Genomic DNA, 72,089 nt, shown 5'->3' on the forward strand with positions numbered 1-72,089 from the left:
TTTTTTTTTGGTTGCTGTAATATATACCTTTTATATTTACTTATTTAGACATCGTACTACGATGCATCAAATCTCAGGTGTTTCCGCAACATCACCAAAGCACTGAGGGAATTTACGGTACTACAGAAAAGAAAATCCTATATACCCACTGAAACATGTTCTGATGAGTCAATTTTACAGTATATATAGATATATACACTCATTTGTGATCCGCATATAGATATATACACTATATTTCCAAAAGTATTGGGACACGACTTGCCATATTTGATTCTTCCCCAAACTGTTACCAGAAAGTTCTAGGCACACGATCGTATATATATATATATATATATATATGATGTCATGTGATATGATGCAGTACCATTAACTTTACCCTTGAATTTGAAACCTGTTCCAGCACGACAATGTTCCTGTGTACAAAGAAACTCTACATGAAGATCTGCTTTACATAAGTTTCAGTGAACATCTTGGGCATGAATGTGAACGCCGACTGCACCCCAGGTCTCCTCGCCTACATCTCAATAGTTCCTGATTTTACTAACACCCTTGTGGCTGATGAACACAAATCCGTAAGCACACTCCAAAATCTAGTGAAACATCTTCTCAGAAGAGTGGAGGGAATTAGAAGAGCACATTGGGACCGAATGTGGAATGCGATGCTCAAAAATCACACACTTCTGACCAGGTGACCCAATACTTTTGGCAATATAGTGTATGCAAATGGTTTACTTTCAAAATACATAACAATTCAAACACAATCAATGTTCATGTCCAAAAAGTCTATTTAAATATTACAAATTCATTTTAGTCTAAATTCATTCCTCACGTTTTCTGGCTAACAGAAAAAAAAAATCCTACAGAAACGAAATGTATTAAAATATATATTTTTTGTTGTAATGTACACTATACAAACGCAAATAATGATGTTTTACCCGACGAATGAATAAACCAATATGTAAACATGTTTGGGCCCAATCTAAAGTGGGTCTTTTTTTTTGTTGAGAACTTTTATTCGAATCTGTTGACCATAAAAAGGTGCACAATCCAGTCCTCGTAAGACTTGGTCCTGTATCAGTGTAAAACGCAGGGAGATTCGGGTGAGACGTGTTCACATGGATGACGACTGATGAAACAGGAAGTTATTTGCCAAAAAAAAGGTGGGCTTTCTTTTTTTTCAACCATGAGTTTTTCTTTATAATACTGTTAGGAATGACTCAAGAAAGTGTCCAAAAAAAAAAGATAGAAAAATCAACGTCCTCTGTGTGAATACACACTAAATGTCAATACAGCATGATCTAAACAATCTAATTAAGGAGTCCTAATTTCCCGCTCTCATACCCAGTACTGGTTCTTTTTCAGGGCTGGGTTTGTTGTCCGACAGTGCTGCAGTAATTCAGGATCTTTAGACTCCATATTGGACATGGGGATGCTATTTGCTGGGTCGGTTTTTCGAAAGGTTTCCTGAGCCACCTCTCCATTTTTGGGCTTGGTGGCAGCATTCTGGACGTTGTGCTTTCCTGTTTTGTTGCGACGGATCAGGTAGTATGCTAACATGCCAGCCACAATTAGTAGTAGGAGGATAACTAATATGGGAATAAGGATGGCCCATATCGAGTTCCGCCTTGAAACAGGGGATCTATTGGAGCTCGGAGAGGATGTGGTGGGAGCTGCTCCATGCCATTTCCCGTCAACCCCCAATCCAGGCTGGTCTCCTTTACTCGTGTCAGAGTTGGGCACCTTAAGTACTGTAGCACCATAAATTCCTGCTGGGTCATAAGGTACTGTCTGGAAGGAAAGAGCGCACTCTGCTGGGGGAACTCCATGTGCCTTGAGGAGGAAGCGTGCCTCATCTTGATCTTGACCTTTGGCCTTTGGATCCCCAGTGGAGTTTAGGACTTCTAGAGCCACTCGCCCCTCATCTAGATCTCTCTGGGTGAAGGAATCCACAGGCTGGCCATCTGAAGGCCCTCCTCTTTTTACAAACCTTGCTCCCTTTGGCTGCCTGGTCACACTGAAGGTTGGTGAGGTTTTGGTCTTGTTGGCAAGCGGGGTGGCATCTAACAGCTTTCTGTCCACCAGAACTCTAGTGCCACGTGGAAGTAAGGGAACCTTGGCTACTTTTACTAAAGGTTTTACCGTGATGTTAAGGCTGGAGGAAACGTTAGCTGCTCTGCTGCGGGCTACAAAGGAAAAACTGTCATTTGAAGATGTGGACTTGATGAAGCGGACACTCACTCTCCCTTCTCTAATCTGTTTTTGAGTAAAGGCAGAAGTAGCTTGCCTGTCCACCATCACTACTGCATACTTTGGCTCATTTGTAATTTTATAGATGACTTCTTCCTCTATTGGTCCTCCTGTGGATGCTTTCAACATTGTCTCCGTGATAGGAGTCTCATCATCTCCCTGCTTGAATTGGATCTCCTGCACCTTATTAAGCAGAAGTTTCTTGGCCAGGATGTCGATGTTCATTGTGTGCGGATCTGACTGATGTTTCCCATCAGAGACAGTGAATTCCATAAAACTGTTAGAGAAGCTCCCATCGCTCACAAATGCCACCTGACCCAAATTCACCTCCTCTTGGGTGAACTCAAAGACCCTCTCCCCGGTATCTTTGTAGATAATGTGCCCATTAGTAGGACCCTTCACGATGGTGAATCTGACCTCATCTGGTGTACTATCTTGGTCTATAGTGTTGAGGTGCTGCTTGGAGAGTACAGTGGTAGATCCTTGCAGAGCCTCCAGCAGCAGGTCCAAAGTGACTAACTCCGGGGGGCTGAAGTCTCTTCGTCTGATTGAGAGAAGAAAAACCTCCTCTAGCACTATGGCTCCTGGAACAACCTGAGGAGGGCGACCATGGGGGTTTAGCCGCACACGGAAAGAAAATCTGTCCGCCAGGGCTTCCGAGTCATCATGGCGGTACTCCAGCTTTCCTTTAATGATGTCATCTTGCAGGAAATAGGGTGCATCCCGGGGAAGAACGTCGCCTCCGAGAGTAAGTTGGCCATGTTTAGGGAATTGCCGAACCTCAAAAACGATGTCCTGGCCTTCCCGTTTCTCTTGTGGGACACTGCCTAGCAGGTTAGACGCATCCAGAATGGTGATGTCGAACACCTTGGACTGTCCCTGTACCACTGACATACCTGAAATGTAAGTTCAAAGCAAAACATCATCAGTATAGAGAAGACCAGGTGGAAAGGTGTTCAGATATGAATTGAACAGATGGCGTATGGTACCTTTGTTCTTCCACAGCTGCGAGGACACATTTTGATTGGTGGCGTAGTACGACACTGTCACAGGGAGAGTGTGTTTGAGCTTTGCCGCTGGCGGTGATGAGAGCTCAAGTTCTACAGCGTCTTTTACCACCCAGAAGGACTCTGATGGCATTTGGTGTTCATAAAACACTGCACCAGCATCCAGCTAAATAAATAATTAAAGAAAGAAATGAATGAATAATAAGTCTACCACAACAACCAAAGGTTGTTCAGAAGTGGCAATAATCTCCAGTGCACCATCATGTTTAGTCATTAATCAGTTTAGTGAAGGATTTCAATGAGTACATATACATTATATCTGACTTCAAATGTCTAATAACACCACAAATACACTGCCTTTCCTTAACCTATGATACTGGTTCAGAAAATGAGTCAGGTACAGTACAACCTAATTTTATCAGTACAAGCTACATTTTCTCTATGTTTCTCTCGGCTGCACTGCTTCCAGTACGTGTATGTGGATGTTAGATTTTTTTGTCCAATCAGATTTCAGCCTCTATGTGCTGCCATGTCAATCTAATCTGCCCAGAGCCTTCAGAGTCAGTACTGCTGGACTTTTACTATAGAGAATATTAGCAAAGGATCTGTTTCTTTAACCAATCAGATTTCAGATTCTCCTCACAGGGCAGCTCGCTGGCCCAGAATAGCATCAGCTATTTCCCTCTGACCAAATGTTACAGCCAAGTTCGACTGGTAAAACACGTGTGTAGCTCTGCACACGTTAATACATGTAAGTTAGACTTTTTTTACGCCTACAGAGGAAGAGAAATTTATTTGGTCTCGGACACTTAAAAACCCATTTTGAAGAAAAGCGAGACATGGTGAGGAGGTCGTCCAACCCTGAAGCTAGCTATCGTGTCTCAGCCCGGGAAAGGGTTGGTTCTCCACTTCCAGACCAGTGAATACGAGCGGTACCACTTGATTACAGCCTCTGGGGGGCGCTGCACATTATGAGTCTGCATCTCTGAGGAGTAGGTTGTATTTTTGTCATATTATTAGACAAATATTGATTGTGAACTGCTCCAGATGTTGTAGGTGCACAGTTGTGGTTGTAGTGTAGAGGTTTGAAGTCTTAACTGGGTTTGTTGTTTTAGTAAAATGGTTTTTACCTCCATATTATGTGAAACGTCTTTCTGTAATGCCACGTGTTGTTATATTGTGTTTTTGTACAGTATTGATGGTTTCTATAATTGTGATGTGATTGTGGTGGATTCATTTGGGTACGTCCTCACTGAAGGCCCAAGTACTAATTGCACGGCCCTCCACTGATATATATATATATATATAAAATATTCAGAAATTCAGAATATAAAACTAGATATATAACAGAATTCACTTCATTGTTTCTAACATCAGAAATATTTTTGTAAAATAAAATAAACAGGCAGTAATTTTTCATTTTGCTCAGACTGTCAACAATATGGTTAAAGTGGTATTTTTATGAACAGAAGTATATCAGGAGAGTTTTCAGCTGGACTGAAGGGCTGTTCTTTAAAACTCTGAGATCATTGCGTTCTCAGCTGAACTCTGGCCACTAAACATTCATTCCCAGACATAACCCATTTTATAAAGACTGAAACAGCAGGACAAATGTGATTTACAGTCACCTCGGTTTGTGTAAATTGCTTGATTTCCTCAAATTGTCCACTCTGGTTGGGCTTAATGAGTCGCCCTAGACGTGGAGGTTTCGCGAGAGAATAGCTGATCTCATCTCCATCCTCACTGGTCACTGCTCGCAGGATATCGCTATTGATGGCTTGTCTGGATCCTGAGATGAGAGTGAGACACATACGTGAATTCGTTTGCTGATGCTGATATTCATTCTGCATCAGGCACTTTATTTATGAGACTTTTTTTTTTATTGCCATCGTTGTTGCTATTTATTTATTGATTGATTGCTGCTTCACTACACAAAGTTCTCAAACTTCTCAGCCACACTTTTCCATGGGCCGAATGAAATATTCATTTATATTTATATTGATAACAGAAGTCGTCTCCTACAGAGAGATATATATTTGATATTACTATAACAAATACAGGGCACTGAATAAACATCTTCATGGTATAGTCTACAGGCCTAGAGCTTCCTCTGTGTGCAAATCTAGAGACAGTATTTCCCGGGAGGAACGTACCAGGAAAGACCAGTAGCTCGCCGTTTACATCCATGGAGATCATCAGCTGCCGGACAGCAATGACGAAGCGGTGGAGAGGAGACGTGTGGTCTCCATCTGTCACTGTGAAACTGAATCCACCAGATTCCGATCCTGATGGAAGAAACAGCTTCTGTTAGACATACATCATTTTTGATAGTTCTTATGATTATACGATATCTCCAGTGTCCTCGTTCGAGAAGAAATATTTGAGTCTGCGTGTAAAGTAGGGAGTGAATTGACTTTTGTACAGTTACATCACAATTTTCATTCATTAGGACAAAGAGGCTCAAACTGTGTTTCAAGATGATGATGATGATGATGATGATGATGATGATGATGGTGCTCCTGTCTGCAAACATGGGGCCTGCTGAACCCAAATCCTTCTTGCTGTATATCAGTACCTGATTTCATTTCACAGCTTTGTAGCTGAATGAAGACTAAACCCCCCATAGCCACTTTCCAAAATCTAGCGGAAAGATTTAAGTTTCAACAACATGTGACTAAATAAAATAGCTAAAGTTCATGTGATGGTACGTTCATGATTTGCTTTCAGCAGCTGGAAACATTCCTTCCCTCAACATCTTCTAAATTTTTCTCTCACAGTAAAAAAAAAAAAAAAACGGAAAGCACTTTCTTGAAAACTTTCCTGAAAGATTTTAAAGATTTTTTTCTTACATAATATGAATATAGAAATACGTATAAAGCTGTCACTAATCAACTTTTGAGCTTCCGTTTCAAGAATTGAACAATGCAATACCTTCCAGCAAGATAACCCCAGTAGAATCTGCAGCCCCGTCCTGCTTATCACATATGAAGTATCTTAATGTCCATATAAAGCGAACTAAAGAAGCCTATTAGCGCTATGTGATCTTATAACTTAATTATAATCTAAAATCCAAAACCATGTTCTGTAAAATATTCGTAATGTAATTAAACTGAGCCATAATAAGTGAGTAATGTGGCACTTATTAAAGTTTGTATTCTGCAGGATTAGTTTTTTTGTGTGTGTTTTGTTCTCCACTCTGTTTTTGAACCTCGCTAGATAGCTCATTAATGTTCATATTTGTGCAGCAGTGCGGTACGAAAGCGCACACACGCCATGGCTTGAGGAAATGAGGTGGCCAGATGTGAACAGACTGTTGAGACCAGAGGTAATCTCCTCATCTGCAAAAGACACCATGTGGAGTTGCGCCTACAGCCGAGGCATGTGTGGGATTTATTATTTTTTTTCCTTCTCCATCCCACCCTCACACACACTATTGACCAATGCCATCTGCTCACACGGTTATTTTTGTTTGCACCTGTACAACTTGTCACCTGTACAACTGTTTCTGTTTTCCAATATTTAAACAAACGAGTTATTTAAACCACCTTGTCCTGGACCAGGACCAAGAATCTACTAAACGTGGTAAGCATGTTCCACCATTATGCTCTCCTGCTTGAGCACATGGATTTAGCTTGTCCCAAGCCTTCATCACTGACCGTACGAAAACAACTTTATTTTGTTATATGTGTTATGAATACGTGTTATATGTGTGGTATGGCCCAATGCATCACTGGCACCAAACTACCTGCCACCTTCATCACAGCAGATATCTGCGCAGAGCAAACATCATCAGAAACATCAACACATTCCAATCACAAACTGTTCAATCACCTTCCATCAGGAGAGAACATACAGGAACATATGCACTAAACCAGCAGATATTTTTCCATCTACCATCACCCTACTGTACTCCACACTACCTTTAGGACACTGATCAGGCGTAACAGTTTGAGCTACAGGAACTGTAATCAAAACCAAGTGATCGTCTTAGAACTACGTGAGGACGTTGAAGAGAGCAGCAGGAATGTTTGGCCACATTATTAATAGTTACAGAACAAGTTATACAAAGGTAATAGTAATACATATGCTCTAAATCTCTAAAAAAAAAGAAGAAAACACAGAACTGTAAATGCAAGTCATTTGTGCACAGACTGGAATGGTATGTGGTTCGAAGGTTTATATTCCCCTGAACAACATTGCAATCAAACTTCTCATCAATATTAAAAAGTCCTTAAGTGTCTACTTTCAATACATTTTTTAGCATTGATGTGAAACAAAACAGCACAATAACATTTACTACATATTCCAATATGTTTTTGGATGTGGTACATGACAACTTTTCTTCACTGGAACTAGTAGACCTGAATATGTTCCATCATGACAATGCCCCTGTGCACAAAGCCTTCTCCACAAAGATATGGTGTAGATGGGAGATCTCCTGCTATAGAGCTCCAACCCTGTTGAACACCTTTGGGATGAATGTGAACGCTGACTGCACTCCAGGAACCTCCTCACGTTCTTACTACCTGACTTTACTATTATTTTACCAACACCCCTGTGGCTGAATGAGCACAAAATCTCCACATCTAGTCTGGAGAAGAGTGGAGCTTTTTATAACAATAAATAAAACAATCAAAAAAAAAAAAAAAAACATTAAGCAGTCTAATAATCCTTCAATCGTAATGGATATAAAATTTTAATTCTTATTGCAACTGGATTTATTGAATCTATAAAGTTTGACCAAAAGACTTTTGTATCATGTCTCTTTGTCCAAGCGAGCTCCAGGATATTCATAATGGACTACCTTTGTGGATGAAAATGACCTCGCCGTTGCTGATCTGAGCCTGGGTGAATCTTTCAATAACGAGGTCGGGCAACTCTTTCAGAGCGACGATTCCATTCTTGGTTCCCTCGATGTTGTACACCAGTTTGTCTGGAGGGGTGTCCAGATCTTCCGCGCTCAGCGATTTGCTTGTGATTTCCATTTCTTCGCCGATAAGAAGCTGCACGGAAAACAGAATTGGAGTTGATCAGGAAAACAAAAAACAAAACAAAAACAACAAAAACACCAACTGTGAATGCCCTATAAACGGATTTTACTGCTTGTTGTGAAACATAGAAGCTTTGCCATGTTATCTGAAGATAAAGTGCATTGCAGGAGAGGTTAGGTCTCTCAGGCCTCGATGAGCTCTAATGGACCTGTAATGGCTGGAGAGCTGAAGGGAACATTAATTGAAAGAGCCTGAGCAGAGAGCAGAGATCCTGAAAGACATTCTTAAATAGCAGGAGTCAGTAGGGAAAAGAGAGAGGCGTGTACTGAAAGGCTCATATCGATTTATTCAGCCTTTCTCTCTTTAGCTGCCTTCATCTACTGCTTTCCAGACACAACCAAAGAGATTGGGGAAAAAAAAGGGGTTGGCGGAGAAATTCATGAATCCGTGGCCTGTACAAGCAATCAAGCGCTACAATCCTGGGACTTCTAAGAAAGCTATTTCCATACAACACACGGTTGCGATTACAGCACCTACTCACTTAAACACCATGGAAAATACTGATCCCACTGCCCTCTGTATACTTTCTCATTCCTACACCAAGTACGGCATTTACCCTATCGGTCCGTCAGAGGCATAGCCAGGAGGTGGGCCTAAAGTGGTGCATTCTCCTATTAGAGATTAGAGACTAGTGCATACAAATTCTGGCCAGATTTGATCCTGGTCAAGGTCACGGTGGATCCAAAACCCATTTTGGGAACATCGAGTGTGAGGCATTAGGACACTAAGACATTTAGGACATGCAAACATACACACACTCATTCACACCCAGCGCCAATCCACTTACTGGCATGGTTTTCAGAGATTTGGGAGGAAACCAGAGAACCCAGAATGAACCATGTATCCATTTGGCAGACGTGAACACAAAAGTGCTTTGAAGTCTCTATCGATAAATACATTTGGTGCATTCTAAACCCACACAGATATGGGGAGAATATGCACGGACCCTCCACACACACACACACACACACACACACACACACACACACACACACACACACACACACACACACACACACACACACATACACACACACAGTAACTTGAGCTCTGGATCAGTGGAGCTGGAGTGGTGGAACATCATGTTTCTTACACAGATTTCTGGTTTTGCCAAGAAACAAAAAAAGAATAAATGAAAGAATTGATGTATTTTGGCACCTCTATATTTGTATACCGTGTCATTTGCACTGAACTGGTCTTAACTCACTGCCTCCTACCTTCTGTTTAGATTCAAACTACATATATATATATATATATGCATAGATAGATAGACTCCTTAATCACACCCATATCCCATATGTGCTTGTTAAACATCTCAATGCAGGCATTTCACTAGATAGCGTGGCTGTAGGGAATTCTCCATGTAACCTTGTGGAAGGCCAGGTGTCCTAATACTTTTTTTTTAAACAACGTAAGCTCCATTGCTTTTATACCGTTCACTAGCACAGATGTAGGCACTTCAATTCGCATTTACAGTGAACCATTCAGGAAACCTGATATGCACCATGTCATGCTGCCAGTCTCCATATTTTCTAGTATTTATCAGTGAAATGTAATGTTTCTGTACTTCGCACTACAACTGCGCCCTGGTTCGGAGCTTCACTGCTTCTCACTGTGCATATATATATATATATATATATATATATCTGTTCAAAACAGCTTTACGGAGATAAAGAGGTTTTAAAGTTGTATAAATTAGTGTGCAAGTAAAAGTTAAAGTGCCTATCCATTTGTTCCTTATAACTGTAAGTTTACTGCTAATGAGGGAGACAGTGGCGACTGTGGCATGGAAAAACTCCCTGAGATGGCATGAGGAAGAAAACCTTGAGAGGAACCAGACTCAAACAGGAACCTGTCCTCATCCGGGTGGAACCGAATGTCCATTCATTACAGTTTCATCAATTCTGGGGTGAGGACTTTACCCCTAAGTGATACTCTGAAGCTGCTAAAGCATATAAAAAGTAAATAAAAGCTATAGAACGCTGATGAATAATTCATTAAAAGGTTTTCCTCCTGATTTTTGTCTTCTAGTGCTTGTGAAAATCAGTACAGTATGTGGAGTTCTCATCCTCCACCACTAGGTGGCAGCGTTACAATATAAATATTGCGTCCGAACAGATCGAAAAAATAAAACGTGTATTCCTACACAAATCATAACGCACACAACACTGATCAGAAGCTGTGCGGCAAATTGAATTTAAGCTCACAGTAGGAGAAGAGCCGTGTTTAAAACAGTCTCAATAAGCCATCATTAGAGCAATTAGTAATCGCCGTCTGATTGAACTACTGGGTCTCCTCGATTCGAGATAATGCAGAGACTCCACAAGCTGCTGGAGTGAGAACATGCAGTGTGTGAGTGTATGTATATGTGAGACAGAGAGAAAGAGAGCGAGGTTGTGTTGTACTTGTGCATGTGAAATAGATGAGATGGGCGTATGATTAAGGCTTAGCATTCGCCGAGGGAATAAGTGCACAAGGCAGACGGTGCTGAGTGTGTGTGTGTGTGTGTGTGTGTGTGTGTGTGGAGCGAAGTTTTCTAATGAATACCAGCTGGAGTCTGACTGGGCAGGATCTGGGGCCCTGAGCCTATGTCACCACGTTGTTATTCATCATGTCTGATCATCTGCTGTAGGTCAGACAACACTGCAACTTCCTGCTTTAAATCAATGCAGACGAGCCAGCAGCGAGCACATGAGAGATGAAGAGAGCAGCGAGAGAGAGAGAGAGAGAAAGAGAGAGAGAATACACTGTGTATGCACGGAAAAAGGCATATCATTATTTCACATTCTGTGGGAAAGTAATGGAGAATGATGACTAGCTGGGTTGATCTCTGTCTCCTGAAAGCCATGGTTTTCCAAAAATACCGGCTACCAAGCTAATGTGAGACCACAGACGGAGTAAAAAAAAAAAAGATTTTTTTTTTCCCCGTTAGTATTTTCCGACCATATATCTGTTCCAGAACCCTTGAGGTTTGTGAGTCACCCTTTATTTCTAAAAAAGGTTTTGGAGTTATGAGGAGCCATGAACAAGAGGAGCTGAGGTATTTAGTGTTGTACCTCCAGGCCCGTGTTGTGCCTCAGCCGCGGTGGCTCGTCGTTGATCGGGATCACGGTGACGCCCACGGTAATCGGGTGGCTGCGGCGATTTAACTCGTAAGCGGTGGCTGAGAAAGTGAAATTGTCCTCTGTGGACTCGGTGCCGTCGTGGAAGTAGTAGACGCTTCCCTGCTGCACCTGGACGGGATCGAGAGAAGCAGCCAACCAATCAGTGACTCAAGTGATAATGTGATACATGTGATAATCTTTTTAAAATTGAGTGCATATAAAGGCTACGTTCGGATTGTAGAAAAATGCAACATATTATAGTGAGACGAACAAATGAGGACCTTATAAATCACATCCTATTCATGAAAGAGAACATTACAATAGCGATAAAAGGATATTAGCAGGTAGTAGACATCTAAACGCGTGCTGGACGATGATACGAACATACGATCAGAGCGCTCATGCAGATATATAACCCAAAACCTGCATTCGCATTTATCGCAGACATTTAATGCTGATGTGTTGCTTTTGCCTGGGGGCTGCTACAAAAGAAGCGATAGCCACAACAGCAGATTGAACACAGCAGATTTGAAATGGCTTCCAGATGATTGCCTCCTCGAGAAGGGAACAGCTTAGTATTTTCTCTGATTGCGAGTGTTTATCTGGCACCCTGGTCTTTTAAGGGGGGGGAAGAAAAAAAATGTACACGTTCGTTCGACTCTTTCTGTTAGTGAATCCCCAGTCTTAGTGGCTGTTGCGTTTCATGCCAAGCCTAATAGTAGAGTAGGAGTCTGCTGAGCAATACACAAACCGTTCAAACTGCCCTGGTGCTCGTTCCCTGAGCAACACGCACAGTACAGTAGCAGGAAAAGAGCCACTGGTCCCACATGAGTGAACGGAGAAATTCTCGACGATGACTGATAATGAAAATGATGCCTTTCTTTCATTTAAAAAAACATTATTCTCATGTTTCAGCTGTTTGCAGAGCCAGACTGCAATCTCTCTCTCTCTCTCTCTCTCTCTCTCTCTCTCTCTCTCTCTCAATATGGAACTCATTAAGAGTGCTCCTAAATTCTGTCATCTACAGCTTTCGGCGTTACAGAACAAAGCGGACGCTATGGAGAACGGAAGACTATCAATCGACTGCTTTGTTGCGGAGTGTTTAGTCGAGTTTTCCAGGTGTCAGGTGGAGCACGATTCCGCAGGAAACCCCTGACATTTCAGCCCTCATCTAACCAGGAGGATCTCAAAGCTGCAATTATGCCACCAATCGCAAATGTATGCACTAAAATAAGCGCTTAGGGATAAAATGTGAAACGATATTTATTCAAGAGAGAAATCACTCCTTTTTACATTTCACATACAAGTCACAATATTCTGTTTATTGAATAAACCCTAATTTCAGGTTTATTGTTCTCTTGACCTACACAGTGAGGAATCTTTGATATGATCTCCTCGCACCGAGATGATCGATGACCGAATGCTGGCCCTCGAGATTTAAAACTTAGTAAATAAAAAAAATACAACAGAATTAATTCAGAAATCGCTCCGTACAAATTCACATAATTCTGTCCTGCTCCAGTGAATGAAACCTAATTTCAGGTTTATGATTCTCCTGATCTGGACCTACACAGTCGCTCCTCACAGAGGAGTCTTTGACAAGCTGGAAGTGCACAGTGAATGCTTTATTATAGGATTATATGGGTGAGTTTATTTTGGCTTGGAGCGACAGGACATCTCGGTCAGAGTTTCCACTGGTTCTTGAGCAGAGATGGAGCTGAGGCCAAGCCCAGCGCCTTTACCGTTAGCAACAGTGTCTAACCACCTCCCTGAGGCGCAACGCTGCTCAGCACTTAGTGCTTTTCCACCAGAGACCAGTCATTTTACTTTCACTCTTTCCACTAGCAGATCTCTGGACCACTGCGGTAAGCACCGCACAGCTAGCAGCCTCACCAAAGCCTATATTCTGAGAGGGTTTTTTTTTTTTTAAGAGCGCTAAGATCACTGTGAACAGAGTGAGAGAGGAGACATTGATTCCCTTTGTCGAAGGAACACAAAGAACACCAATACTCTGCAGTACAAACAAGTGGCACGATCAAAGTCTGGCTCAATAACTTTCATTCTGCGAATAAATGAGATTTACAAAATGTTATATTTTTACGCCCGGCTGCTCTAAATGATCCACTGTTCCGTGGAGAGAATGTCTCAAGTAATATACTTTTCGCTTGTCACCTATTTTAATTAATACAAAAACATACTGAAATTTGAAACCTATCAGAAAATTAAAGCAGCACTGCACAGTCCTGACAAATCGAATGAGTTTGTACAAACATAGAAAATTAAAATGGACTCACATCATCCCAGGTGAAAGTCACAAGCGCATCATCCTCCCTGTCCAGATATCTGATCTCTCCATGTTGAGGCTCCTTCTCCATAATGAATTCGATATGAACGAACCGGTAGAAAGGATGTGTGATGTTTAGAATGTCTTCCGAAAGAATCACATGGTCTCCTTCCCTAACTGTGAGGTTGGCCACTTGGACAGGTATAAACCTGGGCATGATGTCTACCTGCACCTCTAGGTCCTCGATTGTGGTGAAACCGTTACTGACATCTAGAGTGAACATGTCTTGACTGTGTTCTGAGGCTGAAACATATAAGATCGTCCCCATGTTTATGTCCTCTTGTGTAAAAGATTGAATATAGTCCATCACAGGAGACACTGTGCTCTCAGTATCATTGATCACACTGACCACATGGCCAAAGCGTGGAAGTTCTTTAATAGTAAACACTAACTCGGTAGGCGAGATGTTGGCCTGCTCCACCTGAAAGGTAGTAGTGTGTGTGTTAGTTAACATGGTTAAGACCTTCTCATACATTCTCATATATCAAATATCATATTTTTAGTTCCGTATGAACACATGTCCAGACAGTTTAATCTCCCATTCGGCTTATAATGACAGAATTTATGGAAAGCTGACATAGAAATGGCAACCAAGATCTATACTACAGCCCTTCTTATGCACGTGAAGAGCGTCGAAGAACCCGAATGACGCCACGGACAAGGCGATTCGATTCATAAAAACAAATCAGATTTCACAAAAGTGACGAGCTCAAGCGTTCTCTTGACATTTATCATCATGAGATTAAAATCTTGCACTCGAATTGATGTGCGAATTACGAAAAATGAACAATAGCTATACACTATACATTGTATAGTGTGTAACATTAAAAGATTTTAAAAAAAATGACATTATTTGGTGCATATTTAAAAAGAAACGTACATTATATCAAAAAGCTGGATTAAACTCTTACCCTGAGATGATCCTGGTCGATGACTGAATGTTCACCCTCATATGCAATGATCACTTTATTAGACGTGACTTGAGGTTTAGACAAAAATCCTTGCTTGACGATCTTAATTCTGAAAGTGCCTTCCTCAGTCATGTTTTTCGCATGCACGGTGAAGGTGAATGAATCCGTGGACCGGAGACTCTGATCACTGTTCTCATAGGACACCACACCTTTCCTGAGGTCTTCCTGAGTGAACCGAGTCGCCTCAATTCCACTGACTATAATCTTGCCATCGCTTGGAGGGGTATTTATGTCATATATAATTTCTGAAGCACTCCTAATGTCCATGTTAGACTCTGTGCCCAGAACGCTCGTGTCCAGAGTCTTGGTACTGGCGTAGTCCATGACAATCATGGTGTTATTGACTATGTCTAGATATGGCTCACCGGCCTGCACCTCTAGAAGTGCTGTGGTTCTATGCAATCCATCAGACACGTGAAGCTGAAACAGATCCCGGTCAGCACCATGATGGACAAACAGAATTTTCCCATCTTTAAGGTCTGCCTGTGTGAAACGGTAGAGGGGTTGTAAAGGGTTTGCAGACGACACTATGCTACCTGAGAGAATGCCTTCTCGATTATAAACCAGTTGGGTGTTATTAAAGCTGGAGTCATCATCCCTAAATAGAATGTCATCAGTGGTCAGTAGACGCTGGCCATTTCTTGTTACGTGGAAGGGTTTATTAATGACCCGTTGAGGTACATAATCATTTCTGGATTGAATTGCTATGTGAAATGTTCCTTCAATCACATTTTCATTAGTGCTACCTGCACTTACATCACGGACCTGAAAGGTAAATTGGTCTTGGCTGAACTCTGAACCATCGTGTTTATAGATGAGCCTTTTTAAGAGGATATCTTCATTACTAAAAACTCGGACTGCACCCTCGAACCTTGGCACACCGGGAGGGGAGTCCCGAATTAGACGTCCATGCATAGGGTCTTCAATGATCCTGTACACAAAGTTTGTGGACTCTTGAGTCTGCACCCAAATGTGTTCTTTACTAAGGGTACTTTCATTCCCTTTCAGTACCAGAAGTCTCTCATTGGTTAATACCGGGAAACTGAAGTCAGCTTTTACACTGATTGGGTAAGTGTATAATTGAGAGTATTGATCATCTGCAACAATCTTGAACTGAAAATAGTCATCAGCATTTAAAGCCCTTTGGATTGTGGGTTTGTAACTGATATATCCAGCTTCAATATCCTGTTGGGTGAAGCTATCTCTATCTGACAGATCTCTATCATGCAACATCAATGCACCCAGTGTCGGACGCCTCAGAACGATGTATCTGATAAAAGCCGGGTCGATATTCTTACCTTTAACGATCGCTTTTAACTCGAAATTTTTGATAACTTTCGGCTCCCTTGATAAAATATTAAGAGGGATGATTTTTGCCATAATTAGCTCAGCAGGCACGATCTCAATGATGAATATATTGTCTGAAAGTGTGAACTGTCCAAGCTGCACATTAAAATGAATATACTCAGTTTTTTTGTCCTCAAGATCGGCTAACGTCGTCGTAGTGTACATGAGTCTATTCTGCTCCAGGTCAGTTTGATAGAACTGTGACACTCTCTTCGGCACACCATCGTGTCCAATAATTTGTAGCTCTCCGAATCTTAAAGGCTGCGTAACATTGAACATGATATCTTTATTTTTGGGAGTGACAGATACAGCCAGGTTCTGTATCCCTATGCTGGAGTTGGCACCCTGAATGAGGCGCAGTCCGGTGTTTGTTACCAGACTAATCTGTGGCTCAGTTACTACGAGTCTAATGGTGACCGAAACTTCTAAAACTTTAAGCGTGAGCTCATCCTCTGAGCCTCCTTGGTGGACATAGTAAATGAGTCCATCCTTGAGCTGTCTGCAGGTGAAATTTCCTAGCCTCCTATGAGGTTGCTCTGAATTCTCTAAGTAACCATAAGGGCTTGGACCTGAGGTAACCGTAACAATCAAATTGTCACACCGCTTATCAGAATCCGCTATCTTGACAAGGTTGGGGCTTAAGAGAGTGCGTCCATTTGCTGTGATGGCAATGTCTTCACCACTAAGCTGGGGTATGTCGTTGACAGGCAGAATTTCCACTGGGAGCCAGTATTGGTGGGGATTTTTCAAACACTCTGGGAGGTTGGAACCGTGTGCCACCACTTCCAGTTGGATTTGATCACCGTACTTCTCATTGCCGTCATGAAGATACTTAATCTTCTTATTCGCCACGTCTAGTAGAGTGAACTTCTTAGTGCGCCTTGTGTTGATGTTCATGTCTAGAAGGCCATACGAAGGATCGCTCTGAAGGGTGAAAATGATTTGAGATTGCCGGATTCCTGCAGCATTTAGATTGAAGGTTGGGTTTAGGTTGCTTAGTTCAATAAATGCTTCTCCACCCTCTGGAACCAGCAAAGGGGTAATGCTTAAGAGTTTAGAGACATTTTGAAAGATCTCTGGCATGTCCTCAGATGGAAAACAGTGTCTTTCATCTGGCATGTACCAAACTGTTATTATCTGTGTTGTGGCTGTAGTTGCAGCTGTTTCATCATAATAGGTGGAGTAGTCATACTCTTCTCCTTCACATTTAGTATGGATATCTTTAGTTATAAGGGCATCTTGTAGGGTTCTGTCCTTCTGGTTTATCTTGATGTCGCCTAAGCATCCAATGAATGACTCAGATGTTATCTCATCTTCCATAAACGCCAGGTAGCTATCTCGGAATACGTCCTTCATTTTCCCTTGAATGCCTCCTAAGTACAGATTTCCCACAAGGTCCAGTTTCTCTGATCCCAATAGAAGCTTTGAGACAGACTCACTATCCACTGTTATCTCAAAAGTGTTGGGATCAACCTGCATTCGAATCCTGTGCCACTGGTCATCATCCAGCTTTACTTTCAAGTTGTTAAGAATCACTATGCCACTGCCCAGTTGTGCCACACCTTTCAGGTACCCTCCTGCCATCCCCAAGGCAATAAAATCAGACTCCTGACCTGGGTGAAAGAGAAGCAGAGCATCTTCAATGGTGGTTTTCATCAGTATTTCCATATTGCGGGAGAGAGTGTTGGGTGTGGTCCAGGTTGGGAAGGATACAAACGAGTCTGCACTTGTAAAGCTGATGGCTTCTCCATCTGTTGCTTCGAACTCACCGCTACAGATCGCTACAGTGTCATGGCAGACAGTTGCAGCTGACGACAAAATATTAAACTGATGAGACTCAAATTTCATGCTGCTCATACAGCCACGGAAGAAGGGGACAGCGGTGCTGATGTATTCAACATCCAAGTCTTTTACACCACCAAGGAATACACCCATATCAATACTGAGATACTCCTCCTCTCCCTGTACGCCAACGGACGTCGTAAATATGTCGTCCACGCTCATTATGAGTTTGCTTTCTTGTAGCGTCAGAGAAACATGGTGATCTAAAAGATTGTTGAGTTGCACACTAGGGGAGGAGCTCACCACCACTTCCCCAGATCCCATATCCATTCTTGCCTATGGAAGCAAACACAAAAACAAACAGGAAAAATAAAGAAAAATATTAACATTCCAAAAAATGAATGACTCAATTAAAAAATTTAATAATCATGAAATTTCCTTGAGGCTTTTGGGACTATTGCAATGGGGAAAAAAAGGAGAAATGCTTTGGACATATGTGTGGTGTTATTTGGCCTTGAGTCTAAATATTTTCTTTAAGTGCGGACAGATATAAACTCAGATGTTTAGCTCGTTTCAACTCCAGGAGAGATGTTATCCATATGTGGTGGATACAAGACTCACTCTAATTACTCATAAAATACCCTGAATTAAGTTACTAGGCATATAAAAGTTTTTTGTTTTGTTATCTAAGACATGTTAAATATGAATTTAATTACATTTATAATTTAAGCTAAATTGATAATCAGTTATAAACATAAGGACTGATTAGTTATATATACCAATTGGCCAGGCAGAGGAACCGAGCTGGGAAGGATGTACTGCAAGTTAAAGCAATAAAGGGTGGAGATGGAAATGTGTTGACTAGTGAGGAGAGTGTGTTGAAAAGATAGAGGGAGTATTTTGAGCAGCTGATGAACGAGGAAAATGAGAGAGAGAGAGAAGGTTGGATGATGGGGAGATGGTGAAGCAGGATGTGGATAGGATTAGTAAAGAGGAAGTGAGAGCAGCGATTAAGAGGATGAAGAGTGGAAAGTTGGTTGGACCAGATGACATTCCAGTAGAAGCATGGAGATGTTTAGGAGAGATGCAGTGAAGTTTTTAACAAGATCGTTTAACAAGATTTTGGAAGTTGAGAGGATGCCTGAGCAATGGAGAAGGAGTGTGCTGGTACTGATCTTTAATAATAAGGGAGACGTGCAGACCTGCAGTAACTACACGGAAATTAAGTTGATCAGTCACACCATGAAGTTTTGGGAAAGAGTAGTGGAAGCCAAGCTGAGAGAAGAGGTGACCATCTGTGAGTAACAGTATGGTTTCATGCCAAGGAAGAGCACCACAGACGCATTATTTGCTTTGAGAATGTTGATGGAGAAGTATAGAGAAGGACAGAAGGAGCTGCATTGTGTATTTGTGGATTTAGACCAAGGCTACATCTCCCTATTAGTTTTACTAGATCTTAGTGCTGCGTTCGACACTATAGATCATGATCTTCTCCTCGATCGCTTACAGAATTACATCGGTATTCAGGGACAGGCATTAAGCTGGTTTAAATCCTACCTGTCCAATCGTTACCATTTCGTAGATTTAAATGGAGAGCTATCCAGGATAATGCTAGTAAATTATGGCGTGCCACAAGGGTCAGTTCTGGGACCCCTGCTTTTTACAATATACATGCTTCCATTAGGAAATATTATTAGAAGGCATGGAATTAGCTTCCATTGTTATGCTGATGATACCCAGCTATATATTTCATCCAAACCAGGCGATACAGCTCAATTAGCTCGCATAACTGAGTGTGTTGAAGAAATAAGAGATTGGATGACCCATAACTTTCTGCTATTAAATCCTGATAAAACGGAGATTTTGCTCATCGGCCCAAAAAATAGTACACAGAAGCTCCAGCATCTCAGCCTGCATTTAGACGGTTGTTCTGTAACTACTAGTTCAACGGTAAAAGACCTGGGAGTTATTTTAGACAGCAACTTATCTTTTAAAAATCACATCAATCAAGTTACAAAAACAGCCTTCTTTCACCTTAGAAATATTTCTAAGCTAAGAAATATGTTATCTATATCTGATGCAGAGAAGCTCGTCCATGCGTTTATGACCTCTAGAATAGACTACTGTAATGCATTACTAGGTGGATGTCCTGCATCATTAATAAACAAGCTTCAGTTAGTTCAGAATGCCGCAGCAAGAGTTCTTACTAGGTCAAGAAAATACGATCATATAACCCCAATCTTATCGTCCCTACATTGGCTTCCTATTAAGTTTCGAATAGACTACAAACTACTGCTACTCACTTATAAAGCACTAAATGGTTTGGCTCCCATGTATCTATCCAGTCTCTTAACACGCTACAATCCGTCACGCTCCCTGAGATCTCAAAACTCTGGGCTTCTAGTAGTTCCTAGAATAGCAAAGTCCACTAAAGGCGGTAGAGCATTTTCACATTTAGCTCCTAAACTCTGGAATAGTCTTCCTGACAGTGTTCAGGGTTCAGATACACTCTCCCAGTTTAAGTGCAGATTAAAAACATATCTTTTTAGCAAAGCCTACACATAACACACATCACACACATCACATCACAACCTTGTGCTCCAGAACATCTGATCACATGCACATTATCAACTTGTGCTGTTAATATCATGAACAGCAGCTACGCTAATTCCTCTCCACTGCTTCTCTTTCTCTCCCCATCCCGAGGCTTCCTGAGGTTTGGCCAGCTCCAGTCACGTCCCACCTCAAGAAGATTATGGACCTATGGATGATCATGGAGAAGTAGATGCCGAGTGTTTAAAGGCCCTGGCATGGAGAAGCTGATGCTGGATCTATGATGATCACAAATTGTTCTGTATTGTTGAAAGATTTATGACCAAACTTTTGATGTCACCCATATGAGGATGGGTTTCCCTTTGAGTCTGGTTCCTCTCAAGGTTTCTTCCTCATATCATCTAAGGGAGTTTTTCCTTGCCACTGTCGCCACGGCTGCTCATCAGGGACAAACGCACACCATTCACCTTCACTGTTGTTTTCTGTAAAGCTGCTTTGAGACAATGTCTGTTGTGAAAAGCGCTATACAAATAAACTTGACTTGACTTGACTTGATTTAGAGAAAGCATTCGACAGGATGGAGAGAGGAGTTGTGGTATTGTATGAGGAAGTCTGGTGTGTCAGAGAAGTATGTGAGGGTGGTTCAGGACATGTATGAGGACAGTGTGACAGCAGTGAAGTGTGCAGTAGGAACGACAGACTGGATCAAGGTGGAGATGGAACTGCATCAAGGATCGGCTCTGAGCCCTTTCCTGTTTGGAGTGTTAATGGACAGGATGAAGGATGAGGTCAGACAGGAGTCTCCATGGACAATGATGTTTGCGGATATATTGTGATTTGTGCTAAGAGATAATTAGAAATAATTATAACTCTTTTTAAAAGAAAAGACTATGCAAATGAATTTCCTCCTTTTTTCTTCCTCAAGATTTGTTTTTAAGACCACTAAAAGTGTAATTTTCACCATTTTCTGATTAGCCCATGTTTTTTGAGGAGTGTGTAACTATAAAATGCTACAATATTGGTTAATGCCTTAGCAATGTTTTTGTGATTCTCACCTGTAACCCGCCATTGATGAGCTCCAGAGACAAGTAGTCACTGTTTCCAGCAGCTAGGAGGAGCAGCCCGCTGCGTTTGCTTGTCTTAAACTGGAGTGACAGATGGAAACTTAACAGATCCTGCACCACATCTATCCGGCAGTAGCTATCCCCGAAGTATGAAACTGCAAATGGAAAAAAGTATAGCATGAGGTATGATATGCAAATGGCTGCTAAGACTTTCATGTAATTCAGTTGGGAAAGGAAGCAACTAAAAGAGTGGAGACTCTTCACACCCTTGAAAAAAGGTCTTTGTGAAACCAAGATAAGTACCTTCACTGATACATTATTGATGCATCTTTTGCTTATTATATGTTTTTGGGTAAAAAGCCTACCAACTCAATGCATCTTGATTTGTCAATGTTATTCCACTCTGCCCTGCAAAAATGCTTCAAATCCTGTGTGCAGCTCTTCTCCAGTCATTCCACAGATTTTGATAGGATTTAGATCTGGGCTTTGGCTGCAACATTCCAAAACACTGATCTTCTGAAGCTGTTCTGGTCTTTGTTGTAATAGATTTGTTATTTCGGTCTTTGTTATCCTGTTGGAATGTGACATTTCTCATCCTTTCTCTTCAGCTGCCTATCAGAAGCCAGTTTAGATCTGTAGTTGATTCCATTGATATTGATTAAAGGCCCAGGCACAGCTGAAAATAAGCAGTCCCACAGCATGATGCTGCCACCACCATGCTTCAGTCTTTTTTGTTTTTTTGAGCAATATGCCATCTTGTTTTTGTGCAAATCTCTTCAGACCACAACACAATTTACTGCACTGTTATGAGGGTGAATTAGACAGGCATGGATGTTTTTTCTGAGAAAGGTCTAGATCTAACCACCTGTTATATCAGATTTAAACATTATAACTGTAAATTGTTACATAATTATTATTGTAATCATTAATTCCTGGCAGCCTCGTTGATTTCTTTCTTTCTTTCTTTCTTTCTTTCTTTCTTTCTTTCTTTCTTTCTTTCTTTCTTTCTTTCTTTCTTTCTTTCTTTCTTTCTATAATTTTGGAGGGTTCTCGGTGATGTCACTGTGGCCCATTTTCACCAATTGTTGATTGATAGGATATACGTGGTTTTCCGTTGTGCATCTAATGTTTGGAATTTCTTTCCTGTTCAATAAATATCTACAATGGGATTCAAGATGATCTTGATGAAACTCTTAGGGAAACAGCTGATCTTCATTTGAGGTTCATCTGAATCACCTCCTTGACGGCACATGAACGATAATTACTTCCGAACATCAGGATTGATTCTGAACAGATACCAGGTTCTTGTTGAAAGACATGTTCTTTACTTTATTTTCCATCCTAAAACGTTTCCATTCGTTTTTCCACTCGGTTGTAAAAATCACGTTGAAGGTGAAAAAAATTATTTTTTTCATTTACATCATAAAAATAGTAAAAAATCTAACAAAAATCACAAACTTTCTTTTTTTGCTTTATTCACTGCTAATGTATTGTAAGACAATTGCTTTGATACACCATGGATGTATGACTGGTATGCTGATTAAATCTTACACATCTGTCAAAAAAAAAAAAAAAAAAGAAGAAAATTGGAAAGGTTGTGGAAAATTCTTAGATGATTCATAAACTCTGGAGGATGTTTGGCTGCCAGCAGTGCTACAGATTTTCCCAGGCTTTGGCTGTGTGATGTCTGACTCTGTGCAAATTCAGCCACCTGCTCAGCACAAATCTTTTCTACCAATACTATACACACAGGAAATGAATTGTTTCCTATTGCTTTCACTCTTGAACTAAACTGAGCAACAGTACTAGATCTCCCAGGCAAGTGTTTCCAAATCCTGAGCCAAGAGATAGAGATTAATGCGTGTTTCACCACCGCCTACACACTCTACAGACTACAGTCACTTTACCATGACCCTTGGAAATTCCATTCCATGTACTAACATCAGCATAAAGACGGTTGGACTCATATATATATATATATATATATATATATATATATATATATATATATATATATATATATATATATATATATATATATATACATATGTATATGTATATATATGCATTAAAATATGTACCAAAAAAATTGAATCAGGGTGTTTAATCAGACATAATAAAAATCCTCTGAATGTCACACAATTTCTTTAATAACTTCCAAAGACTTACAGTAATAATTGGTCGAAGTACAGCTTATACAGTGAGGAAAATAAGTATTTGAACACTCTGCTATTTTGCAAGTTCTCCCACTTAGAAATCATGAAGGGGTCTGAAATTGTCATCGTAGGTGCATGTCCACTGTGAGAGACATAATCAAAAAAAAAATGCCAGAAATCACAATATATGATTTTTTAACTATTTATATGTATGAAACAGCTGCAAATAAGTATTTGAACACCTGAGAAAGTCAATGTTAATATTTGGTACAGTAGCCTTTGTTTGCAATTACAGAGGTCAAACGTTTCCTGTAGTTTTTCACCAGGTTTGCACACACTGCAGGAGGGATTTTGGCCCACTCCTCCACACAGATCTTCTCTACATCAGTCAGGTTTCTGGCCTGTCGCTGAGAAACACAGAGTTTGAGCTCCCTCCAAAGATTCTCTATTGGGTTTAGGTCTGGAGACTGGCTAGGCCATGCCAGAACCTTGATATGCTTCTTACAGAGCCACTCCTTGGTTTTCCTGGCTGTGTGCTTCGGGTCATTGTCATGTTGGAAGACCCAGCCTCGACCCATCTTCAATGCTCTTCAAAACTGAGGGAAGAAGGTTGTTCCCCAAAATCTCGCAATACATGGCCCCGGTCATCCTCTCCTTAATACAGTGCAGTCGCCCTGTCCCATGTGCAGAAAAACACCCCCAAAGCATGATGCTACCACCCTCATGCTTCACAGTAGGGATGGTGTTCTTGGGATGGTACTCATCATTCTCCTTCCTCCAAACACGTTTAGTGGAATTTTGACCCAAAAGTTCTATTTTGGTCTCATCTGACTTTTTTCCAAGACTCCTCTGGATCATTCAAATGGTCATTGGCAAACTTAAGACGTGCCTGGACATGTGCTGGTTTAAGCAGGGGAACCTTCCGTGCCATGCATGATTTCAAACCATGAAGTCTTAGTGTATTACCAACAGTAACCTTGGAAACGGTGGTCCCAGCTCTTTTCAGGTCATTGACCAGCTCCACCTGTGTAGTTTTGGGCTGATTTCTCACCTTCCTTAGGATCATTGAGACCCCACGAGGTGAGATCTTGCATGGAGCCCCAGTCCGAGGGAGATTGACAGGCATGTTTAGCTTCTTCCATTTTCTAATGATTGCCCCAACTGTGGACCTTTTTTCACCAAGCTGCTTGGCAATTTCCCCGTAGCCCTTTCCAGCCTTGTGGAGGTGTACAATTTTGTCTCTAGTGTCTTTGGACAGCTCTTTGGTCTTGGCCATGTTAGTAGTTGGATTCTTACTGATTGTATGGGGTGGACAGGTGTCTTTATGCAGCTAACGACCTCAAACAGGTGCATCTAATTTAGGATAATAAATGTAGTGGAGGTGGACATTTTAAAGGCAGACTAACAGGTCTTTGAGGGTCAGAATTCTAGCTGATAGACAGGTGTTCAAATACTTATTTGCAGCTGTATCATACAAATAAATAGTTTAAAAATCATATATTGTGATTTCTGGATTTTTTTTTTTTAGATTATGTCTCTCACAGTGGACATGCACCTACGATGACAATTTCAGACCCCTCCATGATTTCTAAGTGGGAGAACTTGCAAAATAGCAGGGTGTTCAAATACTTATTTTCCTCACTGTAGGTGAATCACAGTATTTCATGTAGTGAACCTGAATAGCATCTCTTACGAACGTGGCCATTTCGCTACTAAAAACCTGATTAGCCATTCATATGAAACGTTAATGGCTGCTAATCGACACCTCTCTTTTCACTGCTGGGGTTTTCGGCTTCGGTAGGACATCAAATAAAGCAGGAAAAATAATGATTCTGTACTCCTCATCTCCTAAGCAGATAGAGAGAGCGAGAGAGAAATGCTAAACGGAACGAAGTTGATGTGTGAGTGTAATGAGGTATATGATATATGAGGGGTTTCACTGCGAGATCTTGTGCCTTGTTTTTTTTTAAGCTGCCAGGAAAAGGCAACTGCCCTTGCTCTAATATGAGCAGGTGTGTATAAATATATATAATATATATTAATTATGATAGCCGAAACCTGAGTAGGGGGAACTATAACAGAAATAATGGCTAGAAAACATTCAGGTTTCAGTGTGTGCCAGGAGAAGTACATCATTGCATTATTACTGAAGTTTAAAGCTAAATATATCATTACAGTGCACTGCTTAGGAAATAGGGGTTTACTCATGTTCACAGCACACACTGTAAAATAAAACTGTATATTAAAAAGGGGAAATATCTTCAATAAGGGTACCTAGATCTTTTTTTGGATCTATATTCCTTTCCGATATGCGTGCAAACCTTGTGGTTTGTTGTAATTGTCGACTAGGTAAACGGTAAAAACACACAAGAATTGGACAGTGAGTGACTTTTCTGTCCAATTTTGCTTCTGAATAGGCTTACAACTATTACATTTTGATAATTGTGTAATTCTGATAGTTGGTCATGCATGTGCATTGAGCAGGGTTGTTAGAAAATGAACTGCCTACAGATCCATGAAGTTATTGAGCAACTCAAGAACGATGAGGATCTACTTCCCAGTGTGTCTCTTTCTCTCTCTGCCAATTCATCCCTAGCTCTGGATGACGTTCTCTTCGATTGGAGGCCATTCTGTACAGCTGGGGATGATGGTCCCATATTACCAACCTAAAGATTGTAAGAGCCCCATATTGCAGTTCTCAAGTACCTCCTCCATACACCAGGGGGCTCTCTGGAAAACTGCTCCAAAGGGATAACGGTCAAGGGAAAACCAAGCAAGATGATGTTTGTTAGAAAGGAGCATGGATGCCTCTTGTGCTAGCTTTATGTTTATTGTCCGGATTGAAATAATATTGGTTTAAGTTTAACCAATTAAGTGTATTTTGTTAATTTGTGGTCATTTTGGATGCTAATTTAAAGCCTGCATGTATCTATAGAAAAGGAATCCTCCTTCTCGCCTTCCATGATGTTGATCGTTTTATTGCCTTCGCTGCATAGACATCCTCCAGGGCTTGGTGTGGGTGCTACGGGGATGGATTCTCTTGAACGTGCCCTGGTGTGGAGCCTGGGAATAACCAGGAAAGTATAGAATTGGAACTTCTGCTGGAGGGGAGTCTGCTGAGAGCTTTGCTCATCTCTTGTCTGGCAACTCATCGTCTTCATCTTCTTCAACAGTCTGCGAGCACCAAGAATGAAGTATTGTTTGGTGGACCGTCCCTCGTTCAGGTGGCCAGAAAAAACAGCAAACCAGATCTTCATCTTTTGGAAGAGGGGCGAAGTCCAAAGTAGCAAAATCTGGCGAGTAGGGTGGGTGCGGAAGTGAAATTATTTGGCTTGTTCTCCGACGTTCATCATGCGGCAGTTGCCGAATGTTTTTTCGGTGGTTGAGCACGTTGAAGGTCTTCCTGATCTCGCGTCGTCCTCTAGCGGAAGAACATCACTGGAGGACGACGAGAAAAACATTCAGCAACTGGCGCATGATGAATCACATGGTCAGGGGCGTGGTAACCTTCTTCTTGGTCAAAACAGCACCAGATACACCATTAGTCTTGAAGCTTTTTGATACCACCTTGTATAAAGAACAAATATTAGAAATTATAGGCACTAAACTTTTACATTTTACAACCTCTTTATCTTTGTAAAGCTCCTTTGGGACAATGTCCAGTGTTAAAAGTGCTATACAAATAAAACCGAATTGAATTGAGCAAATGTAACCCAACGGTGACTGCAGTTCCCAATTCCTTTGCATCATTGTGAATTATTACTCATTTTCCATAAATGAGAATTTATGGAACACTCGGCAACACACTATAAAGCAGCATGTATGCAGCTAATGTACACATGATAATGCAAAAGCTGGTCATTGAATGGATTGCCATTAACATTTCATGTCTTATTTCCATCCTATTATTTCCAGAATGTCCTTTTTTATTTATTTATTTATATATTTTTTTTGCTTTCTCTGGTGCACATGTATATGGTCAAAGGGAGGCATTTTGCATGTTGTGGCAGTGTTTAAAATGTAGATATAGGCTTGTATCCTAGTTTTGTAAACAAGAGGCAACATTTTCTGCAAGAACTGCAGTCTATTTACCGTGTGTGTGTGTGTGTGTGTGTGTGTGTGTGTGTGTTTTGGCTCTGGCTAGGGCTATGAAGGATGATGAATGGCCCAGTTTATATTTATAGATCTTATGGGGAACTTTTGCATGCCTTTCTGTATACACTTTCAATGAATCTTCTTCTTCCTCTCAATCTCAACTTCTGCTTTCGGTAGCCTAACACATGTCTGGAACAAGAGACGACTGCGGTAAGGCTGCAGGAAGCAGTCAGCCATTTTGAGCCGTTCCAGGCTTTTATTTCGTTCACGTTACACGATGCTGAAAATATATTTTTTATGGAGGAAAACATTTATATGATGGCTTACAATGGCAACAGTCGCTAACCATTTACTTTCTAAACAGTGGCTTGTGTAAATAAATGGTACACAATTATAGAGCCGAGTTTATAAATCAGTTACGTGGGTTTGCTGATTCGTCGTTCTGGTAGTCAGGCTATGGAATTATGTGGAGTGTAAAGACGCTAGGACTGAGAGTGAAAGTTGCTAAGATTGAAGATATTTCCTGTGTGTCTATAAGTTTGAGGAGAATTGTTATTTTCGTGAGGGGAGAAAAAATGCACTGCGAAAAGAAAGTTGATCGAGGTGGTAAAGGGCGCTGTGCGTAATGAGAATTAGCTTCAGGCAAACACGAAATAGTTGCATCACTGCGTAATGAACTCAGACATGAAACAGATAATCAGTTAATTACGGTCGAGGGGGTTGGTGGTGCTGCTTGATTCACAGCTATTCTCACCCATAAAGCGTTCATAATGAAGTGCACCATCAACTAGGCCTCTTTATTAGAAATAATTAAAGATGTTTAGGTGTTTGTTATTTTAAGCAGCTGTAGTGTGTGTGTGTGTGTGTGTGTGTGTGTGTGTGTGTGTGTGTGTGTGTGTGTGTGTGTGTAGATAAAAGTAAAGAATGTTTTATAGAGTAAAACCTGTTTTGCTTCTCTCCATGTGGAACGAATTAATATATGTTATGTATGGAAAATTCAAGGCTAGGTGCGTGTAATGTAGTGACGAGTCCTTCATGAACGAGTCCTTCATTTTGAACGAGTCTTTAATGCGATTTGCAAGAACGAGTCGTCTCAATAAGCGATTTTTTTTTACTGGACGCGCACAAGCAAAACATCAGGAAATCTCTGTAGGTTATGTTAAGGAAACAGAATGGAATAGTTCATCTCTCGACTCTTCTAGTCGTTCGTTCTTTTGTCACGTGACTCGCATAGACGATATGCAGTTATATTTACATATTTTCATTATTGGAACTACGGCCGAAGTTGGCGCATGTAGACGTGTTGGGGATCTGCTTATTGAAAATGTTATATTTTATTTCTGATCTAAGGAATCAAATGAACTAAATGACTCGGAGTTGTTCTAAAATGATCAGATCTTCCCATTACTACTATAACGCATGATACTGAGGCAAAAAAATCCTGGGGCTGATTAAACCATGTGCATTTAACGGTTTGAACTGACACCTTCCAGCCAATCAGAGTCAAGTCCTTAGACGGACCCTAATAGAGATAGATATATAGGATTTTTTCTTTTCTTTTATCACTGGATTAAACTGCATGATTGATTAGGGGATGAGGGATGAGTGAGATGGCCAGGGTGAGAGGTGACGGGTGCAGGAGAAGTCCTCTCCATCTGGAGAGAAAATCACCCCAAACCTTTCCATTACCTCGTTCCCTTCCCCCGCTTACTTTGTACAACAATCCAAACCTCGCAGACCTTAATCGAATTCACATTGCGCTCCTGGCAAGCGTCAGGTTTCGTGTTGACTTTGCAGGACCACGTATATAAAGAATCTGGGGACACGTGGGCCCGTTGCACTACTGTAATACTGTTCCCGCTTTTCACATTCTGCTTCCTCAGTGTTTATGCTGAACTCCATGCTGTGTAAGCAGGCTCAGTACAATGTCCAGCACGGCCCCCCGAGAGACCCGTGCCATTCATCATAAAAGCGCTACCTATATGTTCTGACTCACCTCTCAGCGTCGTAAGAAAAACAGCAGGCAGAAGGGACGTACTGTGTGAAAGAGTGCAGGCCTGATTTCAGACTCTTCAGCACAAAGAGCTGCTCTGTGGGCTGCTGAGAGTTCTGCCTCACCGGACTGCAGGGTGGTGCCTCTCCATTCACCGTAATTATTAACAAACAGGGTGGAGAAGCAAATGTTGATTTTTCCTGGATTGATGTGGGTGTAAAAGGGGTGCGTCTAAAACTTACTGACAGCTCTATTGTGTATATTTTGTCCAGAAGTGAAAGTGTCCAGGGGCCGACGCTCGAGCCGTGTTTACTTGAGCTGCATGTAATATACTGTGTGTGTGTCTTGTAACCTGAAACTTACCCATGTTTATTTCTGCAGATTTTCCTGCGTGCATTCTGACCCCTGTGACCCCCTAAAATCAGGGACCACATGCCTCCTGGCCATTTTATTTCACACAGGAAATGCTGGAAAATGTCTGGACCCTGTTTCCCCAAGGTAAGCAATTTTCCAAACATGAATCACGTGTGTCCTATTACATTTTATTAGGTCTCTCCTGTAGCTGGAAATAATGGCAACTATGCCGGTTGCACTAAACTCAGCGTGTCTTAGTGCAGCTGTGTTGCACAATCGAACCGTGTACAATCACACTGGACAATGGAGGCTTTGTGTTGTACTTTTTCCCAAAGAGTATTTTTTTGACAGTGGGTAAAAACCCTACAGTGTACAACTGAACGCTTTCAAAGAAATAAATCTCCTGAAATCGTTTCCTCAGGCCTTATCTAGTTTGCCTGTGGCTTCATTCAGAAACTGTTCTACGGTTTGTGTGTATATAACTCGCATTAGGACGCCTTGCAGCCTATGACCTACAGTTCATTTGATCAGAAAATTGGAAAGTAACGCTTTGCAGCTGAACGCACAGGACACATAGCGACCCTGCTTATGCCTCTTGCTTATGTTCTGGCTACAGGAAGGCTCATAAAATGCTTTTCCAGCAGCACCCCAAGCTCCCGAAGCTTCCCTGAAACTTTCAGGGAACTCCCTCCATAGCAGTAGCTGCTTACGCCACTGTTTCCACTCGGCTACTGTTTCTCCACCGCACCCAGTTCTCTCCAACTCGCACAACCAGTCATTAGTAAAACATTAGGACCTCACAGCCGCCTGGCTCTCTCTCATACTGCTGAAAATAAACTCCAAACAAAAAAAAAAAAAAAAACGCATGATTGGAGCATTTCATCTTATGACACAGTGTGACTGCGACGGCTCCAGACCTCTGAGTAAAATGCGTCACTCTGATATCTGCCACGCCTCCTGGTTGCGAAAACAAACCTGGAGACTTTTATTTTTTTTTATTTTAAGCAAGCTGGAATTTGTTCATTGAAAGCTCCAATAAAAAATACTATACATGTGTACGATCAAAACGGATTACTTCCCGAAGGGAACATAACGGTCTGGTGTGTCTTAGCCTGCTAGTTAGCTAATTAATAGTTTATTTACATTGCCTTAACAAACCTACAGAGAGTGCCTGACATCTACAAGAAACTAGCTAATGTTAGCTAAGCTATCTTCAGCTTGCCAAATAGGTTTATGTTTACAACTAGTTGTGCAGCGAGTTCGCTTTAATTATTACCGCACTGGTGCCTACTTAAATAAAAACAAAAGAATGTGTATTGTAACACTGATCCTGTTATCTGCATTGTAAAGCTTCAGATTTTCAGGTCTAATCTGACTGGTCTGATCTAAAAGGGATCAAAAGATTTTCCATGCCAGCTTGAGCTGTAAGATTTAGTTTTGACAGACAAAAAAAGCTCCTCAAGCACATGTTCAAGAAGTGACGTCAAACCAAAACACACACTTATAAGGATTCCTAGGATACCTGACTTTTCCAGCCGTATGTGGCACCCATTTGTAGAGAATGTCTTTGGATTCCCTTCACTTGAGCTAGAAGACCATCATGGGTTGGAGTGGAAGATCTTGAGTGACCTTCTATGGAGCTCTGATCTAAACCCTATTAAACACTTTTGGGATGAATGTGAACACTGACCGCACCCCAGGTCTTCTTACCTTCTCAGCTACATCACTACCTGACTTTTCTAAAACCCTTGTGGCTGATGAACACACATCTTCACAGGCACGCTCCAAAATCAAGTGGAACATCTTCCCAGAAGAGTGGAGGTTATTATAAGAGCAAATAAGAACTAAATGTGGACTGGGATGTTCAAAAAGCACATAGCCTGGACACTGGTTTGGACATTGTAGAGTTGTTGTGTGCTAAATAAAAGCACTAAACACCACATTAGGTCTTCACAATCCAGGATTTATTTAGTAATGCTACACACCGGGTTCTCTTAAAGTAGGCTCGTAAGATTACCGATGCCGTGTAAGATACTTCCCTAAAAAAAAAGTTCACACCAATAGAACTGTTCATGGCTCATTCCCCTTTAAAGTGCGCATTGTTAAACGCCCTATCAGGCTGTGATAAGAGGTGACAGAGCACCCTGCTACATTTCAACCTCTGTTAGCTTTGCACAGCTGTGAATCGCACTAGTACTCCGCTGGGAGATTTAGATTCATGGTTTAAACATGTGCACAGCGAGGGATCCGAGGTGCCCAGCATTCCTTTAACAGCCACTCATTTCCAAATCCCCATTTCCCCATCCCCATGTCTGTCTGCAGGCCGTCTTTCATTATTCCCATGACTAGGCCCTTGCAAACATGGTCAGAACACGAAATATATATATATATATATATATATATATATATATATATATATATATAATAAAAAGATGAAGTAGGAAATACATGCTCATCAAATCCTAGGCATCCTTCATGGCTCTCAGATGGCTGTTCTGTTCTCTAGTAACTGACGTATGCACCGTCTGCAGATGGCTGCCAGACGTCCACATACAAAACATTAATAAACACAGTTTTACATTTTATATTGACAAGATCACAGGTTTATTCTGATGAACGTTGCTGCTCTCAGGGGATTTCTGTGTAGGTTGGGTGGCTTTCTTGCCAGTTTGTATCTCATGGTATTGAAATCTGGGATTGATTTAAATTCACAACACTGGCGTAAGTTTAACGTGAGAAACAGATATGAAAGGCCGAGATAGCCCTTAGAACAGAAACGGCTCTATCGGTGATGGATGATTAGGAATGAGCAATTGGTTTTTGAACACCACAGTCAAGTCTTCTGGTGTTTGTGTTTTGTCTGCTGTCACTAGCTATACACCCGATCCCTTATTTCCCCCCCCGACCCACATAAGTGCACTTATCGCGCATGTATGCTTTTTAGATAACATCATTGCTTCGAGACTATAATTACCAACTTCGTGAGAATTCTCCTATGGATAAATGTTAAAGGCTTTTTTTAAAGGTCACATTTTTCTTCATTATTTCCTGGTTAGACCAGTTAGCAAAGCATGAAACTTTCAATCTTAAGGTCCTGGGTTCAAGTACCAATACTGGACAGCAGAGATGAAAAGTAACCGATTACGTTTACTCATGTTACTGTAATTGAGTGTGTTTTTTTGTGTACTTTTTGAAATCTGTAATTTTGCACAAGTGTGTTTTGTTTAAAGTTTTGTACTTAATCCTATCTGTTACTGCGTAAAATGCAGGAATTGGAAGGGGGGGGGATCGCACCCTGGAAACTACTGCACTGATTGGTCGATGGTCGACTTCTATCTTTATCGTTGTATTGCACTTTGATTCGTAAAGGTGTTCCTTCAAAGAAAAACTATTTTGAAACCTATATCTCCTTGACTTTTTTTGGTTTAACTCGGACGCAGAGATATTTTATTATCATATTATTGTTTCCAGGAGGAAAAGTCTTTCGACATCCGATCTCCTCCAAAGACCCCACGAAAGTATTTACGACCGAGTCTTCAAAAATGGTCTCATTTTAAATGTCTCATAAAACCTTGTTGCATATGTTTTTAGTGTTCAAACATCAGGGGGTGGTCTCTAGAATCACTAGAAAGGTGGAACACTAGCAACCATCGTGCACGTTCATCCTATATGACATGAGAAAAAGATAAGGATTTGGTCTGTAACTATGAATTCGGACCCAGAGAACTTTTAAGGACCTCCTCGCGTACTGAGCTACAATTGTGAACTGACACAAGCGAGTCACGTTCTGCCTGTGCGACATGAATCGAAATGCGACTTATTTCTTTATTCGTTTTCAAGACTTTGCATTGTATTGTATTGTACTGAACTCGCCTGTAATACTCGCACATGCGAAAACAACCCGCTGTGTATTTCTGTACATTTTTGAAAACTTCTCTTCTCGCAGAGACCAACATGTCACGTGGGTTAAACGCAATTAACAGACGAATGGAACAAATTTGCGCTGCTCTTTAACGTTATTAACATTTCTCCTGCATTTTCTGCTGCATTCTGTCCCATTCAGGTGCCTGCTGGAGAAGCAGCAGCAGCAACACTTCCTGGGTCTCTAATTTGCGATTTCTAATTTCACGGGTGCTTAATAGGAAGCGTTGAGGTGTGCCTGGTTCGGTAAGAGAGAGGAGGGGTAGGGTGAGGACAAGATAGAGAAGGACGCACATTCAGGCAAATCCATTAGCATTCATTAGGAGAAACCGGATCAGCAGCCTCCAGCACACGCCGCCTGCTTATTAAACACTTTTCTTTGCCTTTTTTTTTCTTCATTTGAGTTTAACCCGTGTCTCAGGAAGAACAGACAGACACGTAACAAGGAGATGATCATAGTTCATCAGTTTTCCTCTTTATTGCCCATACAAAGCATTGAGAATACAAAGATTCTGTTTCCATGTTGAGTAAACAAACAGTGCACAATTAACATGCGTGCACCTGGACTGAAAGATGACATGGACATGATTACAGCTAATGCATCTGAATGACCAAGCATAGAGGACAGTACACATTTGCTTGTGATAGAAAGTGCATCTGTGGTCCTGTTGGTTAAGACCCCGTCCTCACCTGGGGTGGCACTGAATGTCCATTCAATACAATCACAATTGCACAACTAAACTTAATGTCCAAGCATTGAAGACCGTACATATTAGCGCTTAACAACGTGACATAATGGTCCACTGATCTATTCTGAAGGGGAATAAAAAACAGTCACGAGTTCATCAATTCCTACTCATTGGTCAGTGACGTTTCTTTGTAAAAGAAAATAATCCACCATTTTATTTTAGCCTTGACATTTGAGAGATCATGTAAATTATCGTGATTAGGATCATTTCCAAGTCTTGATCATGTCAATATGTTCATTATAACTTTTTTTTTTCAGGTAGCGGAAAAGGAAGAAAGAAAGGATGGATGGAGGAAGGGGGGAAATTCGCCCTGTTCTGGCTTATGGTTCCACATTTTAAACTTCTGAGTTCTGAGCGATTATCTTAAACAACCTTCTCTGAAGTCATTACTACCTCTAATATCAAGAGTATATACAGGGAAAAAAAAGAAAAGTCTAGTAAAATGCAGGATTTTAGTATCCTGCTAAGTTCTGTTGTTACTTAGCATGCTAATTCATGCTAATTCATGTTAACTCTTGCAAGTTTAAAAATAAACAGTTGGCTATTGTGCTAAAGATGCTTCTTCTTAAATATCCTGAATGTTACAGTACCTACAAGGCTGAAGCCGAACAGCTAATTATCTTCATACTTTAATAGTGTAAATAGCTAGCTAGTGGCTGAAACACGTTTCCACTATATATGGATTGAATTGAATTGTATCCTGAAAACTTGTACTTTCTGAATCGTGCTGCATTCACAAGTAAAGAGAGTCACAATGACTGAGATAAGAGTTCGTTTTCAATGAGAATCGGGCATCAGTCTCCTGATTTGTTTTCACAATCAAAAGTATATTAATAGTTGCTCCAGTTACCGACAACAGCAAATGCTACGGCAGTGACAGGAGAATCGCTTCATGTGCGAACCTTGTATTTTATCGAAGCAGTACTATTACAGTGAAACTTCATTACTGTAACACAAGTAGTCAATAATTTATTCTATACTTAAATTAAAACAAAAAATACTCTATTTGATCTGCAATGCAAATATTAAAAAAAAAAAAAAAAAAGAAAAAAAAAAAAGAAGTGTTATGAAATCGTTTGCTGGGCGTTTTTTGCTCCATCCATCTTCTTCTCTCAGCTTGTTTGGATTTTGTTCGCCTTTCCTCAGCAGTTCTACAAACCGCTAAACATCTGGCAGCTGCAGGAACTTCTCACATGCTGATTTGTCGTAGTGGGAGAATCATCTGGTCTGGGTCAATGAATAGAAAAGATTGTGTCCCGCTGATCAAAGATAATGACGAGTGGAGAATTGTGAACCACCCTTTCCACTGGTACTAAACGTCCTTATGAAAAGGTGTATATAAAGCATCGTGTAGAAGTTACACAGTGTGTGATGTGTAGGCATCTGTCTTTCTGCCTGAATCCTGTACAGATGTATGAGGAGCTCGAGAAAGCTTGAATTCTTTCGGAGGATTACACATTACTAAACAATGCCAAAGAACACTTCATAAAGCTCTTAAATGGAGATCTGTGTTTGCACAAGTCAAATAACAGCCTCTGGTCTGGTTCTTTGTCTCAGCGGAGGTCCATTTGTCCATATATTACTTTGTCCTTTCCATACGACCATGTGGTTGTTGAGAGTCTAAACATCACTCGAAGAACACTAATTTCCCCTTTATTACATGAACATTAGAGTAAATCAAACCGTAAAATCTTGGGCTTTAGGCAAACATGCCCTCTTAACTGTGTAATCAGACTGAGAAAGCTATAATTAGGCGAAAGTGGAAATGTGGACACACCCCTCTTTTGTCCTTTCCTTGATATCACGCTGATATAAAATGGGTACTATGGGTACCATATGGACTTCAGTGCACTCTCATTCACTCAGACTTTGAGGTACTCATGGCTTTTTTCCTTTACAAGGGAGTGGGCGATTCACCTGGACAGGGTGGAGTAGGAAAACCGTGGAAAGAAACAACTCACTGGACGTCTCCAAGAAAAGAGGCTTTGTCCTGGCTGGAGTGCTGCGTCTCCAAAAAAGAATCCCGAGGGAAAACGGCATAAAGAAAATTTCAGTTTCAAAACTACTGTAAAAGGAGAGAACTTTTTTCAACCAGTCAGTAGCAGACGTAATGGAGTAACAGTCGTTTCCAGAAGCGGGATCCCCTCGCACCGCCAGATGGTCTGGCTCCGAGTTCCAGGCCGTTAGCTGTCTGCAGAACAGTGACTCTTACTGCCCATGACAGCTACTCAACCCCATAACGCTTTTATAACCGGTTTATTAAATGCTATTTTTACAATGACAAAAACCCCAGCCATGCTGAAGCTCCTCTGTATGCCATGCACATCGCTAATGTCCAAACACAATATTTACAATTTGTTATATAACTCAAATGGACTTGCTTAATAGCCTCATTTTCCTCTCCAGTGAACAAACACTTTCTTAACAATCCAACCTTCATTTTTCTCTATGCTAAGATATTCATTTTGAATACGCTTCCTGCTTATGATGCACGGGCCGAGCGCAAAAATCTTGTTTGAATAACAACAAGAAGTCGACGTATTCATCGCCTGAGCCGTGTGTGTGTTTAATACCATAACCAGGCTGTCCTGCTAGTTTTGTTTATCTTGTATAAAAATGCTGAAGCATAATGTTGGCAGTAAAACCGAATCCTTAGCTGATTTAAACGGTCAATTTGGATAAAAAAAAATCACACAATTAGCACATTGTTGTTCTGCTTTTATAAATAGGAAAAGGTCAAATCTAATTTGGTGTTCTGCGTTCAGAAGGGGGAAAATATCCTGAAGAGCTGCCTATTTAGGAGGGAATAAAGAAAGGATTGTTTAGAACCTAATAAGAAGCTTCTTCGAAAGGAGGAGAAGAACCTTGAATTGAATGTTCTACTAGATTTAAGGAGTGCTCTTATGGAGATTTGTGTTCATCAGCCACAAAGGTACTGATATAAGTGAGGTGCGGAGGCCTGGAGTGCAGTCAGCATTCGCATTTAAGATCTTCCACTCCAACCTATGAAGGGGGTAGAAATTTCATGATTTCATTTCATGAATCTATTGCCTGGTTTAAATGTTCCAGACAAAAGATGATTAATGTGAATCAATTGTGCTGATTTCTGTGGTGCTCCTACATTGAGAGGGTTTCAAAGACGGTTGTTGTCCTTGACCAAAAAAGAGCGTGTGAGATTTTTTCCGACAGATTCAGAAGTTTTGGAAAACCATCACACGGTGTGTTCGCTTCTATGACCTATGCATGTCTACTGACAAGGCAATAAACTTCACAAACTTAAATACCATGGAAAAGAACACTAAATATAGTCGGATTGATCATTTTCTGTTGTGCGCGCATAAACATTGCCGAAGCGCCATTCAAATCTATTTGCTTAGCAATAGTGCACGCTAATGCCGATTTGTTCTTCTATGCTAACTTTCGTCATAGCCTATGATTCAATAGGTGTCATTATTGTAGAGTCAGAAATGCAAATCGTACTCAAGATGATTAGATCTGTAGTTTTTCTTTTTTTTGCCACTTCATCTCACAATGCAGTTCAGACTATGGATCCCATTCGCACTTCACATGTTGAGCTCCAGCATTGAGTGTTTTATGTTCTTATGTATGTACATCTGGTTACAGCTGTATTGAAGACATGCACACGTTAATTAAAGGTCTGAGCAGGTCCTTGGACTTGCTTTACAGCTGACTTGTCTGCTAATTAACCGCCTGGACGTGGTGTAGCAGTAAAATCAGGGAATATTAACACCCAATTGTGACTTACTACACTTTATTAGGGCTTTAACAATGTGGCATATTGTATCACTGGGATCTAATGTCAAACAATACAAAAGAAGCTCTTAACATGCTCTTAGCTTATCTCCTTATCTTGTAATAGAATTTAAGTGTCTTTCTTTACATGTGCTTTTATTTTCCTGAACTAAAATGCTACCATGTTAGCGTAGATGTGTGTGAAAAAGCCCACAATGGCTTCTGTCAGCAAGCTTGAGCTGAGAGCGTCTCCAAATATAGTCATATCATTATGACAGACGGTTGAACAAGACCAGGCTACCATCTGGAATTGTCTTTTTCTGGTGAACCTGTGTCCTTTTTAGCTTCGGATTCCTGTTCTCGGTGGACGGAAGTAGAAACTGACGTGGTCTTCTGTTGTTGCAGCTTTTTTGCACAGTGGGTGTTTTTTGTTTTTTGCACCATTCTATTCGAACATGTCTGTGTGTTAAAAATCAGCACTTCTAACATCTGTAACATTCTAACAACTTCTAAAATCCTCAGCTCCATTCTGATGCTCTCGGTCAACATGCTACGTCTGCCAGCCATGTTTAAAATCAGCCCTAATCAGGTGTCGGTCCTCGGCACATGTATAAAAAGCAGCACTAGTCGCCGTCTGTTTGCTTTGTCGCTGACGCCTGAAGCAGAGGCATTTCAGCGACCCGTCCTTCTCGACGTCGAGCGTGCCGCCTGCCATTTCCTCTATTTTAAACCTCATACATTCCCGATGACGACACGACTCTCGTTGTGAACATTGGAGTCCCTGTATGCTCCGGCTCCCAGCACACTCTATCTAGAGACCCTTTTTTCTATAACTGCTTGTAAGGCAGTGTTTTTATTAAGTACTCTGGATATATAAAGTGTCAAAATCTCATTCCATAGCTTTCTCCTCGTCTCTGAGGGAGCAGGGGTGTGAAAAAGAGATTTGCAAATTTCCAAAAACACCTTCTTCTCAAATGCAGATCTGTGCTGGAACAAGCTCTGCTAGTTAAATATGCTAACAGCTGTGTATTGCTCCCAGCAGGGGAAAAAAAAACCGACCCGATTGCCCTTCAAACCCAGTCCAGCTCTAGTCATGTGATCACGCTATTTAGATTAGACTAAGAAGCATAGCAAACTTTAAATTTTATGCATGCTAGAGATATGAGGACATTTCCAGAACTAGGAGAAACCGCCCAGAATACGGACATTGTGTGCGCAAGAATTCGGCCTACTTATTCGCATTTCTTAAGGTAGCTCACGTTTCAATAAAAACAGAGCCATAACCGCTGTCTAAATCATTTCCAAGCCACCAGCGTTACTGTCCCTAAAGCTGTTCCATGTGATGATGCTGTTGCTCTGCAACAAATCCTCGAGAGAATGTGAACACCAGGAGATGACCCACTTTCCTTATTAGTAGTGGGTGGAAATCATTTACCTGCGTATGCTCTGCTGTTATCCTCACATTTTTTTCAATTTTTTTATGAGGACCGAATGTTTTGAATGGAGTTCGACCAGCAGCGTCGGTTTTCTTACTCGCATCCCAACACAAAAAAAAACTCAGCCCACTTCCTAATCTGGTAAAAACTGCAGTTCGATGGAAACAAAGCCATAACACAGCTTGACATTTAATTATCCAGCAAAGCACAGACAGCCATCAGTGGTGCATTCTGGTCATACACCATTAACATTTATCTTCCCAATTAGAGGATAGCACCATCATGATTGCGCTTCAAAGGAATGCGCTATCAACAAGCATGGCATTTATCAGCCCATCCTTCCCATGCTTTAGCTTTCCTTCCTGATAGAAAAAAAAACACTCCCTTGTATAGTTCAATATAAAATGTTAAAAAAAGCAAGCGAAGCACGCTTAAAGCCCACTTTCTGGATATAGATGCGGTGTGGCATGTACGGCCGTTCCCAGAATGGATGCTGAGCTCGCTGTCGCAACAGATCGAGTTACACTTAAGTCAAAGTTCTCAAATAAGCTGACGGGCCACACACGGTTCTGAGATGAATACAGCTGTTCCTTTCACCGTGAAACACAGAAATACACATCAAGTGATCGAAGTGTGATAAACCGGTTTAAATGCACGCAATGACACAATGACGTTTTTTTCACAAACTTGAAGGCACATAATTGTTTAGGACGTCTTTGAAATTTTCCCTTCACTTGAATTAACAAAACCATCTCCATGAAGATCTGCTTCACATGGGTTACTCCTGTAGGACGAGGACTATTTTGATATCTGAGATGGTCTCCTCAATCATAATATACTATTATATGGACAAAAGTACAGACACCAGACTTTTCCAGATGTTTTTGCTCCATCCTTAAAAGTGTTTCCACAAAGTCTGTGCCACACACATGTATAAGATTTTGTTAAATGCATTTGCTTTAGAAGAACTAGTACACCCAAACCTATATGGGTTCAAATGGAAGATCTTGAGCGGTCTGCTCAAGATCTCTGACCTCGACCTATCTAAACACCTTCAGGATGAATTGGAACCTCCTCATCTCACCTCGCATCAGTACCTGACTTTACTAAAACCCAACAATCTCCTCAAACACACTTTAAAGTCTAGTGAAACATCTTCCCAGATCATTATATGAGCAAATTAGAGACTAAATGTGGACTGGGACGTTCCAAAAGTGCGTCGGGCAGGTGTCCACAAACCTTTGTTCAAACGTGAATATTATACAAGGATTAATTCGAATGGTTGAATGATATTTCAAGAGTATATTAGATTAACAGGAACTGCAATGAGGGATTTCATAGGTCCATGATTTCATGATTTTGTATCATCGGTCCAATCATTTGTAATGAGTTTGTGAGAGAAGAACGAAGAAATCGGGGCACTTTAGGCGACTTTAGAGCTTCTTCTCCAGTTAAAATGATGCCTCGGTTAGTGCTTTAGTAACATCCCAGGATTCTGACTAAAATCTGGTTCAAATCCATCGACATTCTAGGAACTGGTTGATGAGCTTGGCTTGGAATCCATGATGAACAGCAGCAGCAGTGAAAACAGCTGTTAGAACCTTGGTTGCATTCATTTTGCATGAAAACTTGTGTCTATGTTGAGCTTTAGAATGTGAGCTGACAGATGCATTTAGTTGTAGAATAAACATAGAGTCTGAGTGCCACACCCAGCATCTCTCTCTCTCTCTCTCTCTCTCTCTCTCTCTCTCTCTCTCTCTCTCTCTCTCTCTCTCTCTCTCTCTCTCTCTCTCTCAGTATGGCCGACGCTGTACACTTCCCGATCGCAGGCTTTCAGTCCACGACCTCCAGACATGCAAGGATTCAGACACCTGGTTTTGTATTATATCCAATTCAACATGGAATCCTTTCCTTTCCACTCTCTTGCTGTTCGGTGTTTTACATGACCTCAGAAGGAAACTCCTCCACAATGTGCTTTGAATGAGAGCCATTCAGATGGATGCTGTGGAAGGGTGGGGGGGGGGGGGGGGGCACATTTTAACACTAGCGCTCTTTGAGATTCATTTAGTGATAGGACAAATTGCTGCCATTTTCCTCGATGCAGAAAAACCTCTAATAGCCTCGAATACCTCGAATAAATCGGGTTCCAGTTTCACCGAATGAATGAAAAATAGGGCGGATTCTGAGAACTAATAGTTTAGACGTGGAGGTGTACCGGAACGTCACCGTGGAAATCATCGTTCTGTTAACTGTGTGTGTGCATGATGTCGTGAAACGACTGCACCATTAATTAAGTGATCAAAAGCTCTAAGCTCAAATCTATGAATAGGGATTTTAGGTGAAATAGTTGCATAGAAAAAAATTAAAAACAGAAATCTGCATTTTAGCTAAATTTTATTCATGCTCTTGTCTCTGGTTGAATGAGCGCAAGTGTCCACGATCTCACCCCAAAATCAATTGGAACATCTTCCCAGAAAGGTGGAGGTTTTTATAACAGCAAATGGAGACTCAATGTGGAAAGGGATGCTCAAAAATCAATGTTCATATGTGCATATTGTACAACAGTTAGTTCTTAGAAGGTCAGAACCTTTTATTGATTTCTATTGAATTTTAAAGTGAAAATTTATCGCAATGATCAACAAAAAAATGTGATGGTTTGAAAGTAAAAGAACATCCACAAAGAACATTTGTTCCTTTCACTGCTCTGTCAGTTTTATGAGGGAACAATTTGCTCACAAACTTCACCTCTTTGCAAAACCCTGCATGACGGTAAAACAGAAAATCCAGCAAATAGCACCATTCTGCTGTTCTCCACAGAAACAGGAGTGCTGGAGTTTTGGAGTGTTGGAGTTTTGGAGTGTTGGAGTGTTGGAGTATTGGAGTGTTGGGGTTTTGAAATATTGGAGTGTTGGAGCTTTGGGGTTTTGGAGTGTTTGAGTTTTGTTTTGGAGTGTTTGAGTTTTGGAGTGTTTGGAGTGTTGGGGTTTTGGAGTGTTGAGGTTTTGGTGTTTTGAAGTGTTGGAAGTGTTGGAAGTGTTGGAGTGTGTTTGGAGTGTTGGAGTGTTTTCGAGTGTTTGAAGTGTTGGTGTTGATGTTGAAATGTTGGAGCATTTTGGAGTTCTGGAGTGTTTGAAGTGTTGGAGTGTTTGAAGTGTTGGAGTGTTTGAAGTGTTGGAGTGTGCGTTACTCCGACGGGTGAGTAATATGCACCATCATGAAACTCATGAAGCTCGGCTCATTAAGGTTCATTTGTAACCAACATCCACCGACTGACACTCCGGCGAACTGCTGTGATAAACCTGTACACGCGCCATCCTGTGGGTTATTTCAGACATTTGACTTGGATGTAATCGGATCTGTTGTGACATTGAGCCCAGCATCCACTTCGGGGGAAAGACTGTTTATGCCAAACCGCATCTATATCTGAAAAGTCGCCATGAGCATCAGGTCCAATCTGCTGTCTGAAGCATCGTTTGACACGAGGCTGCATCTTCCATATACGCATGAGCCTGTGGCATGGTTTATAATTGGCAAAGATAAATGGGTGTGTAAATATTTACTCTTGATATCTAGTGTGTGTGTGTGTGTGTGTGTGTGTGTGTGTGTGTGTGTGTGTGTGTGTGTGTGTGTGTGTGTACATGAACAAGCTAAAAGGCTAATCAAGTCGCATTCATTCCTCGATTACGAATTATATAGTGACCATGATTTTTATTTTTGGAGGATGTTTCGTTGATTGGCTTAAGTTATCCTAACACTTTCACCCTGCCAAGCATCCAATCTGTCCCAGTCTCAGTCTCTGTCTCTTTCTCTTTCTCCTCTCAAACACTCCTTGTATAGCCTTGAATACTCGCCTGCAGAAAGGTTGTTTGTGTCGAGTGTTTCTGCAGTGATAAAGCGAAGGAATCGCCGAGAGAAGACAGAAGAGACGGGTTTTGCTCACACTTGCATAACAATTCAGTGTTATATAAAATAACACATTTTTTCGAGCTAAGCCTCACTACAGGGTGTGTGTGTGTGTGTGTGGGTGTGTGTGTGAGAGATGATTTACAGTCTATGGTCCATAATATCAATGCATATACAACTCCTATATAAATATAGCATCAATGATCTCTTTAATAAGACCGAATGTGAGTACTTAATCATTTATAAATAACAAATCATATAGGGAATTACTGTACACACACACACACACACACACACACACACACACACACACACACACACACACACACACACAGCTAAGTACTTGACTTGATGGCCACACCCATGGAGTTCTCGGTTTGATCCCTGCATCATGTCTCAGCCGAGTCTAATGCTCTCACAGGAGCTCCGAGTCTCATTTCAACCTTTTCCTTTTTTTTTTTAATGGAGCACTATGGAGATATAAACAATTCTCGTGGAAGTGAAGTCATTTCGAAGCATTCCAGGTGTTTTATGTAGTGTCCCAAAACAGAGACATTCATGAACTAAGCCCCCCCCCCCACACACACACACACACACACACACACACACACACACACACACACACACACACACACACACACACACAGATTACATAGACACTAATTGGATCTCTTAACCCTGATTTTCATTTGCAACAAATATGATGCAATTCCATGCAAATCCTATGGAAAACCTTCAGAAATCTGCTCTGAATGTCCCCCGAATTGAAATGCGGCTTGTGAAAACATAAGAGAGAAGCTCATGAGTGGAGAACTGTGCTCCTCAGGCAGCTCTCAAAGACTCTCTTTATTCCACCAGGCCTTCTGCAAAAGCCACAACTCTTGGCTACGATGGAGTTCCCACCCTCAGGAACTTGCCGGATGTCTGCAGCTGATTCATACATCAACCCCACCCCCCCCATCCCCCCCAACCCCAACCCCAACCCCACTGCTCCCCTTCCCCTCCTCTCTCCTTCAACCTAAACTGATGATGTTCCACGGCACCACTGTATTTCTCACACTTTTTCTGTTTCTCCTCTGCGAATGAATAAGCCTTTCACTCGGATATATCAGCACCTCCTGCCTACTCCGACACCTAGATTTCACCTTAAACTGCGATATTTGCACACCTCCAAACACGTAAGACGTGCACTCCGGTCAAAACTTACCTCACACTTTTTTTTCCCCTCATTCCTTTCATTCTCATTTGCTGGTTTTATCTCCAGCTTTAACGCTAAACATCTTCTCAAATATACACTATGTGGGGTTCACACACAGCCTGGATGTGGATGAAGACACACACTGGTCCATTCATGCTTCACGAGAGGAGGCGCAAATAAATAAACGAATACACAAAAATAAATAGCAAGCACTCGTTCTTCAATTTCAGGAAAAGGAAGAGATTTGCGATAAATAGAAGTGCGGAATAGGATTTCAGACAGAAAGTGTGACTTAGATTAAAGGTTATTTCTGGGCCGTCTTACCTCCATGGCATGTCTGAGGAAGACATAGCAGGGCCAGGATGGTGCACAGGGCTAAACGCAGCGCTCTCATGTTGCTGGTATGTTCTGCAGTCTCCTCGTCTAGTTCTCCATTCACAGCACTGGATACGTTTAGGGACCCGGAGCACTGTGCAAGATATTCTCATAGAGGGGGCGGACCAAGCAGACCTGAAAGAGACACCCTGTACTCCCCCCAAAATGCTCAGAGGGTCCACCTCCTGCCCCTTGGTTAAAAAAAACAACAACCAATAAATCACACGCACCTTATAAAACGCAAGTCGAACCCTGTAACAGCCAGAAGAAAAAACTATTTTTACACCCTTTTTTTTTTTCTTTTTACTTTAGTTCTATTTATTTTTCCCCCCCTCACTCTCCTCCCTTTCTCTTTCTGTCTGCGGAGTCCAACCGTGTGTCAGGTCATATTTGTGCAGAAAGAAGAGAGAAGTTAACTTTGTTCCAGTCTTCTTTCTTTTATTAGATTAGAACTTGAAGCTGTCGGAGCAAATTTAGTTTTATTGTCACTGATGTTTCATAGTGAAAGAAGATAGAGTTAAAAAAAAAAAAGAAAAAAAGAAAGAGGGATTAAACTGTATGTAACCGGTGCTGCTCAAAACCTCGAACCCTTTCCCTTCTCAGCAAACAAACAATTTTCAAATATGATCTTTTTACTAAGCAATATTATTTAACACCCCCCCCCCACCCCCCACCATATGCGGTTTTCTGCTTGTTTGCTCAGATTACACAACCTCGTCATTCTTAAAAAAATAATACCGAATCCCTTTGCTAACGTGACGTGTTAAAACAATAACATGCTATAAATAACTCGAACCTGAAGGCAGACGTCTCGCCATCCTTTCCACCGCCGTTCCCCGTAATGACCGTTACTCATTCCAATTTATACCCTGTTTTTCCACGAGAAACCGAATTCTTCACAACGCTTCGTTCTCGGTTCCAAAAACATTTAATCTTTTGCTGATCCCCCCTTTTTTTTTTTCTTGGTGTCATCACACCCTTACCACTGATTAACCAGAGTGTTCTGTGTGTGTGTGTGTGTGTGTGTGTGTGTGTGTGTTTTCCCCTTGAGCACTTTTTCAGCCCTCGAGGGGAAAATCGGATCCATAAACGCTTCCAGATGCTTACAAAGCCTCATTGTCATCAATTCGTTTTTTGTTTGACGGTGGCAGTCGGCGTCGTGTGGCGAATCCTGCAGACTGAAATCGTTTGTGGATTCCATGTGGCCAGGTTTGTTTCATGAAAAAGGGTGATGTCACACACATATATTTTGAACGAGGACGCATGGAAACGGAAAACAGCTTCTCACAGTAATAATTAATACAAAAAAAATAAATAAATCGAATATGAAGCTAAAAATTGTGCTGACGGATTTCAAAGTCAAAAGTCAAATTGATTAAATGACTAATTTGCATCGATATTCGATATTATACTGGCTAGTCAGAAGTTTGTGTACATCTGAACATCACACTCATTTGTACTTGTTGAAAGTTTCATGCTTGAGTTCTTCCGAGAACCTTGAATCTTCTCGGCGATTTGTGGCGATTGACCACAGAGCATCAGTCACGTCAGGTGCTTGTGTTGTGGGAGGAGAACACTCGAGTTCTTCCACTCCAACCTTGTCACACCACTGCTTTTAAAACGCCTGGAACAGGTTTGAGTTTTTTGAGTGATTATTACATGCAAACACTTTCAATAAAATAGTCAGAACGTGGGCTTTTGAGTTCCTGGACATTCGCACGTCATATAAAATTTGACCTTCTTACTGTGACCTGGGACCAATTATAAAATCTTAAATCTATCAATCAATTAATTAATTAATTAATTAATTACATTTTTTTATGACATTTTAGTTTCGCGTTTTAATTTAAAACTTTGTCTCGCTTATTTTTTTGTTCTTGAGGTGACTGTAGATTATTTTTTAAATTTGTTTAGCGCTTTATAAAATAAGTTCCTTATGATTGTTATTAAATAATTTGTCATTTTATAGTAAAAACTCTAAAATTTGACCAATACGATGCGAGTAATAAATGCGGCTCTGCTTCTAAGACCACTGGGTAACCGCCAGGTAGATCTTTCATCCCGATATTGTGCGAATAGTAACTCGCTCGATAGCAAACACTCCAGATAAAACTCCCTGAAACCCTGTGAAGAATGGAGTGTGTGTGTGTGTGTGTGTGTGTGTGTGTGTGTGTGTGTGTGTGTGTTCAGTGTGAGCATTTTTGTAAATAGGAGCAGAGGGCAGTCTTTTACGAGTGCAACAACACACTCCTGGATGTTGCAGAAGCGTAGAGAACATCTTTACGTGTACATCCTTGCGGGACTATTCAGTGCAGCAGAAGGTGAGTCACAAATGCAGAGGAAGAGAATGACTCAGATGGGTCTGGAAGGGAAGTTCTCCCAGGAGCCACGGTGTCAGGATCAGACACCAACATCAGCTCCGGCATCAGGACTGCATGTACAGCTTGACAGCAGGAGAGAACAGAGTGGTAGGTATTAGATATGAAATCCTGAGTTCAGCTGAGGTCACTCTGAGTCACCCAGCCATGAATGCAAGCAAGAGAACACCAATGTGTATAATTCTATCATTTTGCAAGCAAAAAAAAGGAGACCAGCGGGGTAGCGACGGCTTAGGACTTTGGATGCGAAGGTCTTGAGCCACAACAAACTGGCACTTCTGGATCCCTGAGCAATTGCCTTAACCCCACCTGCTCACGTGTATGAATGAGATAAATGTGCTTCTGCCAAATACAATAAGTGGAAAATGGATTGGCGTTGGTGCAAACTTGAGCGCCACCTAGAGCAACACACCATCTTCAGTTGCTGTACGTTCAATGTAACATGAGCAGAATCTGTTGAATATGAGAAGCACTTCACATTGATCCATAGACCACCAAATCAGATTTGGTAGTGTGATACACACTCTGATAGAACATCCACGCACCACGTTACCATACCGACGAGGGAGGTTCACCCGCTGACTATATAATCACACTCTTGATGTCACCCAAATAAGGATGAGGTTCCTCTTTTGAGTCTGGTTCCTCTCAAGGTTTCTTCCTCATAACATCAAGGGAGTTTTTTCCTTCACAACAGTCTCCATGGTGCTCATCAGATTAAATTCTGTAAAGCTGCTTTGAGACAATGTTTGTTGTGAAAAGCGCAGTAGAAATAAACTTGACTAGCGCTTTTCTTTTTTGAAAAGGAGAGATTTAGAATATGAAGACTAAATTAGATATTCTCATGCAGATCCAAAAATACCTTTGTGGTTCCAATATGGCCCTTAGGCACATCAAGGCGTCTTGCACCGTTCCCGGGCAAAACCCTTTTATATAAAGAAAAAAAAGGTTCACATCTCTGATGAACTAAAGACTGGGACTGAAACAGCTCGAGCTGATATTTGGGGTTTAAGCTGGAGGTTTTTTAAAAAGTGCGAAAGCTACTTTGGGGTGATCATTTGGACATCGTGACTAAAAATGCACACACTGCAAAATGTAAACAAAGGGGAAGTAAAGCTACAACTGAAACCAAACGTACACTTTTTTTAAACCGTCACCACGTTGGAAAGTGCGCCACGGCAGAATGATAACAACAGATGATCGGTGGAAGAATACAAGCAAACAGCCACTGAAGAAACGGTCATGTGCCGAACACGCCTGCATGAGCTAGACTAAAAAAAAAATCTGACAAGTGATCAGCACTCGCACTGTATCAGGTTATCTGACGCGCATCCACATTTTTTACTGGAAAATATTCGCTTCTCAGATCTCTCTGTTGTGTAGATTTAATAGTTTTTCCACCACACAATCAGCAGAGCTGAAGATGTTGAGATGTTCATTGGGAATGACGACAATGGACGGGATTAGAAATGAGTTTATTAGAGGGACAGAGCATGTAGGACGTTTTGGAGACAAGGTGAGGGAGGTGAGATTAAGATGGTTTGGACATGTGCAGAGGAGGGACATGGGGTATATCAGTAGGAGAATGCTGAGGATGGAGACACCAGGAAGGAGGAAAAGGGGAAGACCAAGGAGGAGGTTAATGGATGTGGTGAGGGAAGACATGCAGGTAGTTGGTGTGAAAGAGGCAGATGTAGAGGACTGGGGGGGGATGGAGAAAGACGATCCGCTGTGGCGCCCCCTAATGGGAGAAGCCAAAAGAAGAAGAAGAAGAATCAACTTACTTCATTGAACGGCCTCACCGTTACGTAATTTGAGTAGCGAAACAGCAGCAATTATTTCGATCACAATCTATTTCGATGATTTCTTTTTTGTCTGTTCACTTCTAAATGTCAACAACGTCATTGCATCACACCCTCTCGTATTTTCTTTTGTGGTTTATGCTGGTGTGGTAATTGTTGTGGTGAGTCTTTGCAATTTGCTGCTTGTGTACACACTATAATACCGTACAAATACAGAAATCTGATATATTGCATGCATGTTAATGTTCGGATTTCACAGCTACTTGTACATATATAACCCAAGTTTTTGTAACATATATGACACACATGCGTGTAGAATACATGTTTATATATGGGTAAAGGATGCTTGTATTTATAATATAAATATAATATATATTAAGTGTTTAAAATAAATGAAATACATCAATAGCAAATAAAAAGGCAAATAATACTTATTAAAATTTTGTTATTAAATGTTCATTGCAACAGAATGAACCAAATTCTTTCAAACGTATTTAAAACTAGAAAATGTTGTTATTTTTTATTTTTTTCCGTGGCTCTTAATTCATTAAAGACGAGCGCAAAAAAGAAGAAAATTTCATTTCCTTTTATTTACGTTTATGCTTTTGACCGACTTGACCTCTGAAATCATCTCATGAGCAAATTCTACAACAACATCAGCATTATGCGTCACGATTTTCACATAGTAACTAATTCTGTAACTCAACATGGTGTTACACAATATATTAAAGTGTCCTACACGTGTATAGAAACTTAAGATAGTAAATAAAAAGAAACATTTTCCACGTGTTTGTACTTTATTATATATGTCTCAAGCAACCAACAGAACTACGAATATGTTCATATATTCACTTGCTTTGTGTACAGACGCATTTAATACTGGGAAAAAAAGTCTTTTTAGTTTTGTTTATTATGTTACATATTTTTTTAGATCGTTCTGTATGCTTTCATCAAATCAATACATCTGGTGTGTGTGGTTTCTTTAAAGTATCTTACCACCTACACTTCCCACTGACATGCTAACATTACTGATGAATGTACAGTAGCTCACTGTGAAAGAAAGTACTGTGTGTGTGTGTGAGTCACTGAGGAAGGCACTGTAGTGGTATTGTGTGTGTGTGTGTGTGTGTGTGTGTGTGTGTGTGTGTGTGTGTGTGTGTGTGTGTGCTCCTTGGATGGGGCATGTTAAAGCATTAAAACGCTGCAGTATCCTTATGCTTCTGGCTATCAGAGGCAACACAGCTGCTTCCATAGACGTATCTCATAAAGATCTTTGGTGCTTACGGGGTCCCAGCATGAATATAGAATCATAGAGTAAACAAACTGACTTTCAGGAAAAAGTTCAGCTCTCTCATCTGCAAAGAATCCGACTCAAACTTCAGATCCAAGAGGCTCTGACTAGCGAAAGCTTTAGGAAGCTTCTGATAGCAGAACTGAAGATTACAAGTAAAACAGATGCTGGATGATGATTATAATGACATACACTATGTTCCTGGAAAGTGTTCTTTTGGAGATGTGCGATCGAGGTCAGATCTCGTTCCCAGACTTCCACTCCAAACCATGCGAATCGTATCTTCATGGAGATCAACATCTTTTATCCATACAGCATACTATGGACTAAGAGATACAGACAAATGTATTGGATCACCTGGCTTCTCTGTCCAGATGTGGGTCTGTTGATATGACAAAAATGTACATTTATGGCATTAATAAATGATGTAGAGGAACTTAAGGGCCTTGCTCAGGGGCCCAGGAGGAGCAGCTTGGTACGATTGTGATTTGAACTCGACCCGAAATTGGATGCGAACAATTTTCGGATATTTTCCGTTCTATCAGGACTTGGAGAGAAATGAGATTCTTCATAGCTCAGCGTTCTATTCAAAAGTGATCCGGATCGTTTTTTGGCTGTAGATCTGCTGAAGCTGTTTTTTTTTTTTCTTGGCTTGTTCACACACTTTGTGCCTGTGAACGACTCTCACTGCAACCCGAGAGTGCTGACTCGGTGAGAAATGCCCGAGATCCAGCGCAGAGTTGGAGGCAACGGTCGAAGCCTCAAGGGTCGGCCAGCTGGTTCAGCCATTCGAGCAGAGACAATTTTTCATTTGGAATTTTAATTTAAACACCCAGAGATGCACAGATGCTTCGTTTCGACCAACGCATTCCGCTGACGTTCTGTAACATGGGTTCAGTGCTTCATTGCCGGGTTCAAGGAATCATCTATGCATTTTACAGTGATGAGGTGTAAGATATCCATGTTTGGTTTTTGAGGAATTCTCAGTAATTTAATACTCCAGGCCTTTATTAATGTTAAAATGGTTATGCTCTGTTCTCGTATTTCCTGCTGACAGGAAATGATTGGTAATCCTTATCGGAGGTTGATGGTAAAGGCTGAATCTGAGTTTTTTTTTCCCTGAAGGACTCGACTATTTGCTTTATTCTTCACATTTTTGAAGTGGTTAATCTCTACTTCCTCTCCAGAGTCTGAGACACCTTGAATAAATCCTAATCCTCTTTCATACCGAGCAAAGAATGATCCCCTCTTCTCTTTCTCATTTTTTTCTCTCGCTCTACCTCTCCTTTGTGGAACAATCCTGCGATTCGGACATGAAGGCCTTGCTGCCTGTAAAGTGGAGGGGAGAGTGATCAGAATAACTCCGCAGGTATTACAACCTCATCCAGTGAGCAAAAAAAAGGGTGTAGGAAGGAGAAAAATCGACATATTGGATTTGTGTGTGTGTGTGTGTGTGTGTGTGTGTGTGTGTGTGTTTACTCCCACTTCAAATGAACAGAAAATGGCAAGTAATGCACACCAGAGAATAAAAAAAATAATAATAATAAATTCTACGCACCTTTTCCACACTTCTGCATCTTTTTCATGACACCGACATTCATGATGAGTCGCAACAAAACACAGTCCGATGCCGGGAGAGTGAACACGCATGTCAGGTCGTGCACCTGGAATCAACACGTCTTCTTTCTGGGGTCCATTCAAACAGCTGAAACCTCAGAGCAAAATTCAATACATACAAAATCTAAATCAAGCAATTAAGGTGAATTCATTGACTCTTTTCTTAGAACATGGTTGTTTATCAAGCTGATGGCCCTGGACTGCTCTTTCTCACCAGCTACTGCACCTCCACGTTTTGGGTCACGTGACCGCTCGCATTCGGACTGGAATTAATATCAACAGTTTTCTACAATGGCTTTGGATTGCAGGTTGCATGAACAGTTCTGCGTTTTTAGAGCGTATCACTGAACGGTACACTTCAGCAATGATGGAACTGTTAGCACCCAGATGAGGACTGGTTACTCACAAGGTTTCTTCCTGATGTCATCTCAGGGTGTTTTAGGGATGTTCTATTTAGGGATAAACGTACGGATAAGAGTCCGTAAAGCTGCTTTGGGTTTATGACCGTCTATGACCGTTTTGAGAATAGCGCCCTCTTGCGGATGAAACTGTGAGGCATTTTGTGACGCGTCATGTCACATTTACATTTTGAAAGACGCCCTTCTCCAGAGCGTCTGACCTTGTGCTCTGAAGTCTCTGGCAAAGATTCTGTAAGACACAGACTATCAGTCTAAAAAACTCAATTTAAGAACCGCTACAAGAGGCGGACCTTTTAGATGCCATCTGGAGACTGCTAGAGATTCAGTTGTTCAGACCCGAAGTGGAAGTTCTACCATCTTCCTGCCGAAACCATGTACCCTGAGAGAGGGTGGGAGCAGTGGGAGAGGATGAAGGGAGTGTGGTGTAGTGAGAAGTGCTATAAGGTAAAGGGGTGCTGGTCCGCTTTCAGCTTTTTAAATGGGCTTCAGTGTTTTAGATCTGATGCGGGCAGCTACAGGAAGAACATAGTGGTGATGTGGGACTACCTACTGTAGGAAGGTTGAAAACAAGTCATGCAGCTGCATTCTGGATCAGTCGTAGAGGTCGACTGTCTTCCAGAGACTTCTATTCTCAGGTATCTACAGAACTGTAATTTTTTACAGAACCTATCGCCACTGGTGTTGTGTCAAGGCCAGAAAGAACTTCTCTGCTGGCCTAAGAACCATCAGAATAGAATTTATTTGTCACATATACATTACAGCACAGTGAAATTTGTTCTTCGCATATCCAAGCTTGCACAGAAGCTGGGGTCAGAGCGCAGTGTCGGCCCCTGGAGCATAGAGGGTAAGGGCCTTGCTCAAGGGCCCAAGAGTGGGAGCTTGGCGATACTGGGACTTGAACCCCCCAACCTTCCAATCAGTAACCCAGCGCCTTAACCACTGAGATACCACTCCCTTGAAGAATCACTGATTTTTTTATTTTTTTTTGTCCATGAATTTGTATTCAATTATTCCTTAGTCTATAATCTTTCGTTCCTAGCGTTCATCTTGCTCGAGCTGCTTCCCGTAGGGTCCGTCTATATTTAAGTTTCTACCCAATCAAATTTCAGCCTTCACATCACGTGTTGCCGGGGTCAACATCTGCCCTGAGGCCATAAGCAGTCAGCATTGTGGGCGCCTCGAGGCATAAGCTGTATGAGGTTGTTGCTTTAACCCGGAACTCTGGGGCCACCTAGCAGGCGTACAATAACTTCGCCATTTTCATGTCCTTTGGTCAGTGTGCACTAGTCAGAGCTCTCAACCTGCATCTGTATCAGACTGCAGAAGTTTAAATATATTCATGTGGATTTTTATTAATTTTTTTTTTATTCTACGTTGACTGACAGAGGAAGAAATTGATTTACAGGGGCATTTACAAGTTGCACATGGTGAGGAAAGGTCTGCCAAAACAGTTTTTTTGTTTATACTTTTTCGTTCTTGTAGCATTTGCAGAAAAAACACTCAATTTGCCTTCATTTTAAATCCTTAGGAAAACCATCGTAATGCACAAAAATTGCAGGTAAAACCCCGAGGTGAAGTGATGAGGTTAACGACGCTCCTGCTGGAGATGATGTATGTGGAGGTGCGGCTGCGGCTACAGTGAAAGGAGACGTGTTGAATTGTGATCATTGGGTTTCTTGCTTTAGTGATGACATTCATTCTCACTGTATGAGATCCTGTGTGAGATGCAGATCTTTCTACTGCACTTCTCTATAATACTGATGCCTTCTGTAGACATGGGTAGGACACCATTAAAGGTAATGGGTGGATGGAGGGATAAATGGTTTACGGAATGTAGACTTCCTCATCTTTGTGCTTAGACAAATGTGCATTTTTTCCATCATGAAAATGTCTATAAACAATCTTGAAGATTTCCCACGTAGGAAGCAAAAATTGTATTATGTTAATCACAATGATTCGTTCTCGTTTTTTAAATACTGCGTCATTGTGGGACGCTGGTTCATCTAATTCCCTTATACCAGAGCGTGGGAAAAGTGTGGAAAGGAAGTGGTAAACTGAGAAGTTAGGAATGTACAGTGCTGCTGGGATGGAGAGGACAGTGAAATCAGGGGTCGCGGAGACGAAAGAGAACACTGAGGGAAACATAATGGCGCTTCAGATAGGACCGCATTGCGTATGCTGTGTATTGATGGCGCTGGAGGTATGTGGAAGAAACCATGCTTCCTGTTTAACGACAGACTGCTGAAGGGCCCAACGTTCTCATCATTCTCCGAGCATGACTCAGCTTTATGGCCCACAGTAAACCTGCCATCATCACGGACACTCTTTACCCTGACACTATTTCACCTGTGACATCCGCGATGGCCGTCTCTCTGCTCATACACACACTTGCGCACACGTATGAGAAATGGTGTTTACTCTAAACCCGGGGGTGTGGGTGTTGTATAATATATTGCCCCAATGCTCCAGCACTCTCTAGGCAGGCTCGGTGTGACACTCCACTGACTGATCCCCTCCAACACGAAGCAGCTCAGGAGAGAAACAAACATTTTATGAACACACATTTGCTCTCTTAAAGACACTCGATCAGCCCGAATCCCTTAAGTGGCGTCCGGAAACGCCTTTTTTCTTTATCTTCGCTTCTCAGGACCTGTTCCTCCCAGCTGTTTTTTGGTCTATCAAACGTGCACTTAGCGTGCGCGTTCCAGCAACATCTTGTTCTAATGACCTTCTCGATGCCCTAACCACTTCCCAACTGTCACCAGGACTGCCTCGGGAGGACCGAACGCCACGATAGCGCATGTCCTGTGTGCATTCAGCCAGCTGCTGCAGCCTGCTAAACTGTCCCTAAATGACTAGACTTGAGTGAAGGTGAGGTGTGCACATGCATACATGTGTGTGTGTGTGTGTGTGTGTGTGTGTGTGCATGGGTGTGCACATGCATAATGCTCCAGATGGCCCACAGCGGCGGTGGCTCACTGTCAGTGCGATCAAAAGCCCGATGATCTCTCATTACAGGAGTCAGATAGCTTTAAGGGCCTGATCAAATTATCAGAAAGAGAGAAAGAGAAAGCAGCGATGGTGTTCTCCATGCTGTCCAGACATCTGCGCATGCCTGAGGTTTCAAATCGAGTAGCACTATCCTTCCCTAATATAGCTGTAATGGATGTACACATGTGAGTTAAAGTAGAGATCTGCTCTGTAAAATATGACTTCCTTTACATTTTCATTTGAGTAAAAGTACAAAAGTATCAAGTATAAAAGTATTCAAAGTACTCTGATTTATTACAGATATAATGAGTTTAACTGATGTTGAACTGGATGTTGGTGATCAGTAGATACACCAAGCGCCAATCAGAACACGTGTAAAACAGAGTTTGTTCAGTTCCGTTTTTATCCTCGTAAAAAAAAAAAAGGAACGACTGATTTCACTAAATGTGGTAAAAGGGAAGATATTTAAAAAGCTACAGGAACAAATTACATTCACTTCCTCACTGTCCACCTCTGTAATGTAGTCCATAAAGTCCAAATATGAAGAACTTAAAATGTTTACATATTGTTATATTTGGGGACTTGAGAAAAAAGTCCTGAATTGCTGAAGGAGGAGAAGGAGAGGAGAAGGAGAGGAGGAAGACCTCTACAGAGACGGCAGGGAAAGGAGAAGTGGAGGAGAGTGGAGGTTCAGGTTGGTACTTTAAATGTTGGTATTATGACTGGTAAAGGGAGAGAGAAAGCTGATATGATGGAGAGGAGAAAGGTAGATATGTTGTTTGGAAAGGGAGTAAGGCCAGGAACATTGGAGGTGTTTAAACTGTTCTATCATGGTGTGGATGGAAAGAGAAATGGTGTAGGGGTGATTACAGTAAGAGTGTAGTGGAGGTGAAGAGAGTTTCTGATAGAGTGATGAACGTGAAGCTGGAAGTTGAAGGGGTGATGAAAAATGTCATCAGTGCCTATGCTCCACAAGTGGGCTGTGAGATGGAGGAGAAGGAAAGATTCTGGAGTGAATTATATGAAGTGGTAGATGGTGAACGTAGGAATGAAAGATTGGTGATTGGTGCAGACTTTAATGGGCATGTAGGTGAAGGGAACAGAGGTGAGGAGGAGGTGATGGTAGGTATGGTTTTAAGGAGATGAATGTGGAAGGGCAGATGGTGGTAGATTTTGCTAAAAGGATGGAAATGGCAGTGGTGAACACGTATTTTAAGAAGAAGGAGGATCAGAGGGTGACGTATAAGAGTGGAGGAAGGTGCACACAGGTGGACTATGTAGGAGATGCAACCTGAAGGGGATTGGATACTGTAAGGTGTTGGCAGGGGACAGTGTAGCTAGACAGCATCGGATAGTGGTCTGTAGGACGGTTTTGGAGAAGAGGAGGAATTATAATAATTGTAATTTGTCTTGATGTATACCTTACTCTTAATCATCATCTTCTTCTTACGGGCTGCTCCCATTAGGGGGCGCCACAGTGGATCATCCGTCTCCATACCCCCCTGTTCTCTACATCTACACCTTTCAAACCAACTACCTGCATGTTTTCCCTTTACCACATCCATAATTCTCCTCCTTGATCTTCCTCTTTTCCTCCTTCCTGGTGTCTTCATCCTCAGCATTCTCCTACTGATATACCCCATGTCCCTCCTCTGCACATGTCCAAACCATCTCAATCGGGCTTCTTGGTAGAAATACACAAAGTGGATATATATTTAGTTCATCATAGCGTAACGTCAAATACTAGATGAACGTGGCTTATTGTAGAAACTATTTTTTTTTATGTAAAGCAAAGTGCAGATCGTTTTGTTAAGAAGGCAAACATGAACATGGCAATTGGTAAATGCTTACAAATTAAATCCATACACGTTATCCATGTTTTAGATATATATATATATATATATATATATATATATATATATATATATATATATATATATATATATATATTTATATTTTTTTTTTATATCAACACAACTTTCTTAATGTCGCAGCCACCACAGGACCCACTAAAACTTCGGAACAAAATATTAAATTCAATTTGATTTTATATTATTTAATAGAAGAACATACAACAAATGGACGTTGTCCCAAATTTACAAATTTAAATAGATACAAATTATACAAATATGAATGTTAGCATCATAAATAAGTGACTCAGTGGCACCAGTGGTAAAGAAAAACTCCCTGAGATGATATGAGGAAGAAACATCGAGAGGAACCAAACGGGAATCTGAATGTCTGTTCATTCCAGTTCCCTCAAATGCAATGGCAATTGCAGCCCTAATTCCTTGTATCAAACTGTTTTACATGAATTCCAGTCCAAATCCATCGTTATAGTTCTTGAATTTAACCTTCAGTTAAGTTTGTGAACCTTTATGAGGAGCCATGCTCAGCAGTAGTGTCTCTAGATGAAAGCGAAATCAGTCTTCTCGCATCGCCTCCTCTTATAAATCTATAATCTAACCCTGGTTATATGAATAAGACTGCTCCTGAACTGGTTTGAGCTTTCAGACCTGTTGCTATGACAACCCCTCAACGATAAGCCTCGAAGAACTGACAATCACGCATCATGTCAAAATACTTAACAATAAAATCCAGCGAGAGTAATCCAGGTACGAAGAACGGACCCCAGATCCGGACGCTAGTATTAAATATGAGACAAGCTGCGAGGTGGAGGGTGAGATTTCAATGTGCTAATTAAAGGTGACAAACAACAGATGTGAGCGAGGATTAACATGTGACCCATACAGTGAGAACACATCTTCTTTCACTGTAGCCACAGCTGCACCTCCCACATACATCATCTCCAGCAGAAGCACCGATATTCATATTCTTTCCAGCATTTTTTTGGTTTTCCTGGGATTTGAAATGTGTTTTTGTGGAAAAAAATTATACGTGAAAGAAAACGCAAAAAACGATCCATGAATAAACGTGACGACTGTTTTGAACTGTTCGGACGGCTTTTTCCTCACGACCCAATGCTCACGTAAATGTCCCTGTGAGCGTATCTGAGACCAAATCACTTCTTCTCCGTTGTCATTTAGTGTGGAATGAAAAAACAGCACACATGAATATATTTGATCTCGAGCAGCTCGCTACAGATGCTAAAAAAAACCAACATCCGGCAAAACGTGAAGTGACGGCTGTAACCTGATTGGATAGAAACTTTGTTATGAAATCAAAAGTATAGACTGTTGGATATCATTTAATGCATATCCGTAGATAAAAATATCAGAAGCACTGACTTTCGTGTTAATATTGAGAGCAGGACAGCGGAGAAAGGCTGTGCTGCCCCTAGTGGCCGTCCACTATCAATACATGTGTATTATAAATACATACATGAAAAAAAGGAGGATCTCAGAGTTTATTATTCAGTTCCTGTGCAGTTCAATTGTTGCAGTGGAGAAATAGGTATGCATATAAGTTTTTTCCTTTTTGTGATTGTAAGGGTTCTTGACACTTTTACGTAAAAGTTAAAAAATAGCGGTTCACACAAGGAATACTTAAATTTCCAAGATTTAGAAATTGAGATAATTTAAAGATTGTAGTAGCATGCAGAAATGTTACTTAAAAGCGTTACTTCAAAACGCTCGTTGCAATGAAGGAGGAGGACAAAATATGCAAGAATTTGCGTAAAGAATCTTTTGCGACGTATCTAGTCTCGTGGCTTTGGGAGAGGACAATGGGTGAGCTCATTTCCTGCAAAGGTAGTCTACAAATTGTTTTAATAGCTTGTTGCGAAACTCTTGAGACTTTGCACTGTGTAGATCGAAGATTAGATTCTGAATTACATTAACTTGAAGCAGACCTCGTCTTCGAGGTGCTTCAAGTTAATGTAATTCAGAATCTAATCTTCGATCTACACAGTGCAAAGTCTCAAGACTTTGCGGAGAAGAATGACGCACCGTTGAGTCAGATGGAGTCCTCTAAATACTGAATCAGAAAACTTCATCTCACAGGGAAAGTAAAGGATCTGGAAAAACAAAGTCCATAATTACACCCCAACCCCCTTTTTGTGCTTCGGGAAACTCGGGAGAGAGCGACTTAAAAGGTATCAAGGAGTGGGTGGGGAGCTGGAGAGAGAGATCTTAAGGTTTTCCTCTTCAACACAAGTGAAAATGCATTCCCAGGTCGCATCCCTTTCTCCAACTCTTTCTCTCTGTCTGTCTCTCCATCCCAAATTTTAATTCCACCGACGCTCTCTCCCTGCTTATCTGATGTTTAGATGGAGGAAAAAGTCATGTTTCCAGGTTCGAGAGTTCTTCGTAAGCTTACGAATTATCCATAGATTGCTGTTTGCTGACGTTTTGGGATGCTTTAGAAAATCGCCTCTCCAGAATACAAAAACCTGCGAGAGGTTTCACTGTTGCTCAATAGTGGAAACGTAACAAATTTGATGTATTTTGATGATCAGGGTTGAGCAAAATGCATTTTTTAATTAAATACCAAATACCTTAAATCTCCTGTGAATGAATAATGATTGTATCCTAATTTAGTAACTTGGTGTTTGGTAACAAATTAATTGATCTTTAATCATAAATATAATAATATAATATTATGCAGTGGGATGCAAAATCGTGATCCTACTAAAACAGCTACTACAATTATTAATTAATAAATACTACGATATTCGGCAAATATTTATTTATCGATCGTCGGACTCCTATTTGAAAGCTGGCAGCCTGCAGGTTTCTTCCCTTCACCACCTTCTTCCGTACGGATTAATTTTCCGTTCAGATTGCAACAAGTCTGAGCACCATCAGACGCCACATTATTATGATGTCATCATGTACTTTAAAATTTTATATTTAAAATACACGTATCATAAAAACTGCTATGCCGCACACCTTTTCTGTAGCAAGCTGTGCATATATTCAAGGATAAAGGTATAATAAATAATCAGGATTGAAGATTCCTGTTGGAAGCACGATACGACGACGTACAAGGAAATAAAGAGATTGTGTTTGCATCCGTTTAGAAACTCCAGGCAGACTGATATAACCACCAAACCTCGTAACTGTCAATAAAACGATCCTGCAGACTCGCCACAAGCGGTGTTTTGAAGCCAGCAACGTGATGGAAGAGGCTGAGGCTCTTTTATACAGATCGCACAACAAAGTCACGCACAGCTCCCGAGATAGCACTGGCTTGTTTTGCTAGCCTCTAGCTTTGGGGATAAGTGGCTAATATTCACACTGCCAGGGTGCAAGACCCTTATGAATGGATATTGAAACAGGGGGTCAGAGAGAACACATTTCACTTTTTGATTGAAGGCAAAACAGTTGAATCATGAACGCAGGCTGCTCTGAATACTAAACAGTTGGAGGTTATGAACAGCAGAAATGCAGAGACGGAGCTTGTGCACTGACAGACGCTTTGTTTTGGCAGACTGATGCCGGCGGGAAATGGAGAGGCTGCTAAATGAATTTGCTGCAATTATGAAATGCATGTTTGCCTCTCGGTGACTTATTCGCCCCAATTTAGGAACTCGTGTGTCCCATCTCAAACAATGCCTGAGTACTGCCACCAATTTAAAGGCTTTGCGAAATATTTAATGTGAATCAGTAATACAAGCAAATATTCCTTCGTTTGGGGTCAGGAGAAAATACCATGCATACCCTGAACTCCAGTCTGTCACACTGTTTACACACTCGTTCACATTTAGGGGCAATTTTTTTTTAAAGACAATCCTGCCATATATATTTTTTTTGAAAGCTGGGAGGAAACCAGAAAAACAGACCATATCATATGCTCAGGATTGAACACTAATTTTCCCCCAGAGTTCTGAGCCATACCTCAACAACGATATTACAATCGCAGAACATATTAAACAGCTAAAAATATTTACATTTTGTGGTTCTTTTACAAACTGTTGATGCTGTGTGACTGGAATGAAACCCTGTATCTACGCTATACCCTCCTCTTTGGTATTACTGAACAGCCCTTTTCTAGGATTTCTTTATATTCTGATGATTCCTGTTCGAACATGATAATACCTGGATGCAAAGTATGGAAAAAGAAACGCAGGAATCGCCAAGGTTGATCTGGAAAAACGTGCACGTGCACCAAATCCCGACCTCATCCCGCATTGAACACCAGGAATGAACTGGAACGCCGATTGAACTGCAGCTCTTCATCCAAACATCAGAATGACCACTAATCCTCACAGCCTTGCTCTAAAATCTAGTGGAGAACCTTCCTGGGAAGATGGAGACTACTATAGGAGCAAGGGATGTACACCAACACTACCTATGGTTTAATATATACACAATATATATATATATATATATATATATATATATATCAGACTCCATCAGACTGCTTCTGTAGATGCTGTGGATATTTTTAAACATTCCCTGTATTATTTCTACGCTTGATTGTCCGTGCTTGCAGGGTTTCTCAGAGGGGAGCGGGCAATAGAGTTTTCGGATTTGCCAACACCTTTTAGACTAAAGGTCAGATTTAGTAATTCACAAGTTCTTTCCATCACAGCTGGATCTTTTAGAGGTGTTGAGGGGGAAAAATACTCTTCAGGCCCTGTGAGGGGAGCTGTTGCCTCTCTGTATGTAGAACATGGGTAAGGAGGGAGGGGTTGGAACTTGAAGGAAATGCAGGGAGATGGCATATGAGCGAGATGCTTGGCAACCGCTGTCTGCTTTCCTGGTGTTTGAGCAGACTGAGGCACCTTCGCTCATTTCCAATACGCCAGTTTGAAGTTAAAGCTTTTAGCTTCTGAAGATGGCAGGTTTGGCACTGCTACACCCCCCCCCCCCCACACACACTTCCTCCCAGCCTCGTCTGGATAGTTACTGCCAACCGTGCTTTACAGCCCAAAGCAATAACAGTGATAACATTTACCTCCGACAGATGTCCTGTTTTTTGCGGGTTTATAATCAGAAGCTGGAAGAACATGCAGCAGCGTATTCAATCAACTATAAGAACACATGCACTCATTTTTTTTTTCTCCTCAGTGTGCAAGAAATCGAGGCAATATTAATAGCAAATGTAGTTCTTTATGTTTTTATTCAAGCTATGAAGCTACAGATCAACACGCATCTCAGGTGACCAGATCACAAGGTCAATGGTGTCTATTTATCCCTGATGAGCACCATGGAGACTGTGGTGAAGGAAAAACTCCCTTAGATGTTATGAGGAAGAAACCTTGAGAGGAACCAGACTTAAAAGGGGAACCTCATTCTCATTTGGGTGACATCAAGAGTGTGATTATAGTCTTTTTTACAGTCTTATACAGTCATTTGAGATTATGGAACCAGGAGCTACTGAGCAACTCATAAAATAGCGCAAAATTTGAGATCATCCTAAATGCAACACCAGCTTCTCCATACCAGAGCCTTTAAACACTTAAAAAAGGTCCAATGTAAAAAAACTCCACGAGGTGGAATCTAATTGGCGCTGGTATGTCTCTAGATGGTTCGGGATGTTTGCGGCGTCTACAAGGTCACAACCGAGACGGTCTATTCAGGCTATTCGAACCTGTTTACGTCTGGGAATTTTTTCGATTGCTTCTCACATTTTGCTAAAGCAACCAAAATTTCGCCAAAAACTAAAAAAACAAAGCTTCCGAAATACCTCCCAAAAAAAAAAAATTCACTCAAGCAACAAAAGCGTCTATAATTAGTCATCAAACAGCGTTTTAGTAATTAAACTGTAGGGGCGCTTAGATTGATTGATAGAAAGATTTACTCATAACGTCATCTGCCAGCGTGGCATTTTGGGCAGCGTTTGCTCAGCTAATCATGTGCTTTCAACATCCGAACCGCAAAAAGAAAAGTACAACCCCGAAATAATCCATGAGGGTGAAAGCGGTCACGAGTCTTGGCTCAGACAGGGCTTTAATCAGCTTGGCCACAGTGCACAGGGCTATAAACTCAAATATATAGTATTGACAACAGCGTTCCTGAATTGTGGCTCAGTGAAGGAGTTCGAGGCTAATGTCAGGTTGATGCGTTTGCTTCCTTCCTTTTAATGTTAGCGTGATATACTCTATTCTATAATCGATTATATCCAATAATAAAAACACACAACTTTCAACACCTTCCACTTTTTCAAACTAGATATATAAACTATATATATTTTAAAGCAGTATAGCAAAATGAGCTAATAATGAACTTAAAAAAACAAAACAAAAAAGTGCTAATTTATGACTACAGATTCCGTCATTGGAGTAAATACTAAATATGAGGGGTGTTCAGGTCAAACCGGGACGTTTGAGTTCATGAAATGAAAGAACAAATCCCAAGGAGTGGAAACCGCAATTCTTTTTTTTTTGGACGTCTTTCCTCCCCTGCTACATTTACACACTTATCCACCTGGAAAGATTCGGCATACTGTAGAAAGATTGTTCAGAACCTGGGGTGCAGTCAGAATTCCAATTCACCCCAAAGGAGTTCAATAAGGTTCTACAGCAGGCCATTTAAAAAAATTCGCCCAAAAACAATAACATGGAGTCCGTATCTACATGGTGCAGGCTTGTGGAAACTGTAATGAGTCAATACTGGATGCATGTTCGGTCTAATGGATACCATTGAGGACCATTAGAGCATCTTTGGCAACTTATTACATGTTGGTATCTACTGGACGTCACTAGGGACAATTAGGACGTTAATAATCGTGCAGATTTCAATACGTTTTTAACACTGGTTAGTGTTTGGGGTTAGATTTTAATAGATTTGTGGAATATTTGGATGCTGTTATCTCCTCACTCTCACACGTTCACTAAGGTTTGTTGATGGTGGTGTGGTGGGTCGTCTCTTATCCCAGAGATCCCTCATGTCTGTGTTTCCTTCTGATTCTCCCTTTTAGCTATGCTGCCATAGCGAGTCTTACCAGAGTCTCTTTCTCTCTCTCTCTCTCTCTCTCTCTCTCTCTCTCTCTCTCTCTCTCTCTCTCTCTCTCTCTCTCTCTCACTCGGTTGAGTTAAACATGCTCTTCGACTGGAGGCCACTCTGTGCAGCTGGAGATGTCTTGGGTGGTTCCATGAAATCCCGGAGTAAGAACAGGCGCTTTGAGGATGATTTGGACTGTAGTTAATGTCAACAGTGTCCTACACTGACTCAGGAATACAGTTTGCTTCTGATCACCATCACTGCACACCGCAACATCGTTTATCTGCTACAATGGACATTCGGTGCAACCCAGATGAGGATGGGTTCCCTCTTGAGTCTGGTTCCTTCCTTATGCCATCTCAGGGAGTTTTTCCTTCACCACAGTCTCCACCGGCTCGTTCATCAGGGACAAACTTACACTTATAAAGAACATCTTCACTTTTAATTACAGATTATCTGTGTAAAGCTGCTTTGAGACAATGTTCATGGTTAAAAGCGCAATACAAATAAAAATGAATTGAATTGAATAGATTTGATAATGATTATGGAAATTATTTGATAATGTTTTTTTATTTTAATAGTTATCAGCTGATTTTTAATAGTATTTAAATTTTATTAGTTCTGAGATTGACTACTTTTTAGGTGAGATGGAAAAACTATGAACTTGGCAACCGTACAACTGATAAGCTTCAGGACAAATGGTACTGTTATTAATATTTGCGTTGTTTTATCCCAGTGTACTTAGCTAATGGCGAATTAGAAGATAACGTGCATTCTACGGCACCGATTGCTGGAACTATCAGCCATCTGCAAAATCCATACTAATAGTTTTTCCGGCTTCCGGGCTGCTGTCATTACGAGATCAGCCTCTAGAGGCAAATCACCGACGCCAAGTGCTGTTTGTTTTTACAGGCGAGTGCGTGCTGCACGAAGAATTCATCGGTTGATTAATCGAATATTAGCAAGTACGATCCAGTCTAGTTATCGGTATCGGTCCATTGGTCGAGCTCTAATTCAAATATGTTGTGGTATGCTGAAGAAATCTTTTTCTCTCTTTCTCTTTTTAGAAGAACCTTTTATATTAAACTGTTTGTAAACAGCAGAACTAGTTAAGCGGATAAGTACTGGTATCGATAAGCAGCTCTGATAGGATGTAAACGCTACCCATCTCCAGCAATGAGGATATTTAACTGATATGTTAGGAAGGAATATGCCTCCTGTGCACTCCAAGCTAGTCCAATCAGGCAACTCTCAGGTGGCAACATCACATTTGTATTATTGTGCCCATGATGCATTTCCAGCAAAACCAAAAGATTAGACATCAGTGATGTTACTACATGAGAGTTGTCTGATTGGACCGCCTTAAAGTGCACAGGAGGGACGCCTGAAAGTTAAATATCAGACGGAAGTGTTTTCCTTCCTAACGTCTCAATAATAAATATTATATAGCGCTCTTCGTGCAGCGCGAGGTCTCACGTGTAAAAACAAACAGCGAGTGGCGTCAGTGATTCGCAATGACAGCGAACCGGAAAAACTCTCGCTATGGATTTTTGCTAATAAAAGAAAGTAGAAGGCAAAAAAATTAGATGATGAATACTTTATTGACAGAAGTATACAGAGATAAAACAAAAGAATCGATATACAATATCATTTGTCCTAAAGCTCATCATACAATTGCAAAAAAATACTGGTTCTCTGTACACATAGACTATTGATTCAGCTTTAAAACTGTCTCCAGAAAATACTCACCATCCCAGTGATTCTTTCGAATTTGGATGTTTTTATATTCACACCTTTTTAAGTGACTCCCTACAGAAATAAAATTTAATAAGTGTCCTCACAATCATTTCAGAAATAAATTAAAATAAAGAAGTCCTGAGACTGTATAATTGATATTTAGCATTCAGCCCCTTTACTTTTATGAATGTAAATTTGATTTTTTAGAGCTCGCACTAAAGATGCTAAACAGGGTGCGTTAAGTCCAATTGTAAGCTTGGAAAAAAAATATCTCTGACTGGGGGAGGTCTCGCAGATAAAATGTCAGTTCAGATCAATCCTGCTGTCATGAAGGGTATGGAACTGCACCCAAAGCATCCAGATGAAGCTGTTAGGAGGACAGATGATTAAAGCATAGGCAAAGCTTTGAACCTTTTTTTTAGGGGATCTGTAAAATCTATTAATCACGATGTTAAAAAACAAAACAAAAAAAACAGGATCAGTTCAAACTGAGTGCTTTTCCAAGCTGATGTCAGCGACGTGTCCAGGACATGCAGAGCTCATTGGCTGAAAATTGGAGAACCTGTTCAGACCATGACAGTATGGAAGAATGTGAAGATTTTTGTGTTTTGGTGCCAAGTTGAACTTAAATCTGTAGCACGACCTAATTGTTGCTCTCTGCCAACATTCTCTCTTTTGCTCAAGAGTTTTATATTGAGGAACGTAAGAAAATGTCAACATCTGAACGTCCACATCTGCGGAAACTGTGGTTGATATGCAAAAGATAAGGTTTTGTATTGTGAATGCTTTGTTTATTCACTTGCTGTAGAAAGTCACCTCAAATGAAGCATGGACAAAAAAGTCCCATTCTGCTCTGTTTAATTCAATGCTTCTGTACGGCAAAAAAAAGAAAGAGAAAATAATAATAATCACTCGGCTGGAATAGTTTCTTGAGGCACTGTAGCTTCATGCTATTTTTCTTCTCATGCACAGAAGGCGAGTGAGGAAATTAATTGTTGGTCACATCTACTTTTGCAGAACATGCGGATTTATTTTCCTAGTGGCTGTTTGTGAGTGACGGGGAGAAAGCTGAGCCCATGAGAACATAAAGAGCAAAACAAACCGAGCGTTAGTTTTAACATAAATAGAGAAACCTAATTTTGTAGGTTCTTTTTGAACATCCCGTTCCACAATTATTCCCTATTTGCCATTATAATTCCTTCCACTCTTCTGGGAAGATGTTTCACTCAGTCAGGTACTGATGTAGGTGAGAAGGTAAGGAGGCCTGGGGTGCTGTCAACGTTCACATCCGCCCCAAAGGTGTTCAATAGGGTTGAGGTCAGAGCTCTATAGCAGATCTTCCACAAATTCCAATCCATGTAAAGCAGATCCTCATGGGGGCATTGCTATGCTGGAACAGGTTTGAGCCGGTTCACCACTGTTCCTTCCTTGAAGCACTTTTGATAGATACTGATCACTGCAGGCAGGAATGTCCCACAAGAGCTGCAGTTTTGGAGATGCTCTGTCTTTCCCAGCCGTCTAGACGTCACAATTTGTCAAACTCGCTCAAATCTTTACTCTCGCCCATTTTTCCTGCTTCTAACATCAACTTTGAGGACTAAATGTTCACTTGCTGCCTAATAAATATATTCAGCCACTAACAGGTGCCATGACACCGCAAATTGCTCACAAGATATTCTCACTTTGTCTTCATCGCTAAAGTAAAGGGTTGAGGGCACTATTTGGGACGGTGCCGATCCCGACTCAGCCCTCGTCTCAGACTAATGCCGTAACCATAGCAACAACCTCCGAGAGATTATTATTTTTATTTTTTTCCGCCGTCTGTGATATACTCAAAATAGAATAAATGCTTCATAGCCTATTTGGGTTCCATATGCACCAGTTATTCTCTTTACACTGACCCCTGCATGTCTCACTTTCTCACACATCACCATGAAGTGTGTTCGCTACTGCTGCAGTCAATGACAACAAGACTCTAATACAGTGATTATGGATAAACATTTTCACCGATATGGTCAATCATTTATCCTTCGTATCTGTCCGTCTGTCCGCAAACGGCGCCCTCTGGTAATATTGGCACCGCTGTTAGCAATATTAGCAATGTTATGTAATAAAAAAAAGTATATCGTTTAGCCTTTTGAACTTTTGGTCATGAAAATGTACAGAAATAGTCTATATACAACATATACAGAGCAAATCTTATTGTTCATATAGACATTCATACAAGGTACGACATGCAGGAAAAAGCTTTTTACAAATCTCCAATGCTGAAGAATGTGCATGTAAATATAAAAAAAAAAAATCTTATAAAAGTATTAAAAAAGTTAATAATAATAAAAAAACACCACAGTTTCATATTAATAAATGAATAAATAAATGAATAAATAAATATATAATTACATTTTAGCCAAAAAAAAGTGCGTATTTTGTGCTACCTCTTTTTATAATTCTATTATAATTCATATATAGGTTGAAGAATATAGGACAACATTTTTCCATGCAGAATCTCTCCAGATCCTTCAAACTTCCAGGGCTACACTGGTGGACTCTTTTTTTTTTCTTTCAACACATGGAGGATCATGTTTTTGTGGTCAGTATACCATGTTTTCATTATTAGTGGAGGGCTCTGTCTGTCTGTCTGTCTGTCTGTCTGCTTGTCTGTCTGTCTCTCTCTCTGTCTGTCTGTCTGTCTGTCTGTCTGTCTGTCTGTCTGTCTGTCTGTCTGTCTGTCTGTCTGTCTGTCTGTCTGTCTGTCTGTCTGTCTGTCTAAACACACCATTCATTTCGAAAGGAACACCTCTACACCTGTGGCATCAATGTAATGTATACACATCATTTACACATCAAAACGGGTAAAAATGTGACCTCCCGTGAACAAATGTGAGTATTTCTTTAAAAAGCCGAGATTTTCATATACAACAAAGTGTTTACACGAGAAAAAACAACCCAAAATATCCACTAGGCAGCTGGAAATGTCTTTTTGATATGAAAAGTCAGAGGATCTGGTTTGAGCTGAAGGAAGGCTACGGTAACCCAAATAAACACTCCTTCCAATCGCGCTGAGTAGAAAAGAATGTAACACACAAAACCTTAAGGTGGATGAGCTACAAGAACAGAGCAACACATCGAGTTCCACTCCTGTCAGAACAGGAATCTGAGGCTACAGTTGGGTACAAGCCGCAATGGAGGATTGGAAAATTCTGCTTCTTCAGAATTTGACTAGCGACACAAAAAAGGTAATTTATTTCTGCAAATAGATTTCACTATTACAAATTACGACAACAAACCAGGCATGAGTCAAAAATGGTACCAACTTTTACGATCAGTCCAGCTGCCCGTCCATTCCCAAACAACGAGGACACATATGCTAATGATCTTGTATCCTTCTAAATATTTTACTCCCTTCACGTTCACAGAAGCAGCTCAAAAACAAGGTTGGATGGCTCACCCGGACCTCTCTTCTCCACGGTCCTATTAAAACGTGTAATTGTTTGCGACGTATAGAGAGAATAGTCCGTTCCGAGAAGCCTGACACGGCGATATTGTGAAGCAGCAGCAGCAGGTCACGAGCACTTCGCTTTCCCTCTCAATTCATTATTACATGGATTCATGATTCATGCAGACAAATCCAGCATGATGGACGAAAATATTGATTTGCAAGGTGTGGGCACTGTAATTTAGAAACCCGGTTCTTAAACATTTCATAATATTAAATGCAAACAAAAATATTGCCATATATACCTTGTATAAATGATGTTAGCGTAGCAGATTAATTTTAGGAGGTTTTACAGAAAACTAATAGGAGACCCTGGTAATGCAGATGGTAACGTTTAAAATATATTTGTTGCTTTAATATATACTTTAAATCAGTGGTCCACAACCTTTTTGCGCCACGGACCTTTAATGTGTGGTGGATAAATACAACAAAATAAAATAATACGGCCATAAAAACTGGTATTTTCTAAATCTAATAATAATCGTGAATTCACTGTGTTGTTTTTTGTTCATTTTTCTCTCTTGGGGGTTTTAATTTAGCAGTAATGTATTATGTGTTAGTGGCCGGAGCTCCTTTAAGAAGGTAGTGGATGGAGGTGAGTGATGTGACCGGAGCTCCTTTAAGAAGGTAGTGGATGGAGGTAAGTCATGTGACCGGAGCTCCTTTAAGAAGGTAGAGGATGGAGGTAAGTCATGTGACCGGAGCTCCTTTAAGAAGGTAGTGGATGGAGGTGAGTGATGTGACCGGAGCTCCTTTAAGAAGGTAGTAGATGGAGGTAAGTCATGTGGCCGGAGCTCCTTTAAGAAGGTAGTGGATGGAGGTAAGACATGTGACCGGAGCTCCTTTAAGAAGGTAGTGGATGGAGGTAAGACATGTGACCGGAGCTCCTTTAAGAAGGTAGTGGATGGAGGTAAGTCATGTGACCGGAGCTCCTTTAAGAAGGTAGTGGATGGAGGTAAGTCATGTGACCAGAGCTCCTTTAAGAAGGTAGTGGATGGAGGTAAGTGATGTGACCGGAGCTCCTTTAAGAAGGTAGTGGATGGAGGTAAGTCATGTGACCAGAGCTCCTTTAAGAAGGTAGTGGATGGAGGTAAGTCATGTGACCAGAGCTCCTTTAAGAAGGTAGTGGATGGAGGTAAGTGATGTGACCGAGGCATCATGACCTGCATCAAGAGTAAAAAAAAACATCGTTCAGAATCAGATAATAAATAAAACAGAAATAATGTAAGGTATGTATTCTTTTTGTACTATAGAATGATATTAATGACTCAAACACTGATTGATTTCTTTTACAATGATCATGAACCCAAAAACCTTCTTTAATAAAACGTGTAAACGAGGTCACGTGTGTTGTGTCGAGTTCGAGTCTGGAGATTCTTCATCATTTATTCCTCTCTAAATGTTCTGCTTGATGTTGAACTGATGCTGAACTGCATGTTGGTGATCAGTAGATGCACCGAGCGCCGATCAGAACAAAACAGAGCGCAAAATTTCGCAAAATAGAGTTGAGTAAAAAGTCAAATATTTGTACAGATACACAAAAAAAGCTGCTTAAGTACAGGAACTAATAAAATTTACTTCCCTACTCTCCACCACTGGACATGATACGGCAGCACGGCGATACGGCAGCACGGCGGCATGGCGATACGGCAGCACGGCGATACGGCAGCACGCCGATACGGCAGCATGGCGATAGGCTCGAACCCCTGATCTGTTGTTGTGTTGCTGTACGGGTAAAATAAAAATGATATACACATAATTTATTCTTAATAGAACTGGCACTTGAATTCACACTTATTCACCGAGGCAACATCTGGAGCACTTCTAAAATTAGCTTGAACGCTAAAAGTTTGCAAATCCAAACAAAAGGCTTTAAAACCAGGTTTAAAACGGAGCAAAGTTTCCTTTAGCTCACAACTCAATTGGTGCACTTGTGATGTTGGCATGTGCGTGGAATTACCCGTACTTAAATTGTCCTCGTGCGTGAAGCAGTGGCAGCGCGGCTCCATAAAAAAATCCTTTCGGATGGCGTGAGCTGCATTTTACACGTCACTTCCCAGACTGGGCCTCTATTTATTACTTCTTTTTTTTCCCGAACGTGAGTGT

The 72,089-nt window shown here is 41.0% G+C and overlaps 1 protein-coding gene across 1 annotated transcript; it reads right to left on the minus strand.

Annotated features, from left to right (window-relative positions):
• Window positions 1-700: 700 nt before the first annotated feature.
• cspg4 (chondroitin sulfate proteoglycan 4) lies at window positions 701-45,636 on the minus strand. Its single transcript, XM_083546078.1, has 10 exons — window positions 45,353-45,636; window positions 21,462-21,625; window positions 14,665-18,189; window positions 13,704-14,174; window positions 11,362-11,538; window positions 8,059-8,257; window positions 5,408-5,539; window positions 4,883-5,043; window positions 3,237-3,420; window positions 701-3,143 (listed from the first exon to the last, which is right to left on the minus strand). The coding sequence occupies exons 1-10, from the start codon at window positions 45,420-45,422 to the stop codon at window positions 1,336-1,338; spliced, it is 6,891 nt and encodes a 2,296-aa protein (XP_083402204.1). The 5' UTR covers window positions 45,423-45,636; the 3' UTR covers window positions 701-1,335.
• Between the last annotated feature and the right edge of the window lie 26,453 nt (window positions 45,637-72,089).

Source organism: Silurus aristotelis (assembly GCF_946808225.1).
Source record: "Silurus aristotelis genome assembly, chromosome: 7".
Classification (NCBI taxonomy): Eukaryota; Metazoa; Chordata; class Actinopteri; order Siluriformes; family Siluridae; genus Silurus; species Silurus aristotelis.

Coding starts and splice junctions, on each gene's coding strand:
- cspg4 (XM_083546078.1), bottom strand. CDS start 45,422: ATGAGAGCGCTGCGTTTAGCCCTGTGCACCATCCTGGCCCTGCTATGT. Junction 21,626..45,352: donor TCCTCAGACATGCCATGGAG/GTAAGACGGCCC, acceptor TTCCATTTGCAG/TTTCATACTTCGGGGATAGC. Junction 8,258..11,361: donor GGCACAACACGGGCCTGGAG/GTACAACACTAA, acceptor TTTTCCGTGCAG/CTTCTTATCGGCGAAGAAAT.